The sequence below is a fragment of the Coptis chinensis genome, chromosome 1 (genome assembly GCF_015680905.1).
Source record: "Coptis chinensis isolate HL-2020 chromosome 1, ASM1568090v1, whole genome shotgun sequence".
Classification (NCBI taxonomy): domain Eukaryota; kingdom Viridiplantae; phylum Streptophyta; class Magnoliopsida; order Ranunculales; family Ranunculaceae; genus Coptis; species Coptis chinensis.
This window is the reverse complement of record NC_141456.1, coordinates 29,733,911-29,805,418: the sequence shown is the minus strand read 5'-3', so window position 1 is coordinate 29,805,418 and position 71,508 is coordinate 29,733,911. Positions and strand designations below refer to the sequence as shown.

The 71,508-nt window shown below is 37.0% G+C and overlaps 5 protein-coding genes and 1 long non-coding RNA gene across 7 annotated transcripts; 1 reads left to right on the top strand and 5 right to left on the bottom strand.

The window, feature by feature from the left end:
• The first annotated feature begins 19,343 nt into the window (after positions 1-19,343).
• LOC147523377 (putative nucleoredoxin 1) lies at positions 19,344-21,615 on the top strand. The gene is made up of 4 exons (XM_086598360.1): positions 19,344-19,478; positions 19,577-20,056; positions 20,134-20,613; positions 20,824-21,615. Exons 1-4 carry the CDS (start codon positions 19,395-19,397, stop codon positions 21,496-21,498), a joined length of 1,719 nt encoding a protein of 572 aa, XP_086454486.1. The 5' UTR covers positions 19,344-19,394; the 3' UTR covers positions 21,499-21,615.
• LOC147523376 (uncharacterized) lies at positions 20,822-23,627 on the bottom strand. Its single transcript, XR_015216030.1, has 2 exons — positions 23,163-23,627; positions 20,822-22,992 (listed from the first exon to the last, which is right to left on the bottom strand). It is a non-coding gene; the product is annotated as an uncharacterized LOC147523376 (long non-coding RNA).
• Positions 23,628-24,692: 1,065 nt separating this feature from the next.
• MDAR4 (monodehydroascorbate reductase 4) lies at positions 24,693-33,230 on the bottom strand. The gene is made up of 7 exons (XM_086598346.1): positions 33,030-33,230; positions 32,893-32,944; positions 29,188-29,268; positions 28,252-28,370; positions 27,423-27,642; positions 26,155-26,273; positions 24,693-25,591 (listed from the first exon to the last, which is right to left on the bottom strand). Exons 1-7 carry the CDS (start codon positions 33,147-33,149, stop codon positions 24,860-24,862), a joined length of 1,443 nt encoding a protein of 480 aa, XP_086454472.1. The 5' UTR covers positions 33,150-33,230; the 3' UTR covers positions 24,693-24,859.
• A 734-nt stretch (positions 33,231-33,964) lies between these two features.
• On the bottom strand, positions 33,965-47,970 carry LOC147523374 (Tetratricopeptide repeat (TPR)-like superfamily protein). 2 transcript variants are annotated; one of them, XM_086598336.1, is made up of 22 exons: positions 47,821-47,970; positions 47,697-47,738; positions 47,421-47,624; positions 47,215-47,337; positions 46,686-46,769; positions 46,482-46,532; positions 46,052-46,144; positions 44,937-45,077; positions 44,764-44,844; positions 43,184-43,422; positions 42,929-43,100; positions 41,287-41,402; positions 41,106-41,163; positions 40,505-40,570; positions 39,368-39,580; positions 39,090-39,141; positions 38,160-38,533; positions 37,940-38,034; positions 36,626-36,865; positions 35,793-36,433; positions 35,387-35,590; positions 33,965-34,584 (listed from the first exon to the last, which is right to left on the bottom strand). In XM_086598336.1, exons 1-22 carry the CDS (start codon positions 47,830-47,832, stop codon positions 34,409-34,411), a joined length of 3,477 nt encoding a protein of 1,158 aa, XP_086454462.1. In that variant the 5' UTR covers positions 47,833-47,970; the 3' UTR covers positions 33,965-34,408. The 2 variants fall into 2 exon arrangements, with proteins under 2 accessions (XP_086454462.1, XP_086454465.1); XM_086598339.1 differs by lacking the exons at positions 47,697-47,738; positions 47,821-47,970 and having other exon boundaries at positions 46,505-46,532; positions 47,215-47,333; positions 47,421-47,561.
• Positions 47,971-48,125: 155 nt separating this feature from the next.
• Positions 48,126-53,747, bottom strand: LOC147523373 (Transducin/WD40 repeat-like superfamily protein). Its single transcript, XM_086598353.1, has 14 exons — positions 53,464-53,747; positions 53,281-53,384; positions 53,096-53,202; positions 52,921-52,956; positions 52,712-52,797; positions 52,462-52,529; positions 52,269-52,379; positions 52,040-52,165; positions 50,389-50,532; positions 49,741-49,849; positions 49,530-49,666; positions 49,405-49,440; positions 49,238-49,331; positions 48,126-48,537 (listed from the first exon to the last, which is right to left on the bottom strand). Exons 1-13 carry the CDS (start codon positions 53,651-53,653, stop codon positions 49,239-49,241), a joined length of 1,347 nt encoding a protein of 448 aa, XP_086454479.1. The 5' UTR covers positions 53,654-53,747; the 3' UTR covers positions 48,126-48,537; position 49,238.
• Positions 53,748-58,542: 4,795 nt separating this feature from the next.
• Positions 58,543-71,277, bottom strand: LOC147523372 (cytochrome c oxidase assembly factor HCC1-like). Its single transcript, XM_086570811.1, has 7 exons — positions 71,194-71,277; positions 70,408-70,504; positions 70,252-70,302; positions 69,959-70,040; positions 69,733-69,920; positions 69,504-69,636; positions 58,543-58,960 (listed from the first exon to the last, which is right to left on the bottom strand). The coding sequence occupies exons 1-7, from the start codon at positions 71,275-71,277 to the stop codon at positions 58,852-58,854; spliced, it is 744 nt and encodes a 247-aa protein (XP_086426937.1). The 3' UTR covers positions 58,543-58,851.
• Positions 71,278-71,508: the final 231 nt, after the last annotated feature.

The window sequence follows — 71,508 nt, the reverse complement described above, 5'->3', positions numbered from 1 at the left end:
CCTGCCAAACTCTGGATTTGAGCTTCAAGGCTTGCCATGCTTCGTGGGCTTGAGTATTTTTCTTTTTGGTTTAAAGATTTGTGAAGTGGTTTCTCAAGAAATTGAGACCACAGATGGTGCCAATGTAAAGGTGCATTTTAGTTCGCCTTTACATACAAGGAGGGAGAGAGAATGGGATTGAATATGGTAAAGACCGAGTTCATTGATAAGCGAACTGCCTACGTATCTTCTCTTGATTCTGGGGAAAGAGAAGAATCAGGTCTGGCGTAGTTCATATGGGAGGTATTTATAGGTGGTGAAAGTGAATCTTAACCCAACACGTGTAAAGATCAACACAAATGTAAGGTGGAAAGTGTGAAGGCGTATGAGAACTGTGCTGATAGGCCTGCCGTAATGAAGGGGATTAGTAGTAGGGGTTAGTAGCTTGCGACAGTGGTTAGTAGCTTGCGGCAGTGATTTGTGTAAGTGCAGCTTTAGTCATGATTGCTTCTAGAAGGTGGGCTGAGTCATGATTTGGAACAATCTACGTAGTGATACGATCTGTTCTAGAGCGATCTCATAGCTTGTGGACACGAGCTAGTGACGCAGGTCGAAGAAGTAAGTCGGAGGTCGGTGTAGTAATTCCACTATGCTGAGCACGTGCTTGATATTCCTGAATGAGAATATCACTCCCTCACAAAATTGATAGAAACTACAAAAAACTGGATGAATGATTGGAAAAGTAGCATGTTTTTTCTTTTTTTTAATTTTTTTTGGGTTTAGTGTATAGTAGTGATTGGAGAAGGCGACCCTGTTTAACGGAGAAGACGAGTGATTAATTTGTTCTTATTATTTCCGTTTTTTTTTGTTTTTATATAATTAGTGTGTTTATTTAGTCAACAAGATGATGACATGGTGGGTCTGTCCCTTACATTTTTTCTAGTCACGAGAGATGTAGTGGCCCCCACTAGACCATATATCTCTAACAGATCCAACGATGTGGTTTTAGATAAGGTTGTTAATGGGCTGGGCCAGACCCGTAGCCCGATTGAATCCGAACTGATAAGATAGGGATTTATTATAACTTAAATGTTGTCCAATAAAACTATTGGGCCCCCTTCCAACCTGCCCAGCCCGAAAACTAAGATTATTTTTTTAGTTTTTCAAATAAGTATTATTTGCTATGAAATCCGTGGGCATGCCCACCATTGATTTGTGTTTATCATGATAATCCTCTATCTGGTATTTATCCTGATAACCCTCTATCTGGTATTTATCCTGATAATCTTTTATCTTGGAAAGAAGGTTACCTAGTTGTATATAAAGGTAACCTCCTCCTATTTAGACTTACCTCAATGAATAAGAATTCTCTCTATCTCTTTCTCTATGATTCAATACATATTAAGTTAGTGTGGAGTTATCTCTAAGTCGGTTTAATTCTAACACGTTATCAACACGATAGTCTCTAGCTTTGGATTAAAGGTATGTGTTTTACTTACGATTAATGGTATGTGTTTAACTTGTTATTATGAATCGTAATCGATACTATTGAATTTAAATCCGTATTTTGGTATTAAATTCAAATTTAACTTTACTATTAACGTATTTCTATTCTCTGGATTGTTACTGTAAGTTTTTTTTTTTGGTTGAGTCTCTCATTTTAATGCAGCCTCGTACATGTTTTAGTAGTGGTGTTTGATGTTATATGTTGTTGTGGGGATGTAGTGATAATAAATTCATAATGTTAAAATCCAGCTCATTACGACTTACCAGACCTTTCAATTTGAATGGTCTAAGAATAGAATTTCCTTGACACATCCTTGTTTATTTCAAGTTGTTGAATTGGATCGACAAACAATTATCACTCGGCCCACAATTATCAAGTGTAAATACCATTTGTTGTGTCATTTCTACCGTGTTTTTTTCTGGTTGAGATGCCCCACGTGTGTGCAGTTTAATTAGCTTGCCTACTTTAAGTATCCAAAGTTTAAGGTAAGGTTCTCTGGAACTTGATATTTTTACCAGAAGAGACTACTCTGAATGACTCTTGAGGGTGGTATAGGATACTAAGTGCCGCATGTTAGTATCTGGTACCTTGCCAAACTCGAGCACATATAGATATGGAAATTGTTCTAGCTTTAGAGTAAGGTTTGTACCGAGTGATTCTTTCTCACATAGACTAAGGCTTATACTGAGTGACCCTTTATTGCATATAGAAGATTGAAAAATGGTCTGTTTATGATTGTAACCAAAGTCCTCAACACTATAGTTATATATAAATGATATTGTTATCACTCTTATGGTTCTTTTGCCTATTGATGGATCATATAATAATATTTTTGGTTATTTGGTGTAAGAAGTGAGGAGGGAGAAACAGGGATGTTTCTTTTGAGTTTGCATTTTCTTAGGTGTCTGTTGTGACTTGTATGTCTTTTCTTGTCTACTTCGTCTCTTCAGTAGTATGATATTTCATCCTGCACTCTTTATCTATTTACTAGTGTGTTCAACGCATAAATAGTTGTTACTATAAGTAATATTTGGTGGTTGTTATACTGGCCTAAATCTCGATCCAATGTAGACCCTAAAGTTCTACGATATATTTGGAACCCGAAATTTCAAGATCTATTTTTTTTTTAGGAACCTGAAGTTCCAAGAATTAAATTTTTAGGACCCGAAGTTCTAAAATCTATTTTTTTTAGGAACTTGAAGTTCCAAAATCTATTTTTTTTAGGAACTTGAAGTTCTAAGATCTATTATTTTTAGGAACCTGACGTTCCAAGATCTAATTTTTAGGAACCAGAAGTTCTAAGGTCGAATTTTTAGGAACCTGAAGTTCCAAGATCTATTTTTTTTAAGAACCTGAAGTTCTAAGATCGTCTAGTTGACTATATCGACTTGGTCAGGTCCAACCCATAAGGACTGGTCTGGTTTTGGCCCATTACAGTGGTCATTTATGTAGGCCCAATTCGTTTTTATAGCTATTTTGTTTTCAAGAACTTGAAATTCTAAAATCATGTATGTTAAAGGCCACAACTCTCATATTCCTACGTCATCATATTCATGACGACTTAAAGAATGAGTACCTAACAGAGGAAGACCCAGCAGGTCTTTGGAAATCCCTGAAGGATAGGTATTGTTTCGGCAGTAAACTGCTTCAACACAACGAGAGCAATGGTAAAGAACGCACTAAGAAACAGAGGAATTTGATGTTGAGGGAGATGAAACTGAACCAAATAATGGCTGCCTACGTACCCAAGATCTATTCTCTAGGGATCAAGTTTCAACGTAGTTCCTTATGAAAAATAATATGGTATTTATATAGGTAGAGTAGAGAGTCCTTGTAGCTCAAGTATTCTCGTATCTTGAGTAATTGTGATAGAATATAGTTGTCAACTGATAATTATCTCTTTGATAATAAATGAATCTGGACATAAATCAATGTACATTAGTGGCAAGCCATGTGGCTAAGGTTCAGCCTTAGACGCATGAGTTAATGGGCATGTACATTGATCCATGGTATTGTAAATTGGGCTTTAGCCCTGTCGATTAAACGAATAAAATGGAGACCCCTACTAATGGACGTTTGCCACGTATGTGGGGGTAGAAACACCGCCCCCTCTTTGTCATGCGAACAAAGTTCACATGGCAAAGAAGAGAAGAAAAAGCAAGGAAAAAATGGAATATGAAAATAGTAAGCGAAATGTATAACAAAGTGTCATGTGAACGTAAACGATAGGAAAATGGACAAACGGAAAAAATTTGTGAATTATCGGAAACGAAATAATGTCAAATTACGTATACGTGACGCATTGTAGTTAAAAAATGGCTGAAAAATGCACAGAAATTTTTTTAAAAGAAATCGATTGCCGAAAATTGTACCGAACGCATTATGTGACAATACTACGAAAGTTGATTTCAACGACGCGTGCCACTGGAATAGCGATACTAGGATTAGACCGTTGAAATTATACGTAGGGGCAATATAGTAATAATAGCAATAAAAGGAAGGAAATATTAATCGGACTCAAAGTGTTCGGAGGAGATAAGAATGTGGAGTAGATAAGAATTGAGAGTAGAGATGAAGTTGGATTAGAAAAGAATCCCACCAGTACTAAAAAACAGCTCGACAAAACCTTATATAAGTGGTGTGCCCGCATATCCCAATCCAGGAAATAACAGTCATTCACATCAAACAAAACGTGGTCACAACCTGACGAGAGTTCTGCGTGGAAGCTCAGCAACCAACACGACCTTACTCCAACCCTTAGCTGTGTACACCGACCCAAAATCCCCCTCGCCAAGTTTAAGTGAGACAGAGAAAGGAGTCGTGGTATAAAAAACAAGTGATTCGCCTGCTGCAGTATCACCAACCCTGCTGCTGTATAACGCTTTGATTCTTTGTCGCGTCAACCAACAGGTACGTCTCTCTTCATTAACCTTTGTTTATATATAAACTTGTGACAGGGGCCATCGGACGCGTGCTCTCGCCATGAAGCGTCGTGTTCATGTGTCTTTGACGTCTTCTTTGCATGAAGTTTGTGTGCATGCATGCGATGCGTCTTTGTCTCCATGAAACGCGTTATTGTGTATGAGGTACTCATGTGATAAGGATTTCAGATTTGTGAAAGATCAAAAATCGCATGTCGCTGCTGAATAACTTGTTTTTTATCCCATGTTTGTTCTGTGAATGCGATCGCGATCGATGATAAAGCCCAAATTTGAAAGTGAATTTAACGAACATGATACGGTGCAGCATTAACAAAGAAAGGGCACCGTACCTTCTTTGCTTTAATTTGGCCCAGGCATTCGGAACTAAAAAGAACACACATGATACGGTGCAGCGCCAGTAAAGGAAGGGCACTGTACCTGTGTTGCACCGATTTGGCCTAGTGAACCCGGTTTTTTAGCTTTCTGACCCGAGTTTTTTTTTTTTTTTTGCAGGTAGAAACGACTGTATTACACGGATGAAAGATAATCGAGAAGAAAAAAACTCGATGACGATCGTAGACTTGGTGAGGTGGAAAGAAGGTGACAAATACAACGAACACACGACGCCACGACGATGGTCACTTAAAGAACTACGGAAAATATTAGCACTCGAGAGATGTGAGATGGACGAAGTGTATGAATTTGAAATGAAAGTCAAAGACGATCGTAGACTTGGTGAGGTGGAAAAAAGGTGACAAATACAACGAACACACGATGCCACGACGATGGTCACTTAAAGAACTACGGAAAATATTAGCACTCGAGAGATGTGAGATGGACGAAGTGTATGAATTTGAAACGGAAGTCGAAGAAGATGAAGTAGTAATGGCTTACTCACAATTAAGTTGCGGGAGTGCAATTCCGTTAAGCAAAGAAATTGCGCAATTATTGAGTTATTTTGGGATGCCGATGAAGACGGAGAAAAGTTCGGAGAATATGACAAAGCGGTGGCAAAAAAAATTCGACAGCATGAAACAGGTATGTCAGTGTTTTTTATCAGTTATCTTAAAATTTTGGTTAAGTCTGAAAGACTAACGAAAAGATTTGTATTTGCGTCGCAAGTTGAAACGGCGGAATTACGAGCAAAAGATATTGACGAAAAGTTTCGAACGGAAAGACAATGCCGTAGAAAAAATAATAATAATAATAATAATAAAGCTAAATAAATTTTTTGCTTAGAAAGTTAATGTAATGCGAATTTTTGCCGCACGGAGAAACGACAGTTGTACGAGCCTCGGAAAGTTTCGCTCAGAAAGTTCGGCTTAATGCCTTAGAAAAAATAAAGAAGCTGACGAAAATTTTCGTTCGGAAAATTTTCGTAGAAAGATCGGCACAATACCTTAGAAAAAATAATGAAGCTGACGAAAGTAAACAATCCATAGGTCAATGGGATTAGGAATTGTATTTGCATGTTGGTCTTCGTCGCCCCCAGTTATTGGCGACATAATAGATTCTTCCTGGCGCAAGAAATTGTCAATAGGAGAATCATCAATCGGAAAATCAGCTATCAAAGAAGCCAGAGCATGTCCTTTTTCAGTAGTACAACTTTCAAAGACAGTGCTATATGCACTAAGATAACTTTCTCATTCGGCTAATCTACTTCATGTTAAGTGGGGTGAAATCTATTTTATCCATAAGATTTAAACAGACAGACGCCCCCGGTCGAGCCTATGTGGAAGATGACACCTGCCATTACCTCTTACAAGAGTTAAAGATTTTAGGTAGTACACACATTCAGGTCCGACTGGAGATTGTCTTTTTCTTTGCGTGTAACCAGCCTATTTAGGTCGGTAGTTTGTCTGGGATTGTGGTCTTCCCTCTAGTTGCTTTTCGGATGACACCTTCTTTTTCCCTGCTCGGGCTTAACCTCGTCTCGGATGCGGTTTTTCTCAAATCTGCGAAGTCGGCCTTCCCTGTCAGGTCAGTCCAGTCTAGGATGAAGGTTTCCCTTATACTTTCTTCCATGACACCTTCTTTCCCTGTCTGGTCGGACCTGTCTAGTATGGCGATTTTCCTCAAATCTGCGAGGTTGGCCTTCCCTGTCAGGTCGGTCCAGTCTAGGATGAAGGTTTTCCTTATACTTTCTTCTTCCGCGGATTTCTTTCTTTCCTGCTGGTTGGACCTGTCTAGGATGGCGATTTTCCTCAAATCTGCGAGGTCGGCCTTCCCTCTGTCAGGTCGGTCCAGTCTGGGATGAAGGTTTTCCTTATACTTTCTTTCGTGACGCCTTCTTTCGAAGGCGTTTGTACCGCCGTTTGCGGTAGCGGCGGCGGCGATGCTGCTGCCTTCCAGAACCTAGTAACAAAAGTACATAACTTTTCGTCATGTTGTTGCTTGATGTTCAAAAGTAAGTCGACATCCTTTAGCGTCTTGCAATTGTGGCAGAAACAATTAACAAACTGATTTTCTAGTTTATTGTATTGGTGAATTTATCTTGAAGGCAACTCACTAAACCAGCGTAATGCTTCTCCCTTTAGAGTTGATGGAAAGAGCTTACACATGAGCGGATCATCTCCACCCCATAACACCAACTTATTTTTTAACGATAGAACATGCAAGCCAGGATCTCCTTCCGACTCATCATATAGTTCAAAATCAGGTTGTTTGAAGTCGGGATAGTGTTAAGCTTCCTGAATGTCGAGCGAAAACTTATCAAGTACACTATCATTGACTGTCAAGTTTTTCATTCTTACATCCCTTGACTCTCTATCGTTAAGTTCTTTTGCAATCAACTCTTTCAACTGTTGTTCTGTTAGAGTTAAAGTATTGGCTCGAACAACTGGACGCCCCCGGTCGTGCCCATGTGGAGAAGGATACCTTCCATTATCTCTTATTGGAGTTAGAGATCTTTGGCGATACATACGATCGACTCCGACCGGTGATTGTCTTTGTCTATCCTCAGAAACCTACTGTCTAGGGTCGGTAGTCCCTGGCGGGTGGTCGGTATAATTATACCACTTCTCCATGTTTTGTTGCTCTTGTCTGGGATGCCCGCCTTCCCAGTGATGTCGGACATATCTAGGATGGCGGTCTTCCCTGAAATTGCTTCTCAGAGGTAAATCTTTCATTTGAGATCGGACATGTCTAGGGTAGTAATTATCCCTGCCAATCCGATTCTCCCCATAAGTACGGGTAATAGGGTCATTACTCTTAGAGTGTGCACTGGTTTATTGTGTTTGAGAAATAACACGTTGTTGAGGACGATGAAGTGGATCTTCAAGACGGTCTCATACATTGGAATGGCTTGCGTCCCTTCGTGGTCACCTTGATGTTGTTGAATTTGCAACATCGTCCACCGGCCTTTGCCTCTTTGCCAGCTTCCTTCTCAAGTTCTTATTTAAATTTTTGACTCGTCGTAACTCACGCTCAACCGTATTAGGGGTGAATTGGCTGTTACTATCACCTTTTCCGTTAGTTGGTGTGAGAGTAATGTCCACGTCCATATCCATGTCAACTGAAGGATCGACATGGACAGACGGCGGACCGCATGGAGGATTACTGACTTGTCAGTTTTCTTGTTGCAAGACTGTTAGGGTTGGTGCCGGCGGTTGTCTTGCCTTTGGCGTGGCAGTGGCGGGCGGTGGTGGTTACCGCTTGCTTCTGCTTGGTTGGATGTTGCGAATTGATCCTACCACTAGGAGCAACTTGATTGTTCAACAGTTCTTGCATTGGCCGATTTGAATTTCGAGGGTTGCGAGTATTATTAGCAGGAGGAATATGTCAACTATTTGGTCTGCTTCTTGTGCTTACCATCTTGATTGTTTCACGTGATAATGAATTCTAAATTCCCCGGCCCACAGACGGCACCAATTATGTTTCGGCAGTAAACTGCTTCAACACAACGAGAGCAATGGTAAAGAACGCACTAAGAAACAGAGGAATTTGATATTGAGGGAGATGAAACTGAACCAAATAATGGCTGCCTACGTACCCAAGATATATTCTCTAGGGATCAAGTTTCAACGTAGTTCCTTATGAAAAATAATGTGGTATTTATATAGGTAGAGTAGAGAGTCCTTGTAGCTCAAGTATTCTCGTATCTTGAGTAATTGTGATAGAATATAGCTGTCAACTGATAATTATCTCTTTGATAATAAATGAATCTGGACATAAATCAATGTACATTAGTGGCAAGCCATGTGGCTAAGGTTCAGCCTTAGACACATGAGTTAATGGGCCTGTACATTGATCCATGGTATTGCAAATTGGGCTTTAGCCCTGTCGATTAAACGAATAAAATGGAGACCCCTACTAATGGGCGTTTGCCACTTATGTGGGGGTCGAAACAGGTATGATCACCAGAAGATGGTCATACTACCAAATGCAATGGGAAAGTTTGATGAACAAACTTTCATCTTTGAAATGATTTATTTAGTTAATTATATTTTTATTATCAATTCATAGAACGTTTACCGTTAATATTGTGTTTTTTTCATGGACAGTCTAGGCCAGGATTGTCGTTAATAGTTTGATTTTCCTTATTATGAATCTCAAGTTTTACTTTTCTTAACATACTTGTACTAGTATCAATCTTTACAAATTTATTTTGCTTTATGTTAAAATGTATGGATATATAAATGGAGAAAAGTATTATGGATATATGTCCGGTAGACTATACCCATAAATGAGAAAGACATTGTGTATCATATCTAACGTTGGGAGCAAGAAGCTCACTTAGGCGATCAGTATTACATAATTGTCAATTTAATGAGACAGTCTTCCGGTCGTTAGGGGGAGAAAAGCAATGGTTGCTCTAAGGAACGACGTGAAGCAACTTGGATCACGTCCTCTATCTCATTAAGGATCCAAACAATGAATATGACTATATGAGATAAGGAGAATGATACACTTGCAAGCGGTTGTAGAGAAAATGCCTAAGCATTTAATGATATGGTAAAAGTAACCATGAATGTGCTAGCCAGAATTGATGTTCCATTTGGACGGGGTCCAAACATGGCGGCAAATGTAAAGTTCTGAATTATTATTAAGGGTATTTTTGTAAATTTTGTATCAAATCTAAGGTCGTTATGTAGATTGGTCGTCGGGTTTATATTTCAAACGTACATAACTTAAGGAAACTTAACTCCGACTCCTAAGCCACGTTAGATAAGCAAATCTTATACGAAAATTTGACCAAAAATGTCGGTTTAGCTCAAGCGGCGTCGACACGAACCACGAGTTACACACGCATGAGTGGGTTATTGTTATAGCCTGTGGTGAGATAGAATATAGAAGATTAAATTTAGCGGGATGGGCCGGAAAAATAATTACGACGCGACGTCAAATGAGTTAGTGGTTAGGAGTATTAGGACCTTAAGCTTAATTGGAATATATTGGGCTTGGGCCTAAATATATCGGCCCAAATAGAACGAAATCGAATTAAAGGAAAAAACCAAAATCGCCCAAACCAAAATCGCGACCCAACTTCTTCTTCTTCCCCAATTTCGCACCTCTTAAACCCTAGGAGAGAGAAACCTAAATTCTCCCCAGTTCCATCGATTCAACCCTTAATTCTTCACACTCAAACCTAGAAACACTAAACTGAAGTGGGAGAATTCGAAATCTCCTTGAAATTCAAGCGTACCAAGCGAAATCGAAGTGAAAGGTGAGTTATTTTTGCCTCAATTAAATAGTTTAAACTCGATGTCGATAACTTGTGATGTATTGATGAAAATATTGAGCGGGGTGTGTAGTATTTTTCAAGAAGCAGTTGGAGAAGCTAGAATGGAGTGAACCCGATAGAGAAGAAAGCTAGAGGGCGATTTTGGTTCTTGACTTGGTAAGAATTTTGGTTATTCACTTCAATTTCGAGCAATTCATGTTGATTTATAACTGTTTAAGACTTGAATGAGTAATGAGCGAGGGATAAGGAACACCCCCGATATTATTGTTAGATTTAATATGAATCGAGGGGCGTGGGATTGGTTGTAGTTGAAATTTGGACTTGGAATTAGGATGTGATAGGATTGGCGTCGATATGAGGGCCTGCCATGGCCCGAAATAGCCGTAGAGACCGTCAGAGTAACAGTGCCAGAAATGGCATGTAGCTCTGTTAACGGTAGTTAGATAAAAATTTATCCGAAACCCAATTCTTAACGTCGAGATTTCTTCTCGACTTATACTAGTTAAGAATTCTTCGTTGTTCAATCAATTCTAACAACCAACGTATATGTATATGCTGTTATAGGAGTGAATTCGAGTTGATTTGGTTAAGCGAGCTCGATTTGGTTAAGTGGGCTTGAGGAGAAGGAGCTTGCTAAGGTAGGAACCTACATACCAATATATAGCATGCTTATTTTCATGCATGATTTGAATTGTTTAAATTGGAAATAGATAGTTGCGTATCAACCATGCATGTATATATGATATTCATGTTTTGCATTGTATTTCCTCGCTATAAACTAGATATATAGATAGCTTTCGTGTGAAATGGGTTTTGTAAAATCGGGGTAGCGGGGATTTGTTTTCTTTGTTAAAAGAGTAAAACTGGTTTTGGGAAGGGTTCTCGTCTCTTGTCTCTGTAATGAGACAGAGAGATGGATTTTGTAATGCGGGTAAGGATTACCCGGTTGTTTGTAAATATGTGTGAGGTTCTGGATTGTCCCCGGGATAGAGTTTTGTTGTTATTTACGATGATTCGCCGTTTGGGAATCATCGGTTGTCATTTACTATGACTGGCCCGTTTGGGAGTCATAGGTTGTATGTGATCGATGGGGGGAAAATCCAGGAACTCACACATACAGGATCAACAGTTTTAAAAGAAAAACTAAATATGTAACTAGAGTATTTGAAAACAATCGGTAATACGAGTATATATATAGATATTACTATGCTTATCACGAGGGGATTTAGAAAAGAAATGGTGAATTCCTATAAAGAAGAACCGTTGTCGCAATTCGGAGGCGGTTTAAGCTTTAGGATTCCAATTGTGGTGTACATCTTCGAGGTGGTGGGCCACCTTTAAAGGGATGCATCTTTGGATGTAGTCGGGAATTCCTTTTCTACTTTTCTAGATAACCATGTTTTATGCGTGTCAATATTTGTATGGTGATTAGCTTGTGTGGGGTTACATGTTACCTCGATGAGAGGTTTAGGCAGGAGGTGAGAGTTTAGTCCACTCACGGATGTGTCGATCGGGATCTGGCGATCGCCGAATCGTCGAACGGTTGACCACGAAGTAAGTTAGGTGACGACCGATTATAGGGTCGTGGTCCCGCAGGGCCCACCCGAGCCCTAAAAGCTTTGGGGATTTTGTGTATCTGAACACAACAACGGCATTTCAGCTCCCCTGCCGGTAAAATCGGGGAAAACAACGGTGCATGGTTCTGCTTTGGAAATCTTGAACCGAGATTTGCCTGTGGTTTGGGGATGAGTACCGGTCGTACCCTCACCATTCTAATAGGATCGTGACCACAATAGTTGTATGATGATTGTGAAAAACTCTATTTTGTATATCAATGAAGCATGTCGAGATGATTTCTGCTAGTTAGTGATGTATATATACATAGTCACAATATTTGAATACTTTTATAGAAACCCTGCATGTTTTAAATGTTTTCTATAAGTAGACTATTTATTGGTTATGTGTGTTTCTACTGGGCATAGTTGTTGCTCATCCTACTTAACATTTCAGACGAGCCAGTTGCGGAGGAGGCTTTTCCTAACCCTAGCGATGAGGGTTATGGGGATTTGGGAGGATTTCCTTATGCTTGATGAGGACAAAGTCAAGTTCGTATTTTGGGTTGTATGGAGATAGTCTAGTCATTTTGGTTGTATATATAGAGAGAGCTTCGCTCATTTTGATGTAATACTTGATGTATTTGAGTAGCAGTTACACTTAAACAGTGGGTGGATGTATATAATGTTGTTTAGAAGGTTGGTTTGTATATATATGGTTGTTGGAAGGTTGTAGTTTAGGATTTCCAGGTTATGACAGGTTTTAGGGTTTACGAATGTCGATTAAACAAAGGAAACTCTGCCGAAATTTCGGTAGAATCGGGATAGCGACCGCCTCGAGATTCATTATACGTTCTCGGGATGTGTGTTGGGTCTCGGGGCGTCTGTAACGCCCGTATTTTTAAAAATACGTTTTATCTATTTAATTAATTAAATTAATTATTTATTTATTTTCAAAATTCGTCGGATTGGACTCGGGCTACGTGGGCCTGGTTTTTGGGCCGAAGTCGGTGTTAGGCTTGGGTTTGGACCCAAGTATATAAACACATTTTTCTAGAAAATAGGGTTGAGAATAATAGAATATTAAAAATGGAGAGGAGATGAAATTTGGATTTACGGAGGGTGGAAGCATGACGAATCGGGCTAGGAGGATTCAGCCGAAATTTGTTCATCTGGTGAGTAGCTATTTTGCTATTTCACCAAACTTATGGTTTTCGCGGTATTGATTGATACGGTCCATTATACTGTTGTATGGGACTTCGTGCCATTTGTATTAGTAAACTTTGTTAAATTCGGATTTGTATTAAACTGTCCAAACTTTGTGAGTTGGGAAAACTGTCGAAACTTCGACAGAGCATCAATGGAAGCCCCTGTCCATATGCGTGTTATTGGGATACTGTGGGGGGCTAAGTGATTGCTATGGGTTGTTTGAAATCGGTGATTGACTGTTGGGATGGATGGGGCGCGACTGTCGGTTTACTAGGCTACTGAAGCTCTGTAAAACTCGTTAATGGCGGTGGCCGAACCGGTGGTTGGGCTGTTTTGTTGGTTGGATTGGTTGTGGGGTTATGTGGTGATGTGGTGAGGTTGGTTAGTGGTGTTTGAGTGGGTGAGGGCGGTTGAATAAGAGTCGCCGAAGCTCATATTAATGGTGACGCTTCCCACATCCTTCCTCGATAATAATTCGAACTATTTGGATGGATTGTGTTGGTGTTTTAGGATTGATTGTTGGGGTATTGGTGGAATGATGAGGGCTGTCGAGTGGAGCTCGGAGAAGCCATTAATGGTGACCGAAATTGTAGATCTAGGTTGAGAAGAGTTTTGATTTACTAAGATTTGTGATTTTCGGTTTCATTAAAGTTGTATGGGTTGTTATGGGGAGTAAAACCGCGGGGTTATTTTTGGATGACGATTTGGAATTTGTGGTGGTCGATTTGGGGGTGGTGGTGGCTGTTGGTAGCTAGAGAAGATGACACTGTTCATCTTAGTTGGGCTTGGGCCTGAATCTATTTGGTTTGGGCCGGTTTCAGTTTTTGAGTTTTGGTTGTTTTGGTTGGGCCAAACCCCTTATTGTTAGCTTGGGCCGAAATCTTTTAGTTTTGTTTGGGCCCGATTTTAATTAAGTTGTTGGACCAGTTCTAATATTAGTCTATGGGCCCGTTTCATTTGTTTTGTGGGCCGGTTTTCTTTTATTTTGTGGACCTGTTTAGTTTAAGGTTTTCGGGCGGAACTCAGTTGCGTTTTTGGGCCCGTTTCTAATATTGCTTAGGGCCAGTCCATAGGACTTAATATAGATCCCAATTGGGTCAGGTGTAATAAATAAGTTGGTTTTAGACTTTCGGGTTCTAAGGTTTGGGCTCGGCTAGTTGGGTCCAAACCGTTTCCGTAGTCATGAGCCTATGAGCCATGCACATTGACCTTAGCCATGAACCATGGCTATGACTCTAAACTTGTCGAACATGGAAATGCCAGTTTGACTTTGACCATGCCAGTTTGACTTTGACCATGACGGGTAGACTTTAACTTTGACCGTTGACCTTTGACTTTGGAATGTTGACTTTTTCCCATTTTTCACATATTTAAGAATATGGATAAATATAATAATAAAATATTGTCGAACATCATATAACGTTGTTTGTCATTATCGAATTAAGATTTGACATGAGTAGTGTGTAAAGCTTATATATATTGGGCTTTGATTGTGGACTGTGGACTGTTTAATTGTGCTGCATTATATGTTATAAATTGTATGGACAAATCAAATGCTAAAATGCTGTGGAAGCTTGTATAAATTTGGTGGTCATTATCTAATTAAGATTTGACGTTGATATTGTGACATTATATAATATGTTGGGATATATTTATATAATGCAATATGTTTGGGAGAAATAAATGTATAAACACTCCATTATTATATATGTGAGATGCTACTATGAGGTAGTATATGATTGGTGAATATTTGCCTACGGGATTGTGGCTTAGTGCAATAATATATTGGCACGTGAAAGAATGAAAATGGTTATGAGATATATTCGAGACATTTCTAAATATTGTGGCTTAGTGCAATAATGTATTTGACATGCATGTGATATAGTGAAACGTTTATGAGTCATAAATGTATGACACCTGAATAAATTACGTAACGAAAATCCTAGAACCTGACTACCACAACTCATGTGATCTGCCCTGTGTGGGCGTATTTGATATATAAGATGTTGTATATATATGAGATGTTGATTGACCCATGTGTTGGGCAATCGTAGCCGAATAGTGGCTTGATATATAAGATGTTGTATATATATGAGATGTTGATTGACCCATGTGTTGGGCAATCGTAGCCGAATAGTGGCTTGATTATTCCGTTCGCAAAATAGAACGAGATGCGCAATATTTTATGCCGAATAGTGGCATTACTTACATAATTGCTTCCGTGTGAGGATTTACGGTGTCGCGCATCCGCCGAGGTGGTTACGCATCGGAGTGGTTCATTATGTAAGGGGAGGCATGTGGATGTACATGTTCGCGTTGGGTAGCGATTGTGGTAGCCAGGAAAACTAGGTAAGACATAGATACGACGTGATTTTAGGGACACACAAAGAAAGTCTAAACTAATATAATTATGGTAATATGTTGGTAAATGATATATCTATAGATAGATGATTGTATATGTTTGGCTGGTTAGTAGTTTAGTTAGAACCTAAGGCGCCTCGTGGAGGAACTAAATGCCTTTTTATTATGCGTATGGTATGTTGTATTAATTGTTGGAAGTTAAGGCGCCTCAGTGGAGGAACTACCTACCTAGATTATTGTACTTAAGGATGATGTATTAGTCGTGGAAAGTTAAGGCGCCTCGGTGGAGGAACTAACTGCCGTATGGATTATGTATATATTTGTATAAGTATATGTTGTTTTTAGAGCTACTCACACCAGCATTTTTATAATGCTGACCCGATTTGCATGTTTGCTTATCGGGTGTGTTCATTCAATGAACATAGTTGATAAGTTTTGACAGGTTTAGTGTTGAAGAAGAGTGGTTGCTGCTTGTGGTTTGCGTTAGCGTTGCATCTCAGGATCTGTTTTGTTTTCCCTTAAGGTGATATAGATTTTTAGTCTAGACGATGTTTTACGTATTTTCATTTGTAATTTAATTAAAGAGTTATTGAAAAGAGATTTGTAACCTAATCTTATTTTGTAAATTTTCGTAAGGAAAAGGACTTTTGTTTAAAAGTAAATATTATTAATTTTTAATTATCCGCATATTTAAACTGTTTATGGGTTTTTGGAAGTGGAGAGTGCGTCACACCTCGGAGATCGAAGAGTCGGGGACAAATAATGTTTTTCCGAATTCTGTCAAAATTCGGGGTGTGACAGCGTCACAGCAAATGAATCTACTATACGCTAAAAGCGTGGTAGACCTATAGAATCCAAAGAGAGTGTTCCTAGGAGAGGAGAACTGAGGAACCATCTTGTCCAAATAATAGCCAGGTAATGGCTGAAGCTCCATAAACAAATAATGAAAATGTGCAAATATCCAAATTCACTGTAATGCTTATATATGGTTGCCCATGAAGAGGCACAGGTACCTAAAAATGAAGAGATCGATCTCAATATTCCATGCATATTCAGGTGAATTGTGGAATAGAAAAGCACTTGTCATGGATGGCATATTTAGCTATGGTATAGCTATTGGAACATAAAAGGACAATGATGAAAAATAAATGAACGACATGTTTTGTCGACAAAGGAAAGATTGGCCAATCTGGAATTTGCTATTCAAGCATAATTAAACTCTTTCAATAAACGTGGTGTATTTGGACCTATAGTACAAACCCCAGAAGGTGTTAACCCTGTAGGTTACAAATGGGTGTTTGTTTGAAAACGAAACGAGAAAAAAATGAAATTTCTCGATATAAGACACGTCTTGTGGCACAAGGTTTTCTACATAAACCTAGGATTGATTATGAAGAAACATACTCTCCTGTTATGGACGTTACAACTTTCATATATCTAATAAGTTTAGCAGTTTCCGAAAGCTTAGATATGAGACTCATGGATGTAGTGACTGCCTACTTGTATGGGGACATAGACAAATATATTTACATGAAAATCCCTGAAGGATTTGGTTTGCCTGATGCAAAATCAAGGAGTACGTACTCAAATAAACTAAAACGTTTATTGTATGGTTTGAAACAATCTGGAAAATTGTGGTACAATCGTCTTAGTGAATATTTGTCTAAGGAAGGGTATGCAAACAATGAAATTTGCCCATGTGTCTTCATAAAGAAATCCTTAAATGGATTTGCAATACTAGCCGTTTATGTGGATGACATAAATTTGATTGGAACTCCAGAAGAGCTCGAGATAACTGCTCAATACCTAAAGAAGGAATTTGATATGAAAGACCTTGGGGAAACAAGACTTTGTCTCGGCTTGCAGATCGAGAGAAGTTCTAGTGGTGTATTAGTCCACTACACTAATTACACCAAGAATGTTTTGAAACATTTTCATATGGACAAGGCACATCCATTAAGTACCCCAATAATACATCCTTTGAATCTGAGAGAAAGACCTATATCGCCCCAAAGAAGAAAATGAAGAAGTATTGGGTCCTGAAGTACCATACTTGAGTGCAATTGGTGCATTTATGTATCTAGCACAATACTTGCACAAGATCATACATTGCATTTTCTATTAGTTTCTTATCAAGACATAATTATGCACATACACTTAGACACTGGAATGATGTCAAACACATATTGAGATATTTTATGGAATAACTTGTATGAAACTATTTTATTTTTATGGTTCCACTAATGACTATGATCTAGTTGGCTATGTAGTCTTTGGTTATCTATCTGACCCTCAGAAGGGTCACTCCCAAACAGGTATGTATTTCTTAGTGGTAATGCTGTCATTTGTTGGCATTGCACTAAACAAACTTTAGTGGCAACTTCCTCTAACCACTCTGAAATTTTAGCTATTCATGAAGCTAGTCGTAAATGTGTATGGCTAAGGTTATTAATTGGGCATATTCGTAGTTCTTGTCAATTACCTTCTATAACAGGTGTTCCCAGGATTATTTATGAGGATAATGCAGCTTGTATAGCCCAGATTCAAGAAGGATTTATAAAAGGAGACGGGACAAAACACATTGCGCCAAAATTCTTTTACACTCCAAACTCGGAGGAAGAATAGTATTGATTAAGGTCGAGCAAGTTCATTCCAGTGACAACCTTGCTGATCTCTTCACTAAATCACTACTGAAGCATACATTTCAAAAGCTTGTATATGGGATCGACATACACAAAGTTCACCACCAAGCCATATAAAGACTTGTCTTTATCAGGGGGAGTAATAGAACAGGGGGAGCATCCTGAAGAATGTGTCCCAGGACATATGCACCGTACTTTTTTTCCTTATCTTGGTTTATCCCACTAGGTTTTCCTAGTAAAGGTTTTAGTGAGGCAGTATAAAGCAAGTCACAATAATTCTAAGTAATGTTGTATTATTTTCCCCTTCGCTTTGGTTTTTCCCACTGGGTTTTCCTTAGCAAGGTTTTAATGAGACAACTGTCATTGGATAGTTGTAGAGCATCCAGAAGAATGCTACAAAAAGATGCGTCCACCATAATTTCCACAAGAATGGTGGACATCCAAGGGGGAGTGCTATGAAATCCGTGGGCTTATATGGATGCCCACCATTGATCTGTGTTTATCATGATAATCCTCTATCTGGTGTTTATCCTGATAACCCTCTATCTGGTGTTTATCCTGATAACCATCTATCTGGTATTTATCCTGATAATCATTTATCTTGGAAAGGAGGTTACCTAGTTGTATATAAAGGTAACATCCTCCTATTTAGACTTACCTCAATGAATAAGAATTTTCTCTATCTCTTTCTCTATGATTCAATACATATTAAATTAGTGTGGTGTTATCTTTAAGTCGGTTTAATTCTAACATTATTAAATTTATAACTACTTGATGGATTAGTATTGTAGTGCCACATATAAGGCATGGGTTCGAGTTTTACTACACTCTATTTCATAAAAATGTCCAACGGGGTCTAAGAAATAATAAAAATGTCTAATGGGACTTGGACCTTCTAAATCTTTAATATATAGAAAAATAAGGGGTTGAGTGAATAGTGATTGGTATGGACGTAGGGGCATTTTGGTAATTTTATAATTATTTTTGTTTTTTTCTATTTTTTTAGGGGTAAAATTGTATTTTAAAACAATTATCAAATTTGTTTTCTAGCAAAAGTGTAGACTTGGTGGGCTCCAGGGTGAGAAAAATGATTGCACATATAGAGATAAAATAGTAATTCACTTCTATTATAAATTTAAAATTAGAAAAATAATAATAGTGGGGCTTGAAAATGTTCTACGTGATAGGCACGTGGCATGAGGCTAGTGTAAAATTGTAAATATAATTTGGACGGAACTGGGGTTGATCAATGCCTCAGTGGTAAATGTCCCCGTGGCCCAGTTTCACCGTATGAACATCGACTTGACGCACGACTGTGTCCATTAGTGCAAAGGAATCATCATCCAAATGAGAAGTTTCCTGAAGTTTTCCTTGGAGAAAGACCTCAAAGTCGGTCAAGAAAACTTATTGGCGAAGAAAAGGTAACTAAAACCTCCTACAAATACCTAAGGCTGGCAACAGGGTGAGTGTAGTAAAAAACAGAAAAAAAAAAAAAAAAAAAAACTAGGCACAGCACAAAATCTCTCTTCATCAAGCGAAATGGCTGAAGATAAACTTCATGATTTGCAATCTCTACTCTCTTCCGCAAATCGCGATTTCCTTGTCCGCAACGACGGTGATCAGGTAATCATTTCAGCTTCTACTATAATTCATACTAAAAGTAAGCTATCAACAGAGAATAATTGTTATCTATGTGACTATGTTCATTTCATAATTTGCAGGTGAAGATAAATGATTTGAGTGGAAAGACAATTGGCCTATATTTCTCAGCATCATGGTGTGGACCATGCCGCCGGTTTACCCCAAAGTTAATAGAGGTTTATAACGAGCTCTCATCCAAAAATGATATTGAGATCGTTTTTGTATCTGCTGATCGTGATGATGAAGCGTTCAATGGGTACTTTTCTAAAATGCCATGGCTTGCTGTCCCGTTATCCGATTCGGAGACGGGTGAGAAGTTGAACGAGCTCTTTGGTGTTGAAGGGATACCTTGTCTTGTAATTATTGATGGGAGTGGGAAGGTTTTGAGTGATGATGGAGTGAGTATTGTAAGTGAGTATGGAGCAGGTGCATACCCTTTTACACATGAAAGGATTAAAGAGTTGAAAGAAGAAGAAGAGAAAGCTAAGAAAGAACAAACATTGAACACTGTCTTGGTTTCTGGCTCACGAGACTTTTTGATTTCGAACAATGGAACTCAGGTAATAATTCTAGCCTGACATACATGTAATAGTTAACAATTTACTTAACACTTGTAACATATTTTATTTATTATCAGGTGCCAGTCTCAGAGCTTGAAGGAAAGATTGTTGGTTTGTATTTTTCGGCTGCTTTTTTCCCACCTTGCATTGATTTTACTAAGAAACTTGTGGAAGTTTATAATAAATTAAATGAGGGTGGAGAGAGCTTCAAGGTTGTGTTAATCTGCCTCGATGAAGATGAAGAAGCTTTTAAACAAAGCTTTGAAGATATGCCATGGCTGTCATTGCCCTTCCAGGATAAAAGTTGTCGTAAGCTGGCCAAGTACTTTGAGCTTTCGGCACTTCCTACCTTGGTCATACTTGGTCCAGATGGAAAGACTTTACATCCAAATGCTGCTGAATTTATAGAAGAGTACGGAATTCAGGCATACCCCTTCACTGCAGAAAAGTTGGCAAAACTAGAAGAAATAAAGAAGGCCAAACTTGAAGCGCAAACACTTGAATCAATTTTGGTTGAAGGGGATAGAGATTTTGTGCTTGGGAAAGATGGTATCAAGGTAAAACTGGTTAGATTATTTGAGTATATGATTCTAGGTAGAACTCTTTATTCCACGAATATATTACTAGCGTGACTGGAATTGATACTTTACTGTCACACTTTGCTACCATTATCCAACCAAAAGATTCCGATTGATGGTGTTAATTATTCATTAACTTTTTAATTGACTTGTTATTATACAGCTTTAACCAGATTTTCTTCATCTCAGATTCCAGTATCTCAACTTGTTGGCAAGAATATCCTTCTTTATTTTTCAGCACACTGGTGCCCTCCATGTCGTGCTTTCCTACCAAAGCTGATCGAGGCATACCATGATATTAAGGCAAAAGACGATGGATTTGAAATAATATTCATCTCAAGCGATCGCGACGAGTCATCTTTTCAGGACTTTTTCTCAACCATGCCATGGTTGGCACTCCCCTTTGGTGATGACAGGAAGATATCCTTGAGTCGCACATTCAAGATCCATGGTATCCCCACTGTAATAGCCCTTGGGCCCTCTGGAAAGACTGTCACAAAGGATGCTCGAGAACTTCTGATGATTCATGGAGCCAATGCTTATCCTTTCACCAGTGATCGCCTGAAGGAAATCGAGGTAGAAATTGAGGAACAGGCTAAGGGGTGCCCTGAGAAGATTCAAGATTCAGCGCACATAGAGCATGAGCTTGTGCTAAGTCGTCGAAGGACTTACATATGTGATAAATGTGAGAAGGAGGGAAAGGCGTGGTCATATTATTGTGGTGAGTGCGACTTCGATCTCCATCCAAAGTGCGCCTCACTAGACAGAGATGAAGGTGCAAAAGTTGACAACAGTAAGGATAGCGCTGAACAAGCTCCAAAGGAAGGATGGACCTGTGATGGTGAAGTCTGTTACAAATCTTAGAGTTCTGTTTCGTTCCTATCTGGAAATTAATGTTTTGTGTGAACGTGTCATTGTGATCTATCACTTGCTTTGTGTTATGGAACTTATGTTTGAATAATCTATGGAAGTTAAGCTGTCTGTATAGTATTTTATGAGCGTGTTAACCATCTATCACTATGTGCATTGTTTATGAAAGCTGAAGGGGTATAGTTTGAGTGAAGGAGTATTCTGAAGGTGTATTAAAAATAGCAAAAGTTGGTGTCTCATTGTAGAAATACAGAACATATAGGTACGGAAAGTATGTACAAACTGTACAGATTCAGTGATTCACTGCCTGCAATCTCTCTTTTTCTCCATTGCAAAGCAATCTCTTTTCTCTTTTCTCTTTTCAAGCTCCGGAGAATAGGAAGATGGTTCACGAGATGCCTTTAGATTATCTCTATTGGCTATCTATATGGCTCCTTGCTCTCTGTATTTGTGGTCTTGTGTAACGTGCTCGGATCAGATTTTCTACATCCAACATAGTGGATGGAAGTTCAAATGGCCAAACAAAGAGGGCGATAACATTCTTAGTGCTGCCAAACACTTTTTTACATCCCATTCGTGTAGGTTCGTAGTACTACTTTGCAACTATCAACACTGCATGATATGATGATAAGATCTTTCTGCGACTATCCCTACACCTCCTTGAAATTAAGATCCCCATTTCATTACTCATGTTTTATACCTTGTGCATTGTTGGAACATCTTCAACAGGTCCTTATTCCCTCCCCAAACAAAAAAGAATGAGAGAGCTAGATAGGAAAACATGACCAGCTACAAGACATCATCATGGATCGAATATTTCTCATCTCATTCTGAAAACTGGAAGAGGCACTCTTGTTTTCCAGATTTCAGAGGCTAGGTCCTTCCCTTATTCAGCTTTCTGCCTTTCTTATGAGAACTGGTAAAAAGAAACACCTTCAAAGAGAAGCATGGGGACTGATAACTGGATTTAGATTGAGCACTGCAGATTTGCAGTAGAATTTGTAAAGTGGGGAAAATCACTTCCCCTTCCCAATGGACTTCATTGCAATACTGAATTTCCATTTTTCACCTAAAACACATTTATCCAAAATACAAATAAATGTAAACTGATCTACTTAATCACAGCATTGGATTATTAGAAGTATAAATGGCACTGATGCACATGAAGGTGGTCACTTCTTTCACATCATTAAAATGATCAAGATTTTAAATCTCATTCTATCAGATACGTTAGAAATCCCCTCTGGGTTAATAGAGATCTACTTAATCCAATATAGACAACAGGAAAACAGAAAGTGTTTCGCAGAGCAACACTCCACAAAAGTCACAATAAAAGCTTAAAATATTTCCAGGTAACTCCTACATTTGAACATTCAACTCCTGAAGATAAGGTTGCACTCATGTAGCCAGGTTGAAGTAAACTACATCAACAATGTGGATTAATCACTTAAACCATGTGTATCACTGAAATATGAGTCTGTGACCAAGCTGTGCAAATAATAAATTTACTCAAAAGACAAGACTTTAAAAAAAAAAAGCATAACAGATTAACAACATTTCAAGTTTTACAACATTGCAAAAACACGAAAAATAAGCTACATCAAATTTAGCACTAATATAAAAAATTTCCAAAATGAACAAAACTGGGAAAAATTCACCTTCTAAACAATCCCAACCTTAGCACCAGCTTCTTCAAGAGTTTTCAGCTTCTTCTTTCGAAACCGCTTCCTTAAACTTCTTAGGCAACCTTCAATCAACTCCTTAGCTTCCTTCAATGCCAAACTAGTCACTACTTCTAACCATAGTACAAAATATCCTGATATATCGCGATATTTGTCGATATCTATCCAGATTTAAGAGAAAGATATATAAATATCCCCATATGTTTAGAGATATATACGACTACAAATATCGGTGATATTTCAACGATATTTTTGATATTTGTGATATTTGGGGATATTTGACGATATTTGGAGATATTTGGCGATATTTTGTATATGTAACAATTTTATTTAATATTTACCATTATATTTCAAATAAATATAAATAATACATCATGATATATTAAGAAATATCTACAATATCCACGATATTTGTCGATATTTTAGATATATTCACGATATTTGCATGTGAAACAATGTCAAATATCTCCAAAGAGAGAGATATATCTACGATACATATCCATAAATCAGAGATCGATAAATACCCATATCCTGATATTTTGTACTATGTCATGATATATCAAGAAATATATATAATATCCATGATATTTGTCGATATTTTAGATATATCCACGATATTTGCATGTGAAACAATGTCAAATATCTTCAAAGAGAGGGATATATCCACAATACATATCCATAAATTGAATATCGATAAATACTCATATCCTGATATTTTGTACTATGCTTCTAACAGCTTTAATCGTCGCAATCCTAGCATTACTAGACACTTCCTCAATAACAACATCAAATTCTTTCTTCTCATAGCCGCTTAAAAAAGCGGCAAATGAGACCCAAGCCAATCGACGGGAGTTAGCTAATAGAGGGTTTTACCAATTGTTGCAATTTTTTAATCAAGTGAGGAAATTGGTGGGAGGTGTTACAACCTCAAATTTCTTAGTCTCTATCTCTCCTCTCCTCTCGGGTTTTTTTCTCTCTTTAGTTAACCTATGTTGTTCCTTTTTATACTTCCCAGCAAACTCCTCTCAGCCCTAGTTCTCCCTTTCCATCCTCCGGTCTCTCTTTGGCCCATTCAACTGCCACACCCAGACCATTAGGCCCAATGGGCCTAAATAAGGCCATAACAGGAGGAATGTAAATTTAGGATTTTTACGGAGTGGGGAAATTAAGAATTGTTTGGGGAATGGGGTGGAGTGTGGAAAATGTTGATGCTGCCATTTTTTTTTTTTTTTTTTGTTCCTGTGAGAAGGGTAGTGTGAACCTCTCACACTGATTTTCTAATACAATACTGTTTTATCGACAAAAAAAAAAAAAAAAAAAAAAAAAATAAAAAAAAATAAAAATAAAAATAGTGGAAATTATATATTTTCAAGAAAATTAGTGGAAATTATTTTTGGAAATGTTTGATTTTGTGTTTAATCAAGTTGTTGAGATGGAGGGTAAAATGGTCATTTAAAAGTTCAACACCATTGAACTTGAACTTGAATCTGAGCTATAAACAGTATAAAGAGCCAAATTCGGGTGATATAAATGAAAACAGATTAATGATATGGTATCATCAAGTATTTTAAAATCTTGGAAACCTGTAGATGCTACAACAAGAATAAGATTGCAGACCCATGACCAGTATTTAGAGCTCATGGACTTCTGTGACTCAAATAGAAGCTTTTTTTTTACCACCTTCGACGTCTCCTTCCATACCAGTAAGCAAACAATGCAATTGAGGCAGCCACGGCAACTCCTGCTGTTGCATGCCAACCATACATAGGCTTCTCCAACACCACTGTGGAACTGGGTACGATAACAGTTGGTGGTTGTGTTTGCGGTAGTTGCTGACTAAGTGACACTGCAAAACCAAGACCTTGTCTTTCTAGTTCAGTGATGTCTTCGACAAGAGGTTTGAGTCTGGTTGCCTTGGCTATTGCCTCATACTCCTCTTTGGTCCCTCCCTCGAGAAAAGACCCCACAAGATGACCCTTACTCACCCAAAATGCGCCAAATGTGCTTCCTGAGAAATCCCCATAGTGAACAACTTCCCCTATGTTGTCCCCATAGAACTGCCAAGACAACGTGAAAACTCTCGAGTAGAAGAAAGGCAAGTAGTCGAAGTCAGCCACATTTGATGGATCCATTATTGCAGCAACAGCGTGTCTTGCTGATTTCCTGGCTGAGTCCACATGCTCAAGCCTTCGTATCTCACCAAACATTTTGACTGGAAATGCTGCAACATCTCCAACAGCATAAACTGAATTGTTGCTTGTCTGCATTCGCCCATTCACTTTGATGCCACCCTTCTCCAAAGTTAGCTGACCTTCAATAAGACTAGTGTTTGGACGGATACCAATTCCCACCACAACCATGTCTGTTGGTAGCCTATTTCCATCCTTAAGAACAACGGCAGTCACCTGCACAGGGAATTGAACAATCTGATAAACATAAAAAACAACACTCATTCAATAATTCCAATGTACTAATCATATTATGCCAATGAAGCCAACAAATAGATGCAGACAATTAATATTCTCCCTCTGATCTTTAAATTTCAATGGAAGGTCATCTGGTCCATAAATTGGCATCCGTTTAGATGGATACCAATCACTATATGGGCTATCTCAAGTGTCCGTCAGGAATGTGGTCAGCATTTAATCACCAATCCTCTGTATGCTGTTCAAGCACTCAATGAACCAAAGTGGAAGCCCTGAAGTTCGACAGGAAACGCACACACATGCAAAGATAGGTAATTACAAAAGGAGTGCATATATTAAGGACAAGTCAGCGGCTATATTTTCTCCCTGACCAGTTCAAACTCAGTACATTGAAAAGTCCATTAGTGTAACAGCTAACCTTACCAATTCTAATTAGCACTTAGCAGCACTCCAGGCTCTCATGTTGTTGGACAAAAAATTCACTTTAAACCAAGTTTGAGTCTTTAATTAGGAGGTAGAATATGATGTGTCGCAAAACTTACCTTTCCGTTGGAGTCCATTTCAAATGAGGACAAGACAGTTCCTTTTGTAAACTGCACCCCTTTTGCCTTGTAGAAATCCTCATAGTAACTGGCAATCTTGGGTGTAAACAAACGGGCCACTGCAATGACATAGCAACCAGTTTACGTCAAAACATTGTAATCAACTGCAATACATCTAACACGACTACGAACACAAAAGCACATTTTATCCAAGTAAACTACGATAGGACGCACCTCGAGTAGCATTCTTGACAGAAGTATTAGATGGGAGTAATTTTGTAATTTACGAAACAAAATCTTGTTTAAACCGGAAACAAAGCAAAATTTTCTAAACTTTTTTTTCCCACATTATAAAATCTTTTTCAGACTATTGGATATTCCACAATGGCAAAACGATATTAGAAAGACAAAAAAAAAATGGGGAAATCACTATAACTAAAACAGAATGCAGATGGTGTTTGTCTTCAGAGACTAATGACTAATCATAAACAGCAACTAACAAATTTCCAAACAGAAGAGAGCGAGATATACGCTTGAGTTTATCTCTCATAATGTGTATCACACTACTACAGGTCAACATGAGACCACACATTAACATTGACTTGATTAAAAATTGTCAACGAAACGCTTCTGGGCAGATGCATCAGATTTCAAGTGCGAGACAAGGAAAGGAAAACTAATGTGCCTCAGAAGTGTTCAGACGGGTGACTACACACCTACACTACATAGGTGTTTGCCTTGACCCAGATAAGAGGCACGCAAGTCACAATAGATATGGTCAAGGCATTTCAACGATACGGTTTCAATGACCTTGCAGTACATTTGACCAGGTTTTTTCTTCTTCTTCATTATTTTTTGGAAAATTTTGAATGCTAGAAGATAAAATAGTGATAATGGAAACTTGGACTTCATCATCAAGGATTATAGCTTCGGATGTGGTCAACATACAAGATCTTGTAGTTTATAGAAACGAGCTCAAGTAATAGAAACGGTCAAGGGAAAGGACAAAAGAATTGAAAACAGCGGATGAGAGTATTTGATCCAAAGACAGGATTATGGACTGATTTTAGAAAATGAGGAAGAATGACTTGTTTGTTACGTCAAGAGAGTTCGAACATTCAGTCATTGTTAGTTGTGATATGATGTGTGATTTTAGCAGCTATGGAAAAAGAAACGTCAATGTTGTTCATTCCATCACTATAGATACATTATATATTCTTTAGTGTACCAAAATGGAGTTTAACTGTTTAAAACAACAAAGTACTTACTGCAATGTGCTTCTGGAAACACCATTGTTACATTTAACTTGTTTGTGACCAATGATGCAGCACACTCCATGCCTACGTAGCCACCACCAATGACAACAGCATTCCCACCAACAGATGATTTTATCACTTCCACAAGCCTAGTTGCATCGGCTAAATTGCGTAAATAACATACATTTTCAGCATTTGATACATTTACGCCAAATTCTTCAAGTTGCAAAGCCTACACGTAAAAGATTTAATACAATAAGATTCAAAATGTTGCAAACACCTTCCAGATTCTAATTTTATACTCTTTGGTATGGGAGAGTGAACCCTTATGCAATGTTATACAGACACAAGTCTGTCAGTGGTGTCGAACACACTTAATCTCAAACCTTATGCTGACCCTTTGTGTTATTTTAATATGTCAAGAGAGAGGTGAATATTTTAGACAATAAAACACAACAAAAAATAAATAAAAATAAAAATGTAGGTTAGGTAGACAGGTTCAGATAATATGGTGTTGAATTAACTCATTCAATGGAGGGGTGAACATTTTTAACCATTGGTCTATTAGGGTCTTTGAGATAAGATGTTATCCAACTGAATTTTGTTAAAATATATGCCATTAGTAGCTCAAAATTTTCAAAAGAATAGACGTAGGTTTGGATCTGAAGTCTTATGCATATGAATTCTGACAAATGAGTATGATTTTTTTTTTAAATGTCATGTCCTTTTACATAGACTAGAACTTAACTTGCACAGTTGATTATGAGAAATGATATTCACCGCCTCCAGCAGGGGAGAAATTATTTTATAAGTTTTATAATTAAGTAACTAGATCCAGTACCCGAGCACCTGTTGCAATGAGAAGAATCTTGTAACTTATAGTTTCACCAGTCGCTGTTATCAATGTCTTTCGCCTCACATCAACAGACTTCACCCGCGTTCCAAGAACTAATTCAATTCCTATGGGAGAAAAAAGACAGTTAGGAAAGGTATGTCTGATATAACAAAACACAAACTTCTTTAGATTATCATATACTGCACTTAGGTAAATTACCAAAGCAAGAGGAAAGAAAAATTGCAGAGAAAAAAAGGAACCAAAAAATAAGCAGCAAGAAGTGAAACAAATTTCATATAGATTAATTAAATTGAAACTAGAACAAAGCTTGAAGTTCAAGCCCTGCTTGGACGTCAGTTTATCACGCAACTAAGCACTGGTATCAGAAGAGAATAATATTTTGAATAGCCATCACCATAGACCTAACACTAACCTTTACCCCAGGAAAAAATTCTTTAGAAATAGAAAGATTTGTAAACTAGTACCATAAAATCAAGGGCCACCGTCTCAAGTTAGTAAGAAGTAAGCGGGCCTTAGATCCCCAATTTCTCATTATTTCATTAACAAGTTGATTACACCTTACAAGTAAACGACTAAGCCACAGCCTATGGGAGAAACCAAAAATAAAACCTATAGCAAGAGTCTAATTAGCGAATATCCTGTTTCCAGTCTATATGTGATTAACCCCTTTTGACAGTTGCAGGATGCCATCGTCAATGTAATGGCCGCATGGCAGACATCATTCTTTAACTATATGCAGAATAGTTGTAGCCTCCTAATACAATTGATGCAAATAATCCAGAACTGGATTTTAAGATGATCAAGAATTTCGGATGATAAATTCAGACACATATTGGAAGAGGGGAGGAGAAACAAATGTAAGAATCACCATAAATTAAAAGCTAAATAAAGAGTACGAAGAATAGAGTTAAGGAAATGTACCCTGTTCCTTGTACCATTTTGGAGTCAATCTCTCCTCATGAGCACCTACACAGGTGTGAAAAGACGGAAGACGAGCTGGAGCTGGAAAAAGATAACTCACATGAGTTTGCGGAAACAAGTTAAAACACAAGAAATAAAAGTTGTAAATCCTTGATGATTTTTTTTTTTTGAAGAGGTAAACAATCAATCAATATATATATATATATATACTAGATTTTGGACCCGGGCATACGCCCGGAATCTATTAAATATTTTGTGCGCTGAAAAGGCTTTACAAAATGTCTCACACAAATTTTTGAATCAGAATATATTTTTATTGAAAATAAACCGAAATATGTTAATGAGCAACAATTAGTGAAAAAAAGATTATGGTGCATAAGTACTTAGAAACTAAGGGATCAAATTGAGATAACCTATTCAAATTGAAATACGTTAATGAGCATCGAACCTTGATAAAACTCATCGACTTCTTTTTATTGTTAGGTTTAACAATAGAAATTTGATTGAAGTTTTGTGAGAATGCCCAATATGGCGAAGATAATATTGAAACTACTTGAATAGCAAGGCATTCTCAATCACAATAAAAGAATTGTAATAAACACTACTTAAAATGCAAAACAATATTTATCGAGACATTTATTCCCCCTACATATAATACAAACATGTTTTAGGGTTATTAGTTCAATGCATTTGCATCAAGTTTCTGATTTTCCATTAATTATTCTTTGAGGTTAGTTTAATGTAGTACGTTGCATCCAGTTTCCAATTTCTCATTAATTATTCTTTGAAGTTAGTTCAATGCAGTTGCTTCAAGTTTCCGATTTCTCGTTAATTATTATTTGAGATTAGTTCAGTGCAATTGCATCCACTTTATGATTTATCGTTAGTTATTCATTAAGGTTAATTCAGTACAATTGCATCCAGTTTTCGATGTTTTGTTAATTAGTATTTGAGATTAGTTCATTACATTTGCATCCAAATTCCAATCTCCCGTTAACTACTATTTGAGGTTAGTTCAATACATATGCATCTAGTTTCTGATTTCCCGTTAATTGTTTTTATAGGTTAGTTCGATAGTTTACAATTTCTATACAGTTTGCATACATGTAAGAGTCTGTTTTTATAAACTCACTTTCGTTTTTGGTTCCTAATTACTCGTAATTACTCATATGAGAAGGCTAAAAAAGCAGACATTTATGCTTTAAGGTCAGTGCGATGCAGCTACATTCGACTTTCGATTTTCAGTTAACTATTTTTTGAGGTTATTTCAATGCATTTGTATCTAATTTTTTATTTCCCGTTAGTTAATATATGATTTTAGTTTAATGCAGTTGCATCAAGTTTTTGGTTTTCCGTTAATTATTATTTGAGGTTAGTTTAATGCAGTTGCATCCAATTTCCGATTTTATATTAATTGTTCTTTGAGGTTAGTTCAATGCATTTGCATCAAGTTTCTGATTTCCCGTTAATTATTTTTTGAGGTTAGTTCAATGCAGTTACATAAAATTTATAATTTCCCGTTAATTATTCATTTAGGCTAGTTCAGTGCAGTTTCATCCATTTTTCAATGTTTCGTTAATTAGTCTTTGAGATTAGTTCATTGCATTTGGATTCAGTTTCCGATTTCCCGTTAATAACTCTTTAAGGTTAGTTCAATACATCTGATATAAAGTTAATTGGGACCAAAATACTATTAATTATTTGAATACTATCAATAATTAATCAAGGTTAATTATTCATACTATGCTATTGATAATTATTCAATACTATTAATTATTTGAATACTATTAATTATCAGAATAATTAAGCTAAAAATTAATTATTATGATATTAAGATTAAAACGACCAAAATACCAATCAAGAGGACGTACATGTTTTTGAGAAAATTGGGACTACCGTTTTAGTCGCTAACCCGTTTTAATTTTCTAACAAATTGTTTTAATTAAGTTTTAAAAACCCGTTTTTTTCAATTGGGAGAGAGATCATGTTTTAATAGGAGAATAATTATCGTTTTAATTAGATATGCTAGATTTTTCCTTTTCAATAGGGAAGGAATTCCCATTTTAATAGGAGAATTAATGATTTCCGCTTTAATTAGAAGTGCTAGAATTTGTTTTAATAAAAGAGGAATTCCCGTTATAATGGGAGATGACGTGGAATTTTAATAGAGCTCGAAAAATACTCCTTGTGGGAGCTTTAATATTAAGATATATATATATATATATATATATATATATATATATATATAAAAGCGATAATTACAATATAGGATGAGATATACTACTAAGAACCGAAAAACAAAAGACAACAACAAGGAAAAACAAAAATACAATAGCAGTTAAACATCTCGGACGATATCCTCCCAAGAAAATGCAAATGACCCGAATGGTATCTCCTTGAACTCCTTCCACCGCTTACACCAAAGGAAAAACAATCCTTTGATGTGAAGAATCAAATGTGCAACGTCAAGGCTTCTATCCTCAAAATGTCTCCGGTTTCTTTCCAACCATATACCCCATAGTATCGCAAAGGAAATGATACTCCACAACCTCCTCTTAGTGCGGGTGGGGGACCATAGACTAGACCACGTCATCAAAATATCACAAACAGACCGAAGACACACCCAAGTGATTGACCCAAATTGAAGAAAATAGTTCCAAATGGCATAAGAAAAAGGGCAAAGGATAAGAGTGTGAGCAACGGATTCTCTTGAATCATAGCAAAAAGGGCAGAAATTAACAATAATCATTTTCCTTTTCCGAAGATTGTCAATGGTTAAAATTCTACCCAAAACTGAACACCAAGTGAAGAAAGACACCCGAGACAGAATTTTAGCCCTCCAAATGAAACTCCAAGGATAGACAAGAGGTGATAAGATATGAGGTTGGTTAGGTGAAGAAGGAGAGCTGAATACCATGATCTAATAGTAAATATACTTTTGGCATCATGGGCCCAAACTTGTTGATCATCTTCGAGAGTGATATTAGGCGGAGACCCTAATCTCGCCATCAAGGTAGCCAAATCATCAATCTCCCAATCATTGAAAGTTTGTCTGACATTCACAAGTTTCTTCGATTTTTTTTAAATGCAATGCCAATACGTAGCAAACAAGAACATATAATCATGCATACATGATGATGCATGAAAGAGGTCAGACCATTGTCTTCAAGAACATGAATTTATAAGTCAGTTATGTTCACTCAACCACATTAAGCACATATTGTCCTCTTTCATGTAATATAAACCATTGGTTTATTATGTGTGTCCACTGAAGCATAGATCTAATCTATCAGTCAATTATGTCCACCCAAGCTCCTTGTAACCAGTCCTTTATTACAATAAGAATGCATATCCTACATAATGGGACTGAAAAATGGTAAGGCATCATTTGATCCTTTGCGGTTGAGATATTAATACTTTGTGACGTACTTACTACAGGAAGTAAGTGAGTGAAGGTGAGGATCAATATTCTAAGATACTCTAAATGTTCAATATTTAGTGGTTTCCTTGAATCCAACATCAGATGTAACTTAGCGTAAGTTGAACAAACAAACTGGAAAAATTGTTAAGAGAAGTACATAAACAGGGAGATATTATACTTGGAAGAAAAACTGTAATAATAGTAAGAGGAAAAATGATGAAAGGAAATAAATAGAACAAAAAATCATAAGCTATTCCCAGAAGTAGTGTCCTATATTCAAATACCTTCTGGAAGTAAAAACCCTTTGCTCAATGCAGGTCGTTCATAAGGCACAACCTGCGAGAAACAAAATTTCACAGCTAATATGGTTCTTCTTCCTATAAATCGAGAGAACAGGCAAGCAAGAGGAAGAGGGACTTACTGGTTCTTCAGAGATGATGCAGAGTTCACCATGAGGTATACCTCTTTTAGAGAATTCAAGTGCTGCATAACCAGCTGCAACACCCCCTCCAAGTAATACATACACAAAAGCTCGCCCCATCTCTCGAATAAAAAATCTTTTTTATATTTTTTTTCAACTCTTTTTCTCAGCTACAAGCTCTTCATCTCTTGATAACTTGAGTCAATAACGATATATCAGCACAAATCTTTTGAAATATCGCTGTGGATAACAACCATTGGGGAATGTAACTTCTAGTAGCAGTGCTCACCAATTTACTACTTTACTCCATGCAGCTAGAGATGATGAAAAAACTAAATTACCAATGCTTAAGTTAATTGAAGAATTTTATTAAAACCAACCATTACATTTTGTTCCTCCTATGCACTCTGGGTCTAGGCACTCCCCCCGCCCAACTACCGCCAAGCGTTTTTTTAGAACATTGCCTGCACCTCATTTAGAGGGAGAGCACAGACTAACGAGGGAGATCCTCTAATTTCTACAGTAAAGCCAATTACATTCTAACCCAGCAACTACTTTTTTGTTGCCTTGAATAACTCTTTGGAAGAGTAGAAACCCAATACCATATACAAGCCTTCATGGATGTTATACAGAGGAAAATGAAGCCAATCTCATAATTTCCTCAATGCATCCATAATATACAGATGTACATCCAGTATAACACTCCTGAAAGTGTGCTACAGTGCATTGCATTCAGTAACCTACTAATACTAAACAGTAGCAGAGAGCAAGCTAGTTTTAGATCTTGAGCCAAAAATCCAATGTGCTGGAACTATGTGGGGTATATCATCTTGACGCAAGCACAGAAACCTCCCATTGAAGAAAGCAATTGGCCTCGTATCTGTAGAACAAAAAAAGCAAGACAAAACCATCTCCACTTGACTGTAGATATGATATGATAAAGTTTGAAATCTAGATATCTTTACTTTGTTCTTCGGGTAAAGTTGGGATAAGAAACTCAAGGAAGAACAATACATCCACCTCTCGTGTTCTCCTTCCCCAACCAAATCACAATGGCATTGCACAGAAAAATGAAGAAAATATCAAAAGTTCCTTGATGCTTACATATTATACAGCCAGCAAACTAGTGTTACAGTTACAACTTACAACTCCATCCTATTGCCCTACAAAGGTACAGTAATACTATACAACAGTTGAGAATTTGGAAGACCAAGTACAAAATCGATCTTCTCAGCTCCGAGATCAAATCCAATCCTGGAGAAAGCTAATTTTATACCTTGAGCCGAAAATACAACAAGCCGGAAACTATGGGCTGAATCATCTTCAAGCAGTGCTCAAAAACCCATGTTGAAGTAGAAAATCACTTGAAAATAGACCTCTCATTCTCTCACCTTTGGCAAAAGCTTCCAGTATCTCAAACAAGAAGGGTTCAAATGTATTGCACGAAGAATCCACCTTTTTGGGCTTTGATCCACATTAGATGAAGAGTCGGACCTAGTTTTCTGCTTTCTTGCAAGCAAATGCATTTGAAAATACAATTCCGCAGGTCTCATCTCTGTAGAACAAAAACAGCAAGTAGAAGTACAGGTTAAAGTCCATATACAAAGATTTTGATCCCCAAGCGAATTCCCTATCTAAGTATCATATGCATAAACAATTGAGCATATCTGATAGTCGATAAGTATCATGGCCTTTCAAATTTTGAAAACCAAAATGTACAGCAAATCACTCCCTACATGTAAACCATATATCTCTTCCCTACATCTGCAAATCCCCTTTCGCCTCTTTCTGTTTTCCGTTCGCCATTTCATTGTTATCCTAACACAACATCAACCACTAACGCCTGGCTTGAAAAAATACTCCATCACATAGTTGTTTATCCCAAACTCTAATACATTCTAAAGCATCAGTTGTTAGTCAGACAGGTAAAACCAGTCACTGTGCTAGAAATGTTTGATCTTTTGAGGATCGTATCCTAATATTACCACAATAAGAGGGAGGGAAAGATGCTTGGTAAACAATATGGCCTATATACATATAAAAAAAAATGTATCTTACGATTCTCTACACTAATAAACAAGATTCACTTGGAAAGGAAGACCACAATATGATTCATGAGTTTAAATCTATGCAAAAGAGGTTAGAGGATCTGTCCAGATGGTTCAGTAGTCGGTGAGAAAGAGTTTAACTGGTTGGATGTCGGATTTCCTTTTATCTGAGAAAGCCATTAGACAAGATTCTTACCAAAACAGTTTTTAGAGAATACTCGGATATCTAATTTAGCAGCATAATGATTTCATAATCCAATATACTAGAGTTGTCCTACAGAAGTGTCTAGTAATGAAGTCAAACAGAACCTGGTGGCCAAGAAAACCATTCATGCTGGAGGATTCTCTCCCACTTCGCTCTGGCACCAAGACTTGCTTCTGCTTGAGCAAGCAAGGCCGAAACAAAAGGTAAAGGAATAGGGGATGTCTCTTGAGCTTTGCTCAGGCTTCTTACGGCAAGTGGTAAAATCTGAGCGCCACAATGTTTCCTGGCAAGTTCGATACAAATGGCCCCTGTTAAAAACCATACACAGTTTGATTAAACGCGGCAGCATATACAGTTAAGAACATATTTTCTATCAATATATATGTCCTAATTTTACCGATCAAAAAAAAAATTCTAACAAATAACATACAACTATCGAGAAAGTAAATATAAATAAGATAACACTGTTGGTAATATACAAGATTTCCAATTCTTTAATGATTAACATACCATAATAGAGATATAAGCAACTCTCCGAACCCGCCAATGAACAACCATTCACGATTGCCTCTTGAGCTTCAAGAAACCTCTCATTCCATATTAAGCTCTGACACCGCACTAACTCAATAATACCAATCCAGAAATTTGATGAACTCTTCCCTTCCAAACATTCCTTAAAATTAGAGTCCAGAATATTTGAATCAATTTGGAGCCTATATCTGGATTCAAGAAATTTGAGGCATATCCAACCTATCGGATAACCTGTTTTCAGACGCAAGCACTTTGTATACTCTTCCTGTAACTTGAAAAGATCCCCTTGAGCTCCATAAGCACGGCATAAAAGCAAGTGCACGAAAAAAAGATCGTTATCAGGAATCACAATCTCTGATGCACGCATGGCATAATTTGTACAGCTGATAAAATCCCTACTCTGCAAACTGATCTCAGAAGCACAAAGTAGAAGCTGGAACTTTTGATACTGATAAGATGTATCGTTCTCTGGATAACCTTTACTGGAAAGAGCACTAGATACAAGCTTTTCAAGAATAACAAGAAGGTGCCTGGGATATCTCTCTTCACGAGCCTCTTGCAGAATATTAAGAATAAGCAAATACCGTGCTTTATGATTCCAAGGTTCTTGATGCAACCATCTGCTAGGGAGTTAATAAACTAATATTAAGAAGAGGATAAATTAAGTAATATCCAGTAATCAAAGATCAAAAAATAAATAATACATTCTTGAAGATAGTTCTCTAAAGCCCAAGCGCTAACCTTTAGTTACGAAATAATACGAAAAAGAGAACCAATGAATTATAAATATAAAAAAAAAAAAAAGTTGCTACCTTTGCAATTGCTGAACAATTTGAGATCTATGTATGAACTGATCATTACATGTTGGAAAGGAAAATTTTGGGTGGGTTGTGCCAATGGCATAACAAGCAATTCCTGCAGCACCGAGGATCTCGCATGCTGATCTCAGACATTCAAATGTATAACCTGAAGGCTTCGTGAGAATGCATCTTGTTGCAGTATGGGCATCTTCCCATTCTTTACTAAATAACAAGAGATGACCGAGTTGTTTCCTGCCAGGAGACTACGTTAATAACTCGCGAAAGGTTAATAACAAAAGTAAACAAAAAGGGAACTTGCTAGTGCTCTCCTTCTCTACCCAAAATCTATGGATTTAAAACTGTCCCCAGTAACCCAAAATAAAACTTGGACTTCAATGGAGTTTTGTGAATACACGATACCTAAGTGGCTAAGTGCACAATTCCATCGATTTTTCTCTTGTCGCAACAAAGACAACTCGATAAAACTTGGACTTCAATGGAGTTTTGTGAATACACGAAACCTAAGTGGCTAAGTGCACAATTCCATCGATTTTTCTCTTGTCGCAACAAAGACAACTCGAATTTCTTTAGATTTGTATTGTTTTCTTCCATTCCATCTTGGTGAAGATGATGATGCTCTCTCACCAGTTCACTGCTTAGTTCCGGTTCAACCCGACCAAACCCACAACTTACTTATTTCTTTTCCCATCCGTTAGATTTGACATGATCCGATGGGTCAGAACTTAAGTGAATTTAGAAGTCCTTTATATATGTCCCTAGATCCCATCCCTAATAGCCATAATAATAATAAGGGTTAACTAGTATTACTCCCCTACTAGATGAGCCAATTAGGATTTCCCCCAACTAGATGGGGAAATCCTAATACACAAAAAAAAGTCATCTAGTTGTGTACTGCAGGGGGTAATCCCCATCTAGTTGGGGAAAATCCTAAAAATCTAATAATAATACTAAAAATAATAATAATAATAATAATAAAGAGGAAAAAAAGGAGAGAGTTTAGAGAATGAGGAAAAATGGGATTTGATGATGGAAGTTTGTGAATTCTAATAAAATGAGGTGTTTTGACGCTCAAAAGTCAAAACATAACCTAAAAGGGAGTTTTGATTCTTTCAAGAAATTATGAGAGGTTAAGTAGTCAAAAGAATGGAAAAAAGGTCAAAGAAAAAACATATATAAACATGTGAGGCTTAAACATTGCCCATAGAAGGCTTAAGGCACGCCTTGAGGCTTAAGCCATAATGCATTTTTTAAACCTTGGGCGTCATGATTTCAGTATCAAACAGCTGAGGGTTTCATTAGACTAACCTTATAGTAGTGCTATTAGGATACATGTGAAGAGCTTTTCTCAAATGATCAATCCCACTCTGGGTTCTCAGGCTTTGGTTTGTTCCATCTCCCATCTGTGATGTCCAAAAGTGAGAAAACTATCCTCAGAAAGCATTTGAACCAGAAGCTTGGCTACTCACACCAGAAGATAAAGAAAAGGAAGTTAATTCAAAGACGCTTATCTTGAACAAGAACTTACTGATTTACTGAGAGCGATCACAGAATGCATATCTGAGATATCTTCATGGGATTTAAGAGAGTCACGGCTAATAGAAACAACTGGCTTAAGTTGATTACCATAATCTAAAGCATCAAGCACAGAGACAATAAAGCTGATTTTTGAATTCTTCAATAATTCCCTCGGCATTTTCAAAATGCTAGTCATAGTTGATTCATACCCTGAAATACGGTACAGCAGTTTACATATTAAACTTGTGGAGGCTGCAGCTGTCATCCAATCCATGGTAGAGACATTTGCTGCTAGGTTTCTAGCTACAGAAAGGGCCAGGTCATTCTGTCCAAGTTGCCACAAAGAGACAGCGTATATTTGCAAGCCCCTGCTATCAAGCAGACCTAAATGTTGGCAAAAGAAAAAATTCAAGTTAAAAACGACAAGTAAAACTGGTCAGATTCTTCATTTGCTCCATGTCTACCCAAACATCAATTAATAACTGTGAAGGAACAATTTCACATCTAAAGCATTAGTTTTATCATTTAGCAGTCGGACACGATATACACAAAGCGAAAATAATACAGATACACAGCAAAATAATCACGGGTAAAAATAGAAACCATAAGTACATGAAATTATCGTAATCATTTTACTTGACGACTTGGCGTCCACAGACGAATTGATCGAGTAAGTATATTACAGTAAAGTATACAATATCCCAAATATTATAAAGCTAAACTTTTGGACCATAATGATAAAACCAAGTATTATCATGGGATGTCTGAAGAAAGTTAATCAAAAGAAGCAGATGAACTCAAAGATGCATAAATGCATCCTTTTCAGATGACTTTCGTGATCCTGTAGCCATGTGTTCCCTTTACAAATCTAAATTACTTGCCAAAAGAAAAGAAGCACAAGCAAAGATACTGTTTGTAAGTAATATCAAAGAATACAGACCTTCTTTCTTCAAATCTTCACATTCTTGCGCAGCGTCGAGGGCATTTCCTGACTGTAACACAAGTTAGAATATAAATCATCTTTGAATGCCAAAGTAAGGTATCTCTCGCGACTACACCACAAGTCAGAACATAAGTAGATATTTGACTTTTCTTTTTTTGATAGTTAGTACTTTATTCCCAAAACCCTTAAATTTTCTTTTCCCAGGTCTTGACCAGTAGCCCACAGTATATAAATGAAATATGCCAAGCAAAGGATATTGTGGATAATATGTTTACCAAACAAAGTGCCCGGGCCAGATTAACTGATATATCAGCCAAATGAGAATTTGGAGCAGCTCTTCCAAAACCATTAATGGCACATCGTGCAAGCCTGTAGGCAGCAATGGCAGACTGATAATCAAACCGTGCTTCAGATAACAGCCCATTCAAATTATGCGACTCTGGAAAGTGAGGTGCACGCTGCACAGCCTGCCGAATGGCGCCAAACACCTACAATATAAATCACCTGCAGATTTTTATTTCTTGTTTCCCATAGCAAATTCATGATAATTTCCTAGGCACAGTTTTCAGATTTGAATGATACACTATGTAATGCGTTGACGATTAGCGTAGCTGATACATGTTACAAATTTACAATACATTAACTACATATCATCCTTAGGATCCACAACTATCCAGTTATTACTCCAAAACCAACTGGTTTTGTTACACCGACATAAGCTTCAGTTTTGCGAAATTGAGGTTATTCTCGAAACTGAAATTTTTTGGTTCCAATTTTTCTTTTTTAAGATTTGAGCATGAGAACTTTGAGAAGTGTGATATGTGATTAAAATGCTTGATTGTCTACATTTATTTTCCTTTATTCCATATAGGTGTTTCACTTATTGATGCATTATATAGACAATCAAGTACAGCACGTGCATTATGGCATTTCCATTGGTATATAGATCTATTCACAATTTCACCTGTATACACGAACAGTAGTATTATACGTTTCGGTACATTGTAACTTATAACTCATTTACTTTTTAATTATAAGTAAAATACCCGTGATCATCGACAAATAGGGCAGGGAATTGTGTTGGGTATGACCCGAACCAGACCCGACTCGGGTCCATATCTATACCCATTTTTTGTATTTGGATCAGGTTAGGGTCTGTCTGGTTCGGGTACGGGTTTTGGGTAAATTTTCAAATTTTTAGTGTTACCTGATCGGGTTTGGGGTTCGGGTATGACCATATCCAACCCATTCCCTGGCCCTATTGACAAATCACCATCAATAATGCCCATAACATTACATCAAGATTCCAACGTACATACACACACACAGACACTTAAATTACATTTTCTTCAATTCCAAAATAATATTTATTTTTTATTCATACATCTTAAACATGAGTCATCCACTCATACCTGTGGAGATAATTGGTGGCCAGAGAGGACAGCAAGCTTTCCAAGACCGATTTGGAATTCTGCAAGCTATTGAAACATGTAATGAGTACATGAAGGTGAAGCAAGAAAATAAGTACACACGTCAATAATTCGTGTTTCTTTCATAATTTTAGAATTGACACCAGCATTTTCCAAAGGACTTGAATATATAAGATAAATCCCAACCAAAATAGTTAGAATTTTGAGAGTGTCCTGTTTCAACAATCTAGACCAGTCTTTATTTGCCTGTCAGCCTGAAATACATTGGCGCCTTAAGTTATCCCTCCCTCCTCAGTGCTCCAAGCTAACATGGATATAACAAAGCTAAAGTGGGAAATATAGGGAGAGTCAATTGCTCCTTTCATTTTTGCCTCTTTCCTTTACCAAAGAAGTATAGGAACTACTTTATATTATTATAACCGTACGCATGAACCAGGATTCATAACATAAAATCAAGATGCTAATATTCCTACATCATCATGGATTTGAAGGACTCCAACTACAACATGTGCTAGCATCAAGTGAAAAAAAAATGTGCAGTTTATAATGATAACTTTTCTGGTCAAGATACATGAACACTTACAGGCGATATTTGTACAGCTCGTAGGCAGCTTTCATAAGCCTCGGCATCTGTGCAGCCCCTAGAAAATGTTCGAAAGTAGATTCCACAAATTGAGTTCTCATGTACAATACTAAGCAAAGGACTATCATTACCCATAAGTAAAAGTAACTATAGAGCGACCATAACATATGTACATATTTACCCAGACTGAGTATCAATGGACATGCCTGCCCATGGCAATGCAAGGGAAGGATCTATGCTTCTAGCATAATCAAATGCTTTCGTCGCCAATATCTTCTCGCCCTCCTTTCTGTACAACTGCAAAAATATCAACTTAAATGCTTTAAATACAGAAAACAAAGTTGTTTTCGAGTGGCCTGTCTCTGACACTCTAAAATTCTCAAATTATGTAAAAGTAATAAAAATAAAAACAAACAAATTCATGATATTTCCAACACTGGGGCAGAACGAAGCTGATCTCCAGATTGAATCATGGACTGGTCTGGTATGAGAAGTCATGGGAAAGAGCATATTACAGCATCTCTAATTCGAGAATTTGTAATGATCCCCGCGTTCTGCATGCTGGATCCTATTCTATGTTCTTCCCGAAAGCGTGCCAATCCCTATGTGGGAAACACATTATTATATTTTTTGTAGTTCACTTTATTCATTCACTAATCATTTTGATAGATCTAGTTATAGGCAAGACAGTCTCGGTCTTGGTTCGATTCCAGCTTTCGTATGATACGCTGTCTTATATAGTGTATTCTCCTCTGACGCAAGAACATAGTCGTGACATAACACATAAGTTAGTGGTAGGACCATGAATTTTAGTGGTTAGTGCTGTAGCAGCTGTTTATTAAAAACACAGGATTCTGTTAAGTGGTAACACGATGTAGAGGACCATGAATTTTCAGAATCCATAAGTGAAATAGGACAGCTTCAAACACGTATCCAATTAACTGTGCCATCTAGTAAACAGTAGTACGATATCTTGGATTTGAAACAGAAACTAGAGCCTCAGAGCACTTTGCTGACCCCAATTCCTTCCCTTCGCTCTCTTCCCATAAGAGAGAGTGGACTTGAGTGTAGATATATAACCTTCACTCATGAAGCTTTCCTTGCTAAGTAGTTATGGAGATGTGGTATAGAAAAGCAACACCTTTAGCATAAGGTTAAAATTGGGCAAGGCCCTAGCAAATGGAACTGTACCGCACCACAGAACCATATGGATACTCATTGGAATAGCATCACTAGCAACTGTTGGCAACCTTTGCTTTGAACCTGGTGCCAGGAAAAGGTAGATCTTTCGCTTTGATATTTGAGTTGGCAATACACCTCTCAGCGTTTAACCTTCGGATATATACATATGAGGTCTCGGTTACCATGCATATGAATTTGACATAAGTAGTAATGTAATCCCAATACAAAATTGCTAACCAAAATATTGCAACTTCCTATCATGTTCCCATAATATATCATATTCACTCTTGGTCCCCTAAAGATATTAAGACTTGGATAAGGGTTTACCTATAAGCTTTAGTTCACTACTTTTGCTTACAGTGATTATTATACAAGGCTTTACAAATCCCATGTGGGACTAACATCTTAACGCGCCCCCTCAAGTGTGGCATTATTTGAGATTAACACATGGACACCACATACTTGGATGACTTGGAGTAAACATCAAGCCATCTGGGCTAGATACAATAGCCCGCTCTGATACCATATTATGCAAGACTTCACAAATCTCATGTGGGACTAAACATCTCAATAGTGGTTTCACAATAATAGCTGAGAATAGAAAATCACAGGAATTAAACCATAGACCGTAGCACCATTACCTTTCCGAGGTATGCCCAAGCTATAGCAAGAGACACATCAAACTGCAAACCCCTGATAAGAGCATGTTGTTGCAATGCATTACAACCAGATAGACATCCCAATGCAACCCAGAAGTCATTATTATCTTCTTCAAGTAACAAACCACCGAGGGGCATTTTCTCGGGTAATTTCCTGGTAAATAAAAAAGGTCAATCAACAAAAATACATGTAAGGCTATTATTTGATATGAACATGGACAGTGATCAAACTCTAACCATGAATCTTGATGAGTCTTCTCATCCAAAGAACAAATAAGATCGGCAGAGATTGCAATATCTATGTATATATTAGCCTGCCATGGGGCCAAGCGCAAAGCCCGCTGATAAGATCGACTAGCAGAGATTGCAGCCAAGTAGCATTTCCTTTTCCAAGTAATGATGGAAACTCTAAATGTCTCGTAGCTTTTCAAGCTTTTGGGATCATCATTCCAAGGAAAGCATTTTGCAAAGGCAACCTGACAAATAAGGAAACGAAAATGTCATATTTATGTTAACTTAATTGAATAAACAGAACATAGAGGCATAGAGCATCTATCTAATACGGAAGGTTAGTGCGGCACCACAAAAACAGATTCAATGTTTCGTATGGATGCTAATTCTTCACTTAGACTAGGATATGTTGATTAATGACACTTTTTTTTTTAAACTGTGCCATTAAGGTTGTGATGCAGGAACAAATATTGAAAACATGAATCCTGCAAGCACGATTGTTTTTTTCAGCTCTGCTATTTTTTCCCTTATTTAGGGATAGAAGAAGGTGATATGCTAGATTTTCAAATTCGATTGGATTACAAAACAGTTGTTTTCCCCATTTGTAGTCGATACCCTGGAAATGGGTGTTGATGATTCCATTGATTTCAATTGGTATTCTTTATTGTTGTTTCCTTCCTCCAACAATATCACGTCACAAATTGTTCTCTGACTCAAATATATTATCATAACAAACACAAACAATCACAAAGAGAGTCAAAGCCAAAACAATTAGCAAATATGTTATTTGAGACCAAACACACCTAGAAACCTTAAATGATTGTGACTAGGACCTCAGGTAACCTTGCAATATGAAACAATGTCTTTATAGCACTTATTAACAGCTGCTAGCTATTGGAGAAGCTAGACTGCAACAATTTCTCGTTCAAGCCTATTATTAAATATGGTCATCCAACTTAAAACAAATTGGTGATAAGTGAAGAGGTCCCAAGATTAATATATTTGTATGCGTGGCTTAACATATCCCATGCGGGACTAAACATCTCAACACGCCCCCTCGCATATAACATTACTTAAGCCTAACACGTGGACAAACATACTTGGGTTACATGAAATAAACAACAGGCCCTTTGGGCCAATAGCCCGCTCTGATACATATTGAAGATGAGCATCGAACTTAAAACCAATTGCTGATAAGGGCAGGTGCCGACTAGCAAAGTCGGTAAAACCTTTGGGTGATGATACCAGAGGTCAGGGGCTCAAATCTCACCAGCATCAAAGAGTTACTAATCTCATTTAAAACAGGCTTACCAATCAAAAAAAAAAAATTGCTGATAAGTAGAGAGACCCCAAGACTTATATATTTTTATGCATGGCTTAACATATCCCATGTGGAGCTAAACATCTTAGCACCTATGAATAAGTGTTATTTCTCTTTCATTTCGTACTATATATTTTATTTTTTGCTCAATCATTTAGGACTAGTTAGTAGTAGTTTTGTGCTCCTCCATTTTCAACTTTAACTAAATCCTTATTACAAAACAATATGTTATGGAAGACAGTATTGCACCTCCATAGAACAATACCTGAATATCACCATGTAACTTCCAAGCACTGGATGCATTTCTAATCAAGTAGGTCATAGCTTTCGCAACATTAGCCGCTTCCTAAAATCAAGGATAGATACATATGAGTGACCAAATACTTGGTACTTCAACTGTAATTATTCAAAAAAAGTGGATGAACTTTCAAGACTAACCTTCAATAATGAAGCTCCCCAACTAAATGCTCCATAACTTATGCATTCCTTCGACAAACCAAGCAGCCCTGAAGCAAGTCCAAAATTTGCAGCTACATTTTTAGGAGAGGTCTCTAGTGCTAGACGAAAATGCTCAATTCCCTAATAAGACGAAACTTATCTTCAGAGATGACATTTCTATGTGAAAGCAGACACATAGCATCCACTCTTTGCAACAAAAACAGTAAGCATCTCTTCTAGTATGATAAACTATGAAATTACAGACTGAAAGATTGACGGTCCATTCAGAATTATTTGTGTAGATAATATGCTAAACTTCATAAAATAAAATAAAAATGGGAGAAAGAGGGGGAGGGGCTAGAAGGAATGCTCTATGGTTACACATCATTCTTCCATACTGAACCACACAAAAGGTTCCTACAGCACAAAATATATATACAGCCCAGCTCCTAAAAGGACCTTAAATAAGTACCAAATCTAAAACACCCACAACTTCACCTACAAAATGATTTAAACCCTAATCTTTTGTGCATATGATCTACTAACCATAAAGAACATCTCTACAAAAATTCAACTCGTTTGATATCCTCTAACTTAGATAAAATTGTTTTCCACTTTTGAATATATATATAAATGTCCAGAAATGTCTAGTTTTTGCATTCATCTTTTGTCAGTGTTAAAAATTGTCAAACGAGTTGAATTTTTGTAGAGATGTTCTTTATAATTAGCAGATCATATGGACAAAAGATTAGGGTTTAAATCATTTTGTAGGTGAAATTGTGGGTGTTTTATATTTGATACTTATTTAAGGTCCTTTTAGGAGTAGGTCAGATATATATATATATATATATATATATATATATATATATATATATATATATATATATATATATATATATATAATTTGCATTTAGTTTCTATCATTGTCTTCTAAAGAACTCTTTGTTCATGCATAATCATTAATGTATCAAATCTGTGTGACTATTCTATACAGCTCCAAGTTTCATATTCAACCCAAAAAAACAGTAATATTTAATAATCTATTTGTTTTAAATGTAAGAAAAAGATCTCAAAGAATATTCATTCAGTAACTACAAGGAAGAGATGGACCTTACCTTTCTAAATGAGCCGAGCATCAATAATATATTTCCACTCTCAACCAGCGCGAATACTCTTGAACCTACGAGCTCAATTGAACGCCCATAAGACTGTACCAAGTACCAAGCTGTGTAATTAGTCTTTCAGCAGTGACTAAACATGTAGGGGCAACAACATACTTACTTATCTATCCGTAAAGCCAAAACAAAATTGCAGGGTCTGTGGGGTCATTAGTCATTTTAAAAACGATAGCTTTGTAACTCCGGGTTTGTTAGGAATTGGGAAGATATACAAAACCCTTAAAAATGACGAAATCACTTCACTCTTCAAAACATTCTAAAGGTTTTAAGATATGATACCGGATGACACTCACTGACCAAGTTCCTAAAGCTTAACAATAACTCTTCTTGGTAAATACCACATCTAACCATGAAACTCAAACGGCACCTTTAAAGCAGCAGTAAGCATACCAAGTCGCTGGTAGGCAAGACCAAGAGCCTGAAAAAGAAAATAAGCAATATATTAGAGAAAGTAAAGCACGAAACTGAAAAACAAGTTCATTAAACAAAAAATGTTAATTTTAAGACAAATTACAGTAAGACTGAATGAAACTAAACATAATATAATCCCTTTACAAGTAAGGTCCCATACTTCCCACAAATCCCCACAAGTAGGATATCCTCGTATAGCATTTTGAAGGCTTTGTACCGCTTCAGACCAGTTCTTTTGGTGCACCTGTTTCGTTCAGATGAAATTCGGATTAGAGAAGGCTTTGGCACCAAGAATGATCAATGTCATTATACTATTACTATTTTACACTAGTGATTGCATGGTTGCATACCCCTATCAAATCTCTAAGTAAATTCATTCAGTTCAGGCAAACCAAACTTGCTGACATGCCTGTGAAAGAGGGTCCAACACATAGACCTAATACGCAGACCATGTCTTTCACGCACCTTTCGGTGTACTTCCAAAAAGACATACATGTTCTCAAATGCATGGCATTTTATAAATCTCACGGAGGAAGAAATTTTATGAAGGGCACACAAGGCTTGTTCGTCTCCACAAAAAATCTAAACATTATTAACAGTAGCATTGATTTTCGGTGCCGGAAGGAAAGCACAAAGAAATTGTTATTCAGTAGTAGAAGATAATAGTCAAAGAGAGATACAATGCAAACCTGTAAATAACCTAATCTCCTTAAAGCCCAAAAAGCCTTGGGTGACTTGTCCGAGGCTTCACGACAAAGAGCAACCTCCAAGCTTCTTTTCCCTTCATCGTCCAACAAATCACATAGTGCTTCCTTTTAAACAAAATATACAAAAGCAACAGTCAGTATGACAACAATAAAACAAATACAAGTGGGCAGTGGACATTCTGCAATACCCCGGCTTCAGCATCGTTGGGATTTAAGTTAACAGCTCTCTGATAACACTTTGAAGCTCTTTGCACATCAACGGAAACTTGCGAATAATAATGCCCCAAGTATCTAAACGCATTGCCATTATTAGGATTCAACTTAGCAGAAGTAACAAAATTCTCAACAGCTTTTTCCTTCCACTCTCCTCCCTTCTCCCACAACGTAACTCCCTAACAAAAACAAGTCATCCACTTGAGTAAATTGGCTTACTAAAAAAAACAGCAAAAACAAAAAACGCTTACGAGATTATAATGATTGGACGGATTGCTTGGACCCGAATCTTCCTAAGAAATAAGAAATAATTGCATTAAATAAATAAGGGGCCAATGTCAAAAGAGTATATAATGAGTAAACAAATTAGACTACCTTGGTTTCCATTACAATGACACGTCTGTAATAAGCATTGAGTTGTTTGCACTATAATAATAAAAACTAAGGAAGAGAACCTGGTACTACAGCTGTTGTGTTTTGATTGGAGGATTTTATTATTATTATTATTATTAGGTTTTTTAGAGCGAGAGGAAGTCAAAAGAATCTGTTTAAGGTTTGTATATTTGGGCTTTCAGGTTTCGTGTGGTGGGCTTTGAGTTTGTATAGGAATTGTGCATGTGACTTCAACAATAGTAGATAGATCCATTTACATAATTTTTAGGCCAGAAATTTATGTGCTATTTCGCAAAACTCTCACGCTTCTTCATTGCACATTGAACTAAGAACAAGGAGTTTGTGTCAATTCGTAATATTGTACAAAGTCCAAATAAACGTCTGTAGACCACCTACATGCTTCACAATTGCATAGAAAAGTAACAATGCCTTCCATGATCATTTTGTAAGAACTAACAATGTATTTCATGATATTTCGATTAAGATTTCCTCGGGTATGGAGCTCTGTGACACCCAACTTCTCCCAAAAATAGAACTCAGCATCAATAAAGCTCTGATTGAAAGTTGTGACTTCTATGGATAAATCTGCAAAACTTCCATGTTCACCGCAGGTCCTTCCATCAAATCCCTTCACAGCTTCTCTATGAAGCTGCTTTACCCCAGAGATTGAAACCACTTCTTCCTCTACAATGCTTTGTTCTGTGAAAAACAGGAGTTGAAAAGTCAATGTAATTCTCAAAGAGATACAAGAGGTGCAGAAAAGTAGAAGAAATGGGTGTTAGTGTCAAATGACTCGTTAACTACTGTCACATTAGGTTGGACACTATTACACTATTACGTGTTTGGTTTTGCGGAGAATCGCCAATCCTGGGCCCTGCTATTTGTCAAACATGTTAGGTCAAGCAAAGCGAACCCTCTTTTTAAAGAAAGTTATCCTCACGTTATCTGCAGTTTAGAACCCAATATACCTTTGGATGAATCATCTTGGAGTTCAGTGGATCTTCACAAGAGATTGCAGGTACTAAAGGTTTAGACTTCTATAATGCCCCAGGCCGAATTCTTGTGTTGCTGCTTATACTTGGCTAATACAACAACACCTAGCCCTTCAAGTTCAACCAATCCCCAATCAGTGTCTATTATGTCTCTCAAAATCCTGGCTGTCTTGAAAAGGCAGCATGGGAAATTACAGCTAGTACTATACTCATAAGTTGTAAAACAATTTCCCTTATCAGAACAGGAATTTGATTCATTTGTGTGAGGACCAAAATTATTGGACAGGACACATTAACTTTTCAGGACGAAAAAGAAGAAGGCAAGGCCAAGTGGTGTTCCACTTCAAACTCATTACCATCCGAGAAAATAGAAACCACGTTCTTTTTAAAGAAACAATACTACATACCTCACAGAACAGATATTCCGGAAGATATGCAAAGCTCCAAGTCTGCCCCACCACTGATCACACAATCATCTTTCCACCAATCAGCACATAGTACCTGTGTTTACTGTAGTTAGTAATTCACTCATACAGAAGAGGTCCATAATAGAGACGGGGGGGGGAATAGATACCTTATCTTTGTGTGAATCTATTACAGCCAATGGCCACTGTCAAAAGGCATTTGATCAATCTCAAGTTCACATCCATCAAAATAACACAACACATTGTGAATCAAATATAGAAGAGAAGAGAATACCGCAGTTCGTAGATCCCATAACATAACTTTCCCATCATAAGATGCAGAAAGTAAATGAAACCACGATTTCTTGTGCCACTTGCAAGCCATGATCCAAGAGGAATGAGACGAGAACTGAAAAGTAGGAGCTACATTTCCTGTGGAGATCAGTGAAGAGTTAGCAACATATACATAGAGACTATATATGCTAAACACTTCGTTCAGCATTTACCTGGTCTGCGTGGATCCCATATCCTTAAAACAGGATCAGAACCACCAGCAGCAATGAGTGAAGAGCCTTCACCTCCAACATCAACGCAGTTGAGAACTTTCCCAGTGAACTAGAAGTGGGTGAGGATAACTTTAAAACATAATATATAAAATTTCATAAACATAAAGGTAAATCCTAATAGTTTAACCCAATACACTGAGGACTACGGTGCCAAATTGACCAACTTGACTACAGGGCAAGGCTTAAGATATTTTTCTTGGAGTGAAAATCAACCCAAGAAAACTAATCAAACACTTCTATCAAGATAATCCTAACATAATTGTGATATAGGGAGGTTTAATAGACCATGCAGAAAGTGGGTTTAAAGTCCAGCAATTTGATAAGCCATGAATATATGTACTGTCATAACCTGCAGACTGCATTCCCCCTTCAAATCCATGTATTCCAGGATGTGCAATGGCATTAAAGACCAACCCAGCTACAAACTAGAAAGAACCAGATTGGATTTATACCCCGCACTCCAATATCAATACTAGAAGAGATAACCTCTGTTATACACTTATACATGCCCTTTCGCTTACCACACAACATTTCCAAAGTTGACGAGTGTTTTGAGATGTAAAGTCAAAACTTAAAATTATTACGTACCACATTCAATGTATCTTTCCCTGTTTCAATGTCCCATCTTCTAATCGAATGATCCCATGATGCAGAATAGATGTCTTCACATTCTGGCCAGACAACCGAGGATACACACTGTGTATGCCCCACAAATGTCGATACAGCCTCACCCTAAAAAGCCATAAAACAACTATTGAGCTGGTTCAAGCCATAAAACACTGCATTTAATGCAAGTCATATTATCATTTAAGAATTTTCTCTCACCAAAAAAGAAAAGAAAGAAAAAAGAAAATAAAGTGATACATTGTGGACTTAATTCTTGAAAGAGTTTAGAGATTGCCCTTTTGAGTTCTTTGTTACTAAGTGGTAAAAAATGCATTTTTTAAATACAGGATAGAGTGTTAGTGATTTCTGATTGGCTGTACTGGTTTTGGTGTAGATATAATCGGCAGAAGCAACAATTAATCGGATCTACACATTAATTAGAAAGAACCCTAGTTTTTAAAAGAGAACCTTAAAAGTTGTGTTGCATGGGTACAGGTACGAGTGTCGGATTTGGACATCAGTACAAAAGTATTGACACGGCAAGGTCTTAAAAATAGAAATGTAACTAAAAAAACGCATAGTGTTAACACAAGCCTGGAATGTGGATGCGGTATTGCATTTGGATTTATAATGTTTTCATAGAAAAAGATTTCTTTGACAGTTAAAAATCGCAGTTAGAACCTTAGTCGTACCCATGCATCACAGGACAAAGCCCATTGGGCACTGAAACAGTTATTACTAATTTAGAATTTTAAACACCCATTCCAGAAAGGTCAAGTCCACATTGTTTGTTTCAAGACTGGCCCCATTTATTACTGACAACCCATTTTTAAGTTGTCTTACGTCAGCAACTCAGCATACATAACAAGGTTTCTTCGTTATTATATAAACCCTGGATCTTTGCCCCTTCCTCTGTTAATTCGAACGTGCTTGAGCACAAAAGATCGCTTTTTTTTCTTTCAATTTGAGGATCTTCTGATTTCTTACAGATATGAATGGCAAATCTGTTGAATCAGTGTTGACACAACATGAGTCGGGACTTGCCAGTCACCACCCAAATTGTTGTACCAATCAACCTATGCATCACAACCTATAAGTTCATTTTTTTTCAATCTTTTCATTAACATAAAGTCAACTAAGAATGTTCTCTATTACAAAAGACTCTTTTATAGACTTAGTTGTCTTGCTATTCAAGACACCACCAATATAGAAACTCCTATAACCCTAAACTCCAATTAATCCCGGCCTCCATATTTTATTAGGCATAAAATAGATGACCGAAAAACATTACACCCTTAGATGCATCGCATCAGATTTTCTTTTCCTGTTTTGCTTTTATTACGATAATTCTACTTTTAAGGAGTACAAAAAAAAACATATACTAATTTGTTCTCATTTAGTTTCAACATAAATAATGATTTGGCCGCGTACGAATAAAGTTCAACGGTAAAGGAGACACATTAGGGGGGGCGGAATACACACATACATCTTTTAATCAACAAAATGGCAGGATAATTAAGAGATCCTAGAAAGTTGTTTAAACTACACATAAAGGGGTTACCGTGTCTGTATAATAATGATGAATATTAGCTAGACCAGGATAACTACTCTGGGAAAGTGGAAGAAACAATACCTCCAACTGAGATTCTTTAGCATCAGTTCCCACTTTTCTCTTCTTAATGGAGGCTAAATCACCTTCTGCCTCTGAATCATTTGTCCTCCACAAATTGATGGTGCTGTCCCACGAACCTGAACATACCTAAGTGATTGCATTGGAAACAACAAACACCTTGGGCTTAGAGTGTCTGTCGAATTTCAAGCACATTAACCCTCAGACTTGGGGTAAAAGAGAGGAAAGCTACCATATCACCAGAAGGATGTGAGACAACACTGTGCACAGCTGCCGTATGCCCTTTCAGAACTTTATAAGCTGTAATCTTCCGTGGTTGATTATAGTGTTCCTCCGCATCAAACTGTCAGGCCAAACAATAGATACGTAGCAGAACTACTAAAGTTTTAAAACATGAATCAAGAGCACTAGCTTCTTATATATACCTTCCATAGCCTCACAGTGCGATCCTTGGAAGCAGTAGCTATATGTAAGCTGGTGTCACTCTCCACACCTGCGGAAGTAAATCATTTCCAAGCCAATTACAAATTGTGTGAACTAATACAAATCCATTGCAACTTTTTACGGATTGGCCAGGATAGTAAAACAAGAACGATGATGCCTATAGGACATACTTGCGCCAATGTCACTTAAGAGATTTCCAAGTATGAAATAATAAATCTCTCTCCTGTGTACCTTTCGAATTGACAAGAGAAACAGAAGTAATAGCATCCTTGTGCCCCTCCAATACATGTGTACACAATCCATCAGATTTCCATACTCTAGCAAAAAGAGAAATAACACATTGATAATCTCTCACGATTTGAACTTGCCCCAGATGATACAACTAGCCATTAAAAAAATTAGAAAGACATAAGAGCAGCTTCAAATAATATAGTAAATACCTTGCAAAACTGTCGTAGCTCCCAGTGAAGATGAACCTGACAGAGGATGTGTCAGTGCAACTTTTTAAGAAAATTCGTTGAAATGAAAAAAGTGCAAGACTGGCAAATATATTGGAATCACATTACTGCTATCATATACCACCAATGCGAGATGTATGTATGTATGTAGAGTTACCTAGGATTACTACCGTTGACCGCACTGACCCAATCATCATGTAAACAAGGGTCTTCCTGTTTCCTAGGGACAGCAGCTTTTATATACTCAACTTCAAGTATTTTCTCCTGTAACATATAAAAAAATAATTAGAAAATATCCCAATTAGAAAAAAAAAAAAAAAAAACAATTAAATGATAAATTACAGCGGAAATGCCCTTAGCAAGAAGAAAGTGTTCAAGTTCCATCCGAACAAGTTCGCCATCGATTAGAAAATCAAAAGGTAGTCTTTCCCAATGAGAATTATTACCTAACAGTAATAAAAGATTTAAACTTTAGTAATAATTTGAAGATTGTTTAAAAACTAAAGAAAGAAAGAAAAAATTTACCGGATTTGATGAAGTCATTGACAATAGTAGAAAGATCGAGTCTAGTTGATTTAGAAGGAATAGCAATTGATGTTGATGGGATTTTAAGAGGGGATTTTAGTTTTGTTATAAAACGGACTTGGACTTGCTTTGTGGATGACATCATCTCTTCTTCCTCTCTATTATTATTATTATTCTTGCTGCTCTCCATTTTTTTTTTTAAAACAAGAAGAGAAAAGAAATGATCAAGGGTTTTAGAGGGGTTCTTCCTTCTTCAGTAGGGTTGGTGTTTTGTCCTTTTTACCCCTCCGAGTATCATGAAATTTAGTTGTCCTGAGATATCGGGTGGTTTTTTGGACAAGAAACATACCGGCTTCGTTAATTGGTCCCAAGGCCGTTTGCCACTCGCAAATCACTCTCAAACACAATTTTCGGATCTAAATAACCCACAAAACCAATTTTCAAGTGAAAACCCATTTGTCATTGAAAATCACTCGCAATAACACAACTAATGTTTTTTTAAATCACTCTCAAGGATAATTTTCGGATGTAAATAACCTGGAAAATCAGTTTTCAAATGAAAATTGCTCGTAAAGACAAATAGTCTGGATTTGAAATAAATATTTTCTGATTTTACATTTTCAGTCGTTTTGCTATGAACAATAAGTGTTCATACCTTATGTTGATATATGAATATTGATTGTTCATACTCCAAATAAGTGTTTTTACTGATCATACATTATTATGTTGAGGTATGAACACTATCAACAATTATCAGTAAGAACACGATTGTTCATACTCCAATAGAGGTTCTTACTAATAATCATTATATTATACAAATGAACAAAAGGCGAACAATGAGTGTTCACAAATGAACAAATCATACTCTAATAACAATCGCGTACCGATCATATATTAAACACTCATGTTAAAGTATGAACAATCAATCATACTCTAATAGGTGTTCGCACCGATCATATATTATCTTAAGGTATGAACAGTGATTGTTCATACCCCAGATAGGTATGAACAATGAATGTTCAAACCCCAAATAGATATGCACAATGATTATTTATACAGTGATTGCTCATAGCTTATAATGAGATATAAATAATGATTGTTCATACACTAAATAGATATGTACAATGATTGTTTATACTATATATACCGAGTCGTTTCGATTGGATAGGGCCTCTTATTATTTCGCATTACGGGTATACTTGACATTTTATCTACCCAAGGCGTTTTTAATTTCGTGTCGAAGGTATACTTGACCTTTCATCTATCCAGTACTTAGGAGTGATTAAAAAAAATGTCCTTATGAATTACTTTCTCCGCCGATCTGTCCGGGAGAGTTTCTCCATGTTGTTCTAGTAGTTTCCTGGCGTAAAAACATGCAACAAAATAACCACGCAATTTGCTTTGTAATTGTTGTGAATATGACAATGCGAAAACAATGTTACCCACAACAAATAGATCAATCCTACACACTAGACAAGACTTCAACACCCTCCAAAGTAATCCCAACACTTCTCAATGTCAAACAAATAAGCATATAAAGAAAAACAATTAATGCTAAAAAAGAACCAACCACAAGACAAGGATATATCGTGGTTCGACAATTTGTCTGCGTTCACACTGGCGAGATCCAAGCTTTACTAGATGTCCGGAGTAACAGATTACAATAGCTCTCAATTCACTCACAAAGAATGAACACTCAACTCACTAAGAATTTTTCTCTTACAATCTCTCTCTTTCTATCTTTTGGTTAGATTAGGTTTCTACATAAAAAACCTATATTTATACTGTTTCAGAAAAAACTTCTGAAACAATGTTTTCAAGTTGAAATACGGTGGAGCGCGAGTCGCGCCCTCGGCCAGGCAAAATCGAGCACGGGTTGCGCTTAAGCGCCTGGAGGTCGCCAAAGACATGAGCGCGCCACGCGCCTTGTCCAGGTATAAATCGAGCGCAGGTCGCACCCTTCACACCAAAGAGAAAAAACATCATTTTTTCTCTATATTCTCCATCTCGGTGAGGTTTTAACACATAAAACCGAGCCGAACACATCCAGCAAGAACACATCCATCCAGAACTCGCAGTCAACCGCCCTGAAGGGCCATGCCCACAAAAGGCCACCCACAAAGAGTGTCTTGCTCACGAATAACCACCCACAAAGAGTGTCATGCTCACGAGGAGCCACCCACAAAGAGTGTCTTGCTCACGAAGAGCTACCCACAAAGAGTGTCTTGCTCACGAAGAGCCACCCACAAAGAGTCATGCCCACAAAGAGCTATCTTCACAGAGAGTCATGCTCACAAAGAGCAATCACGCCCACAAAGGGCCATGCCTACGAAAAGCATCAATCAACAATGCATGAGCCTCCACCATTTGTGGAGTACTTCTAACCAATGTTGGAACTCAACTCCATAGAGAACCTTCTACAACCCAAAGCCTTTTTGCCCTTAGGCAATGAAACAAATTCCTAAGTACAAAACTTGTCAATAGCCTCCACCATTTTCTGCATATCCACCGACCAATCTTTGTAATGAGCATCTCTAACAGCTTTTTTGAAGCTATCTGACTCATCATCTTCAATATTCAGTGCGTAGGCAACCGGGTCCGGCTGACCATAATGCTCCATTGGCTTATCATGTCCGTACTTCATAACTTGTTTCACACTTCTCTTTGGCTTTTATTTAGCCAAAGCTTGCTGCTCAGGTTGTTGTAACTATACTTCTTGTTAAATAGTTTTTTCACTAAGAACCTCACTCTCTTTAGCATCATCAGACGTTTCTATCTTAATCACTTGAGATTCTATAGAATCACCACTATTTCCAGCCTTCTCCGGCCTGCTAAAATGTAGCACCGAAGTCTCATTAAAGGTAACTTCACTGCTGACCAGGAAATTGTGGTTCTCAAGACACGACAATCCGTATCCCTTTCTTCCTTTTGCATAGCCTAAGAATATAGCTTTATTAGCTTTAGAATCAAGTTTACTATCCTTCATATGGTAGTAAGCACTATATCCAAACACGCGCAAAGTACCATAATCAGTTGGTTTCCCTATCCACACCTCATAAGGTGTCTTGTAGTCTATCGCCAGAACTGGTGATATATTATACAAGTAGCACGCCATGGCCATTGCATCTGCCCAGAACTCTTTGTCAAGATTGGCATTGGAAAACAAACACCTATCTTTCTCAAGCAACGTGCGATTCATTCTCTCTGCTAACCTATTCTGCTGCGGCGTGCCCCTCACTGTCTAGTGTCTGGCAATTCCCTGTTGCGCACAAAACTATTGGAAAGGCCTATAGGTATACTCAGTATCATTGTCAGACCGTAGAGTCTTCACCTTCCTATCTGTGCGATTCTTAACCCTTGCCTTCCACTTCTTAAATGTCTCAAAAACTTCATCCTTGGACTTCAAGATATATACCCACACATAGCATGTATAATCATCGATCTAAGAGACATAATACTGGTTACCTCCCTTAGAAACCACTCTAGAAGGTCCCCAAACATCTGTATGCACATAATCTAGGATGCCTCTCATCTTGTGCTTGCTTGTACCGAACTTGACTCTGCACTGCTTGCCATAGACACAATGCTCGCAGAATTCCATACTTGGTTTCTCCAAGTCTTTCGGTAACCCCAAAGCACAACTCGACAATAATCTTTTGGCTCATATGCCCAAGGCGCATATGCCACAATTTTGTGCACTCAGAATCATCACTACATGTACCCACTGCACATCACCTATCACTGTACTACCCAACAAAGTATATAAGTTTCCATGTCTTTGACCTTTCATAATGACTAAAGAGCCACTAAGGATCTTTAGGACTCCACCATTTCCCACAAAATTGTGGCATTTGGAATCCAAGGTACTAAGAGAAATAAGGTTATTCTTTAGCTCAGGAACATGCCTCACATCGGTTAAAGTCCTCACTACACCATCATGCATCTTAACTCGTATAGTTCCAATTCCTACCGTCTTACAAGCAACATCATTACCCATCAAAACGGAACCTCCACTCAAGTTCTCATAGGTAGCAAACCACTTCCTATTTGGACACATGTGGTAGGAATACCCGGAATCAATAATCCACGTATCGGTCATGTGGTCGTCTTGTGTAGACATCGAAAGACTTACATCATCTCCATCGAAGCCGGAAGCAAAACTTGCTTCACTAACATCCTCATTCTCAAACTTACCACTCATCTTGTTAATCTTTTTCGGGCTAGGGCAATCACATAGATAATGCCCATTTTCCTTGTAATTGTAGCACCGTACATGTTTTAAAGGCTTCTTCGAACTACCTTTCCACTTGCTTGTGGAAGTCAGCTCATTCGACATCACCCTCGCCATCTTTTCTTTTGTTTCTTTATCAAACTTCTCTACTTTAAATCTAGCATTTAACATCTTGGGAGCTTTTTTTCAAGTCACACACAATAACCCAAAAAATATCTCATTCATAAATTTTATCGAACACCTTGTCTACCCAAATTTTGAGCACTATGGTTATTTACCAAAACTCAAACTCCTAGGTCGTATACCTCGCTCTGATACTAATTGTTGTGAATAGGACAATGCGGAAACAACGTTACCCACAACAAATAGATCAATCATACACACTAGACAAGACTTCAACACCCTCCAAAGTAATCCCAACACTTCTCAATGTCAAACAAACAAGCATATAAAGTAAAACAATTAATGCTAAAAATGAACCAACCACAAGACAAGGATATATCATGGTTCGACAATTTACCTACATCCACACTGGCGAGATCCAAGCTTTACTAGATATCCGTAGTAACATATTACAAAAGCTCTCAATTCACTCATAAAGAATGAACACTCAACTCACTAAGAATTTCTCTCTTACAATCTCTCTCTTTCTATCTTTTGGTTAGATTACGTTTCTACAGAAAAAACCTATATTTATACTGTTTTAGAAAAAACTTCCGAAACAGTGTTTTCAAGCTGAAATATGGTGGAGCGCAGGTTGCACCCTTGGCCAGGCAAAATCGAGCGCGGGTTACGCTTAAGCGCCTGGAAGTCGCCAAAGACATGAGTGCGCCACGCGCCTTGTCCAGATATAAATCGAGCGTAGGTCGCGCCCTTCACACCGAAGAGAAAAACGTCCTTTTTTTCTCTAGTAATCAAGGCTGATGCTTGTACTATAGTTATTCCAAAGGTTATGTTAATGTTACATTTCATCCGATCCATAAATTCTTCATTGAGCTCAACCATATAGATTCATTCCTTTATCTATAACATTTGTTCCCATCATAAGTCAAAACAAATTATCGTGAAGATGATCCTTGAACTAGATTAAACTCTGAATGCCCAGAATAATGTTGTAAACAAAATTGAAAGACGAGTCAAGCTGAATGATTGTAATTCTACTTCTTATACTGTTTTATCTCATGTATTATCCCTTCACCGAGTGAATCCACATCATGATTCTTCCCGAAAAATTTTACGTACTCCATGTTCGGGTCCATCAAGTACCTGCAAATATTTTTCACAAGTTTTTAGTGGAAAAGATTGTTCATCAGCAGAAATAGTTAGAACCTTTGTAAACTTAAGAATGTCAATTGACATGATCAACTTATGCTATAACTAACAATAACAATAAAGCTACAGACAGAAATATAAAGATACGTATATCTTCCCTCAGAACTTCACTGAGAGAGAGAGAGAGAGAGGTCTATAAATTAAAGAACAGTACATATATACTCGATTGAAACATGAATTTAATGTATTCTTTCACCACATAACCCTCTTGGAGACACTCTCAAATAACAGAATACTGACATTGTTATAAGTTCGAACAACAACTACTACACACATGAAGCAAACTAAATAAGGGCAGCGAGTACACTGGCTTCTCGAACCATTTCAGAGCATTTTCTAAACTAGTAGACCACAACAGCCAGTCAATAATGGAATTCCAAACAATCTAAGTTCAAAGGATTCGCTATAAAGCAAGATACAACAAAAGGCGCTGCATAAAATCTGATTCCCAATCATTGAAGTTTCTGAAAAGATATCAAGAATCCAAGATACCACCTCAGCTCAAGTTAGACAACAAATTATCCAAGCATGCCTTAGGGGTCGTTTGTTTTTCTGAGCCTATGAATGCTGAATGTTGAATGGCTCATTCTCTGAATGCTAAATCTTTGATTCTTGAATTCTAAAAACATGTTTGTTTTATGTTAGAATAACACGGCTCTGAAGAAATTTGAATATAAATCATTCGGACAATTTTACTCATGTTATCTATTTTAAACACTAACTTGATTTCTTGTTAAACAAAATATATATTATATTTGAGGAGAAGAGATGGATTATCGAAAAAAATAAATGATAAATAAATTTATTTAAAATATGTTTTCACAAATATATTTTAACGGTTTATTTTCATATTTTGTTTATTTTCATAATATATATATGTAATTCTATTTTTAACAAAGTGGATATCATTCACCCAAAAAAATGAAAAAACCCGTGACGCCAACATCAAATTTTGAAGAACTTATTTTGAAACCATAAAAGTCAAGGTAGGAAAGTAGATGGGTTCTTAAGATTGGGTTTTTAAGAAAGGGCAAGAAGGGACTTTCTTGTTTCAAGTATTAAATTGAAGATTCGGAAGAAATTTTGGTCTTTGAATCTTTGAATGCTAAAAGTACCACTGAATGCTTAAACTACTTAAAAAAACAAACAAGTTTTGAGCCTCTGAATACTTAAAACTTAAGTTTAAGAGGCTCTGAATCGTGAATTAAAAAAAAACAAACAACCCCTTAGTCAGAAGGATCAAGTCAATAAGAACCTTTGACACAAAGCACATCCCACAAGATAGGAACTGCCACAATTTCACCTAACTCTGAGAAGTGATGTTATTTTCTCTTAATACGTTTTTACATTGAAAACTCTTCACAAGAGTAGACTCAGCTGCTCTTTATAAGTATGTTGGATATACACAATGACACACCCACTTTTTCATCCTATCTCAAAATTGTTCTAGTACTATTAAGTAGGTCAAAATGGCCTATTATCCCCTTCAACGCGTACACACCAACCCATAACCAGTCAATTTCCTTAGACAATTTACAGAATTGAAACTGTAACAAAGTCATAAATCATATATCAGTATATCTTCACAAATTCTATTTTCCTAGTGCGCCATATTGTTAAAAGTGAAAGAGTTATAATCAAAGGTTAACTTCATGAAGCATTCATCTCATAGAATTTTCACATCTTCAATCTGTATAGGCACTAACCACTAACAAAAAGCTATAGGCAACTTAGGGGCTATTTGTTTTTTGGTTAAGTTATAAGAGGGTCTTATAAGACCATGTGTTATAAGAGGGTCTTATAAGATGGTCTTATAAAGTGGTTTGTTTTTCATTTTAAGTTCCTCTTATAAGTACTTGTAAAAATAGAAAAAAACAAATACATGACATCTTATAGATGGTTATTTGACAAATATAACCCTACTTTACATTGCATTTAATTTGAATAGATTAATTTGAAATAAGCGTATAGTTTGATTTTCGATTTCAAATCAATTTTGATAATTAGAATATCGATTTTAGGAAACTACTTTAATTGGCGGTGGTGGTAGTGGTCTTAATAGCACGGTGGTGGTGGTAGTGGAGGTGATGATTGTTTCGACCAAATATGATCAAAACACCAAGTGTTGATGAAAAAGACGAAGAACGTAGAAAAGTAATTAGAAAAATGATGGTGATCGGGGGAATGATGAGACTGTACCTTGCGGTTGCCTACGTACCCAAATTATCAGTGGGATCAAGTCTCAAGAACGTAGTTCTGAATGAAAAATAGTTTGGTATTTATATGTATAGAATAAAGACTTATTGTAGATGAAGTATTCTTGTAGCTCAAGTAATTGTAATTGAATATAACTCTCAACTGATAATTATCTCTTTGATAAGAAACGAATATGGACGTAAATTAATGTACGTAAGTGGCAAGCCATGTGGCTAAGGTTCAGCCTTAGACACATGAGTTAATGGGCCCGTACATTGATCTATGGTATTATTGTAAATTGGGCTTTAGCCCTGTCGATTAAATGAATAAAGTGGAGATTCCTACCAATGGACGTTCGCCACGTAGGTGGGGGTCAAAACACCGCCCCCTCTTTGGCATGCGAACAAAGTTCATATGGCAAAGAAGAAAGAAAAATGAGCGGAATGTATAACGAAGTGTCGTGCGAAAAGAAATAATTGGAAAATTGACTGTCGAAAAAAATTCGTGAATTATCGGGAACGAAATAATGTCAAACTAACGTATACGGGACGCAATGTAGTTAAATAAAAGATGGCTGAAAATGCACAGAAATATATATATAGAAATAAAATTGCAAAAAAATTCAATTGGTGAAAACTGTACCGAACGTGTCACGTAATAATACAAAATTTGAAATCGACGATACGTGCCAACGGAATAGCGATACTTGGATTATACCGTTGAAAATTAAACGTAGAGGCAGTATAGTAATAATAGGAAAAAAAAACGTTAAAGGCGAATTGAATTCGAAGGCGACTAAAGACGATAAGAATTCGGATTAGATAAGAGTTTGATTAGATAAGAGTTTAGATTAGATAAGATATGATAAGAGTTTGGATTAGATGATAAGAGTTTAGATTAGATAAGATATGATAAGAGTTTGGATTAGATGATAAGAGTTTAGATTAGATAAGAGATGATAAGAGTTTGGATTAGATGATAAGAGTTTAGATTAGATAAGTGTTTTTCTATTTGGTTCATCCAAAATACGTTAGGCATGCTTAATTGTTGGTTGGCGAAACCACAAAAGGGTGAATAATGGTATCCATGTGAAAACATCATATTACAATCTCCTGCCTGCCTTAACTCAAACTCAAAAGGCTAAAACCGAAAAATATAAGTTTGACCATGATACCAAAACCAAAAGCCAAACATCGCGGAGGATTCGGTTTCTCTTATGAGTCCGAAAAGTATTTTTTGTCTCATTATAAGGATTTTGAATAAGAAGATTTGTCCAAAAATGGGATGTACTCACGTGAGGACTAATTCGAAGCTCTACCGCTACATGGCCATGGGAGAGTGAATTTCTAGAATCTCAAAATAACCTAAAGAATATGCATTGACGAGGCGGGAGGCACAATCTTAATCCCCCGGGCTTTAACTATTGAGGATCTTGAGAATTCTTGGGATAACCGACAACATCCAAGCACTTTCGGGGAAAGGGAATTCTCGAAAGCATACCTTATTTAAAGTAACATACTTTCCAACTTGTTTGTGGGTGTGAAGAAAATTCTCATTGTTTGTTCGTTCAGAAGGAAATGCATTTTAAAAAAACGAAAAACTTCTCAATATGGATGAGCGGGATAATGGATATGACAATGAGAGCGATGTCGGACGCCATTGATGATGTTGTAAATGATGACGAAGCTGAAGAAGAAACCGACATTATCTGACCAATGAGGTGCTAGATGAAATTGGGGTTGAAGTAGCAACACAGTTATCAGCCACTCCCAAAGGAAGAATTGCTGGTAAGAAGACGGAGGATTTGATGCAGTGATTAATTGATTCTAATGAAGATTTGAGCATTGAGGAAATTATTGAAGGTATGAATTTGGAAAAAAAAGAAAAAAAAAAGTCAAGGAAGCCTAAGAAAAGGGAGGCGACGAAAGGGTCTAAAAGCAAGCTTAGTTCGAAGTCAATACAAAACTTGGGGAAGCTAATATTTTTTATGCTAAAGGAAAGTATGAAGTGTATTTTTTCTTTGAAAAAAATTTTGGTATAATGAGCAAAAAAGATATCGTGAAAAGTCCGCAAAAAGTTTGAACGGAAATACCTTGGATCAAATTTTTGCACAAAAATTTGAAATTTGACGAAAAATCTTTAGGCGAAAAAAGAAGCCAACAAAAATTTTTCGCTTTTAGAAAAATGGCGAAAAAAGTCTCTAAAAAATATCGGCCTAATGGCGTAGAAAAAATAATGAAGCTAATGAGAAAGTTTCACTCAAAAAAATTTAAATAGAAAGATCAAAGATAATGTCTTAGAAAAAATAATGAAGTTTGTCGGAAAGGTTCAATCCGCTTGGAAAGATAAAGCTCAAAAAATCGGCTCAATGCCTTAGAAAAAATAATGAAATCATCGAAAATTGTCGCTCGAAAAAAGTTTACCCAGAAAGATCGGCACAATGCCTTAGAAAAAAATAATAAAATTTCCAAAAAATTCACTTGGAAAATTTCTCGAGAAAGATTGGCAAAATGCCTTAGAAAAATTTTGTCGAAAATTTTAAACAAAGAAGTTTTAAGAGAAAGATCGCAAGAAATGCCTTAAAAAAATAATGAAATTTGTGAAAAATTTTTAGAAATTTTTCAGAGAAAGATCGGCACAATGCCTTAGAAAAAAATAGTGACCGAAAATTTTCACTCGGAAAATTTTTCGTAGAAAGATCGGCACAATGCTTTAGAAAAAAATAATTTGACGAAAAATTTTCATTTAGAAAATTTTTTAGAAATTTTTCGTGGAAAAAGATCCGAAGATAATGCCTTAGAAAAAAATAATGAAGTGAAGCGAAAAATTTTCGATTCGGAAAATTTCGTTGAAAGAAGATCGGCACAATGCCGTAGAAAAAAATGACGACTTAATGAAAATTTTCGTTCGGAAAATCGTCCGAAAGATCGGCGCAATGCCAGTAGAAAAAATAATGATAGAGAAAATATTTAAAAGCTAAACTAAAGTCGTGTTTAATGCATATTCGTGAAATTGAAGATTTAATCGGCCTAACCGTGAAGACAATTGATAGAGACAATTAATTAGGTAATTGTGTGAATGTAATACCATAAAGCTAAAAAAATTTGATGAAAAATAAAAATAAAAGTATGGGTTTGCTATTGAATATTGTTGTTGTGTCGATAACATACTTTCAAATAAAACCGACAATGTTGTAGATTTATGTAATTGAAATGAAATAGAGCGAGATTTTCCAATGCTAACTTTAAGCTTACAAAATTAGATTGAGTGAAAAAAAATCGGACGCTAACCGAATTTAAACTAAATGGGGTAACTTCATCGATGTTGACATAAGATGAACTAACCGAAATGGCGAAAAAATCGCTCAATTTAGGTCGAGGAAATTAAATGTGGTAAGTTCGATAGATTTTGTCGTTGCAATAATACGACTAAGCGAATGAACGGCATTCAACTTATTTATCAAAATTAAACGTGGTAATTTCGTAAGATTTTGTTGTTATAGCGATAGTAACGACTAAGCTTGGTAAAAGCGTTCAAACTTAGGGATCGACGGCTAAACGTGGTAACTTCATCGATTTTGTCGTTACGATAATAACGACTAAGCGGCGAAAAAAACGTTCAATTAGACCGACGAAATTAAACGCGTGGTAATTTCGCCCGGATTTTGTCGTGAAAGCAATAGTAAACTAACTAAGTGAGCTAACAAAACAGTCGTTCAACTTGGGATCGACGGCTAAACGCGGTAACCGTCCGGATTATGTAAATAGCGATAATAATGTTGCGATGGAAACATAATTATACCATTATAACGAAGTGAAAGAAAGACAGTATTGATCACCAAATCTTGAAAAGTGCAAAGATAATAACAGAAAAGAAACAATTGAACTGGAAACAGACTAACAAATTTTTTGTCGGTTTTTCGTTCAACTTGTTTATTTTGTCCGCCCCTTAGTAAAATAATTTGTTGCGACGAGCAGAAAACGAACACCAAAGACCAAAACGCCGGAAATAAACCAACAATGTCAAGGCCCCATTTCGCAAATGACCAAGGTTTATGGATTGGATGACGCTTCGTCACGGGAAGTTGACCCATATCATATATCATGTGTTTGACAAGGCACACACTTATCGGACAAACGCTTAACATCTTTTGGCATGTATGGCCACCAATACCATTGGGTCATTGCTATGTGAGCGAGACTTCGCCCCCTGTAGTAGTGTTCACATAGTCCTGAATGAATTTCTTCGAGGCCTAGTAAAATTACCAAACAACGAAAATAGGATTGAGACTTGTCTTCTTTGTGATAGAGTTTTTAGTCATCGGGAATTTCCCGAAAGCAACCGTTGATGATCGTCATCGGTAGATACCGATACATTATCGCCAAGCTTCGTTGGAATCATCTTACAAACATAAGTGTTTAATCGTGTTCAATCATAACTCTGGTTTACTTGATTTTTCACGGATAATTATCGATAGAATCGGGATGCCTTACATCATAACGCGGATCTTGTTCAAAGAATGATAGATGTAAAATTTCATGCAATTCGTTGAGCGAAGTCTAAATAAACGTTCATTCTATCATTTGCGAGCGCGATATTATCATTCAAATTGGCTAACGACTAACTTAGAATAATTAATCGTAACTTAGTCGCCCCATTTGAAAGAGTTGTCGCGTATACCACAAATGACAGGTTCGGACTCTCGGCCATATTATTTGACGCGTCAAATCCCAAGTAGAGACCTCTCAATTATGTCTTCATTCATCTTCAAGATGACACAAACAAATTGGAGGCGGACTTATTATGCGAACTATCGGTGTAAATCTAGCAATTAGTCGATATATCCGATAAATATTTCAAGTCATCGCCCCCGGGAGGTAATGACAATTAGAGATCGACGTTTTCCTCATCGAAAGTAATGCTTTCGACATAGGAATATCATCAATAAGAAAATCGGTCATTAGCGAAACCAAAGTTTGTCTGTTTAATTGTATGAGTGTCGAGACAATTTTGTAAATGCTAAGGTAACTTTTCCATTCTGCGAACTCGATCCGTAGGCGTTCGCGAAAAAACTTGCGCAAGCCGGATATTCGACAAGTAGAAACTTCGACTATTCCTTCTTTGAAATAAGCTTTAAGACAAAAAATGAAACAAGGCCGCTGTAATATTTTCAATTCAAGAATGCCTCGAGACATATGGCCGGACATTATCCATAACGGATGTGATGAAAAAAGAATCGCCGAGGCAATAACTTCGTTTTTGAATAATTTGGCGATCGGTGGAGCGTGTAGCGGATCATATATCAATCGGATGTTGAAAAGGAATAGGAGGAGTAGTTCGATACCGCTTAGGTTGAGAACCGCACATTCGCGATGATCGTCGATAAGTGCATCGAGAACTTAGGCTCGTCGAGTATTCATCATAACTTTTGTAAACGTGATCGTCGGTTTTGCATAAGAACCGCCAGACGGCGCCAATTATGTTTCGACCAAATATGATCAAGTTTGAGTGTTGATGAAAAAAGACGAAGAACGTAGAAAAGTAATTAGAAAAAATGATGGTGATCGGGGAATGATCAGACCTTGCGGTTGCCTACGCACCAAAATTCGGTGGGATCAAGTCTCAAGAACGTAGTTCGAATGAAAAAAATAGTTTGGTATTTATATGTATAGAATAAAGACTTATTGTAGAAGTATTCTTGTAGCTCAAGTAATTGTAATTGAATATAACTCAACCGATAATTATCTCTTTGATAAGAAACGAATATGGACGAAATAAATTAATGCGTGGCGGTAAAGCCATGTGGCTAAGACCCTTTAGACACAAAGTTAACGGGCCCGCACATCGATATATGGTATTATTGTAAATCGGGCTTTAGCCCCCTCGATTAAATGAATAAAGTGGAGATTCCTACCAATGGATTTTCGCCACGTGGGTGGGGGTCAAAACAATAATATTGATCTTTAATAGAGCTTTGGTGGTGGTAGTAGTTAAGTAGTGGATGTCTTAATAGCACGGTGGCAGCGGTGGTGATAGTCTTAATAGTACGGTGGTGGTGGTGGTAGTGGAAGTGATGATATTGGTCTTAATAGCACGGTGGTAGTAGTAGAAATGGTGGTGGTGGTAGTAGTAGAAATGGTGGTGGTGGTAGTAGTAGTAGTAGAAGCGGTAGATGTCTTAATAACACAGTGGCGGTAGTGGTGATAGTCTTAATAGTATGGTGGTAGTGGTGGTGGTAGTAGTAGTGGAGGTGATGATATTAGTTTTAATAGCACGGTGGTAGTGGTGGTGGTTTTAATAGTACAGTGGTGGTGGTGGTAGTAGTAGTAGTAGAAGCGGTGGATATCTTAATAGCACATTGGCGGTGGTGGTGATAGTCTTAATAGTATGGTGATAATGGTGGTGGTAGTGGAGGTGATGATATTGGTCTTAATTGCACGGTGGTAGTGATGGTGGTGGTGATGATGATAGTCTTAATAGTATAGTGGTAGTGGTGGTGGAGGTAATGATGGTGGTGGTAGTGGTGGTGGTGATGATGGTGGCAGTAGTGGTGGTGGTGATAGCTGGTGGTGGCTAGGGCAATAGAGTTATTTGGAGAAGAAGATAATGAAAAGAGAAGAAGAGAGAAATAAGACTAGGGGTATATGGACGGGGGTGTTTGAGTCATTTTTCAAGTTATAAGACTTATAGAATTGAAGTATATACAATTTTGGTACTTATAGAATTGGAGCCTCTTATAAGACATTTCTAGTAGAATGCCTCTTATAAGAGGCAAAAAACAAACCAAAAAAATATCCAAATTCACTGGGCCACATCTTATAAGAGATTCCTAAAAATTCACTAGATATGGTTCAAAATGCTAACCATATACATGCCAATACCAAACTTCCTCCGCCTGGACTAATCTTTATGAAATTCCCTGAGCAATGCGAAGAATTTGCTATATTGAAAGCGGCTTTCATAAGTAAGCAAGTTATAAGACCTCAAGGTCATATAAGAGGCAAAAACAAATGACCCCTTACAAGTACCACTATAATGTCTTGTATTAGTTGTATACAACTCCATTCAACTCCCAAGGTTCCGCATATGGCCACATTTGACTCAACATAGTCTTTAAACAGTTAAGATTGTATGGGTCTCTCAAGGAATTAAAATTTAAATAACAGTTAAGATTGTATGGGTCTCTCAAGGAATTAAAATTTAAGGGTGTGTTTGTTATGATGGAAACACTATGGAAAGGAAAGGAAAATAAGAGTGGTCCACCTTTTCCATAGTTTTTAAGGCGTTTGTTTACCCATGGAAAGGAAATGAGCTTTTCTATATGGAAACAAATGGAAAAGGTTTTGTGTCCTTAGAGCATCTCTAGGTGGTAGTATAACCTGTCAAATCCTTCATATTTGAAGAAAAAATTGAATTTCTCGAATTCCATCTCTAAAGATATTTCATTCATGATCATTTGATAACCCGTTTTCCTTTTGCATTCGATTCTTGTTCCATTCAAATCCGGAGGTTTGGATGTGGATCGCGGGCGACAATAGTAATGTCGCTACGCCAAGTACTTGCCCCAAGTTTTTTTTGACTTTGACCAACACCACGCGGTTTGTGGCCATTTATCTAATGTCGAACAAGTTATTTTTTTACTTTTTCAATTTGGTGCGCTAAAAATGGGAATGTCGCGAATTTTTTGAACTTCAGGCATGATAATTGGTAATGTCGCTTCGACGATAAATCTTGGCCATTAATGTCAAGAAGGTCATCTCCAATGAATTTTAGATCATGAATTTCGCGACCACCTAGAGTTGGTGAAATTTGCTTCCAGATTCTCAGGGTCGATTCTTCAAATTTGAAGAGTATGCTACCACCACCTGTAGAGATGCTCTTTAACCCCGAAAATTTTGTGGAAAGCAAAAGAAATAGATAGGACTTACTACTAATACACTTCAACAATACAATTATTCCTTTCCATACTTTTGCAAACAAACACGCATTATTCATTTTTCCAGCTTTTATTTTTCTTTCCAGGTTTTTACCAAACACATAACATTTAAAATTATTTTTTCCATTCCATTCCAAGCAGGTTAAAATTTAACAAACACACCCTAAATACCAAGAGAATATTCTATTGTGGATCATAGAGAAAATGTTAATATACACGTGCAATCCTTTCTGGAATGATTGGAAAGAGCCGATGTACAAGACACGCCCCTGGGACATAATTATACGAAAGTAGCATAAAAAAAAGCATAAGCTCAAGAATATTGCTTAAATAGAAATTGCATACATGATAATCGAGTGATCAACAAGATAATCCGATCCTTCTTCTTCTGTCTTCATATAATAAACTCGATAAGCACGAGCAACTCTCCTAACCTCATCTGCTGAGCCAGTTAACCCAACTAAATTTGGGTGAAACTCTGCAACCAGAACACGAAACACAGTCCTATTAGAACAAATTATTGATGCCGAAATTGAAACTAATTCAGAAGAATAATTCCATTTTTGAAAGCTACCTTTGACATAATCATGAACCTGCTCAACAGTATCTCTCTCAGGATCCACAGATATGAATACAGGTATAATTTCAATCCTTGCATTTTCTTCTGCAACCAATGAGAAAACAACAAAGCTTGAAACTAACAAACTGTCCCAAAAATCAGTAAAAAAGAGATTTATTTGAATGAATAACTCGCAAACAGTCCTAGACAAATATCAGGACAGTGGGTAAAGCCAAAATACATCACAGTCCATTTCCCACGGAAATCCTTGTCGGTAACATATTTTCCCTCATGGTTAACAAGGCTGAATGGGCCACCAATAGCTGCTTTTCCCATAACCCGTGTTAACTTTGTACACCCATTCTTATATGATTTTGTCGCAAACAGAAAACCAAGTCAGACCAAAGACCAAAACTGGTTAAATAATGAAGAGACTTGAGTTAGTTCTCATATTCCTATATACAACTCTAATCATCCACACCATAGTAATCTACCTTCAATGTGTCGTTTCTTTTCCTTGTCATAATAATATACTAATCCAGCTCCCGTTACTATCAGAAAGAGAAAGCTCAACTATGTCACGGGCTGCAAAAACAATGTCCAACAATTTAGTCATATTACATGAAAACTTACCGCCCCTCGAAGATATTTCCCCTCATTCGCATTCGAACTATTTCCCTTCTTTCTCACCTCTTACATAACCACCTTCAGTACCACTTGGACTAGTAGCTAACAATCTATAATCAATCAACATAGAACTCTGGTTTACGACATGTCGACAAGGTACCTGCAAATAAATGCAAAAATGTTCAAAGCCCAATAATAGAAATGCAGTAAATATTTGATTACTTGTGTAAATTTGAAGGTACATACTAATGGAGATGGTATGGATTGGAGAAAATGAATGAACAATGAGGATGAGTTTGGTTTAATGAAATTGTGGTGCGAGTGTATGGAGATAAGTTTCGACAAATGTATTGGATCTATCTGTTTCTTGATAAAGAAGAAGTCATGACTCAAAATTTTGATAAACTCTACTAGCTTAATTCTTTCAGCTGCTTTTCTAGTCTATTTGCCTTATCTGTTATTCTCGTTATCTGCACGCGTTTCTATAGCTAATGAACAGGGCCAGCTTGACCCAAGTCGAGGCCTAAATGCAAAGCAAAACCTCAAAGTGTCGCCTTCTTTTTTAAACATTTAGTTAACTAAAAAAACAAAAACAAAAATAAATGTAAACTGAAAGAAGGTGGCCTATTTTAAGGATACTATGGAGTATGGAATATGGAGGACTATTTTTAAGGAATATTGTAGGCCCAATATATCATGGTTTAGAGTCCTATCTATAAAAAAAATGTCATTAGGTTAGGGTTAACAAGTAAATTGAGGCCTAGTTTTAAGAAAACTATTAAAGGTTTTCGTAATTACGAGGCTTCTTAATTCTAAAAGTGACCGTTTATGCCTAAAGAATGAGCTGACCCGACCCACTGATGAAGTTTGAAGTTCAGCGAATAATTTGCAAACATGAATTTTACGAGGCAAAATGATGAATACTTCCGCCATCATTGAATCATTCAAAGTAAGTTGCATTTTTTTGACAACACACGTTTAAAACACTACGAAGCACGAATTAATAAAAAAATCGTTTTAAAAAAAACGCTATATTTATTGGAAAAAATAATAATCTAAATCTTCCTATCTTGAAATTGAAATTGAGAAAAAAAAACAAAAACACACACACATATATAGCAACTTTTTAAAGAACTTTCCTTGATTAAAGTAGATCAAATCTTA

Bases quoted from the DNA above. Each gene is read 5' to 3' on its own strand.
- LOC147523374 (XM_086598336.1), bottom strand. The intron at 46,533-46,685 runs GTATGGGACCTT...TTTCTTTTTCAG, and splicing joins CTTGTGGGGATTTGTGGGAA to GCTCTTGGTCTTGCCTACCA. The intron at 43,101-43,183 runs GTTAGAGTTTGA...TTTATTTACCAG, and splicing joins AAGACTCATCAAGATTCATG to GAAATTACCCGAGAAAATGC.
- MDAR4 (XM_086598346.1), bottom strand. From the start codon at position 33,149: ATGGGGCGAGCTTTTGTGTATGTATTACTTGGAGGGGGTGTTGCAGCT. The intron at 28,371-29,187 runs GTACATTTCCTT...TTTCTCCCATAG, and splicing joins AAAATGGTACAAGGAACAGG to GAATTGAATTAGTTCTTGGA. The intron at 26,274-27,422 runs GTAAGTACTTTG...ATGTCATTGCAG, and splicing joins GTTTCCAGAAGCACATTGCA to TGGCCCGTTTGTTTACACCC.
- LOC147523377 (XM_086598360.1), top strand. From the start codon at position 19,395: ATGGCTGAAGATAAACTTCATGATTTGCAATCTCTACTCTCTTCCGCA. The intron at 19,479-19,576 runs GTAATCATTTCA...CATAATTTGCAG, and splicing joins TCCGCAACGACGGTGATCAG to GTGAAGATAAATGATTTGAG. The intron at 20,614-20,823 runs GTAAAACTGGTT...TCTTCATCTCAG, and splicing joins TTGGGAAAGATGGTATCAAG to ATTCCAGTATCTCAACTTGT.
- LOC147523373 (XM_086598353.1), bottom strand. From the start codon at position 53,653: ATGGAGAGCAGCAAGAATAATAATAATAATAGAGAGGAAGAAGAGATG. The intron at 53,203-53,280 runs GTAATTTATCAT...TATATGTTACAG, and splicing joins TTGCTAAGGGCATTTCCGCT to GAGAAAATACTTGAAGTTGA. The intron at 52,530-52,711 runs GTACACAGGAGA...TTACTTCCGCAG, and splicing joins TTCTCTTGTCAATTCGAAAG to GTGTGGAGAGTGACACCAGC.
- LOC147523372 (XM_086570811.1), bottom strand. From the start codon at position 71,277: ATGGCGGAAGTATTCATCATTTTGCCTCGTAAAATTCATGTTTGCAAA. The intron at 70,505-71,193 runs GTCAGCTCATTC...ATTTATTTGCAG, and splicing joins AAACTTCATCAGTGGGTCGG to GTACCTTGTCGACATGTCGT. The intron at 58,961-69,503 runs GTATGCAATTTC...AAATATTTGCAG, and splicing joins GTTGATCACTCGATTATCAT to GTACTTGATGGACCCGAACA.